This window comes from Miscanthus floridulus, chromosome 18 (assembly GCF_019320115.1).
Source record: "Miscanthus floridulus cultivar M001 chromosome 18, ASM1932011v1, whole genome shotgun sequence".
NCBI classification, from domain to species: domain Eukaryota; kingdom Viridiplantae; phylum Streptophyta; class Magnoliopsida; order Poales; family Poaceae; genus Miscanthus; species Miscanthus floridulus.
In genome coordinates, this window is record NC_089597.1 from 17,804,044 (window position 1) to 17,876,132 (window position 72,089).

Sequence of the window (72,089 nt, forward strand, 5' to 3'; positions counted from 1 at the left end):
CCGGGGAAGAAGGGGTTGGAGAGGCAGCGATGGTGGAAGTCGCGCGGTGTTCATTTTTTCTCCCTTTCTGCGTTCACTCGAGTGAATGATCGTGTGAAAGCATCTAGGCCCCTAGTTGGGTTTTGGTGATTAATGACAATACAAGATTACTATGACTAACGTGTGTTTTGCAGAGACAAGTAAGTTAGGTCATGGTAATGGAGATCAATTGGGCAATCAAGGTTGTCATGCCCCTACGATGGAAATCATTTCGGTTTTCAAAGGATGGACGACAAGGTTAAGGATGACTAGTTCTAAGTGTCGATTGGAGTTGGAGTGACACTTAGAGTAGTTTAGGACTTTGTTTTTCCTTTGGCCGTACTATAAAGGGGGGTATGGATGGGTAGCTTGACCTAAGTGAGTCTAGTGAGTTAGGTGTGGTGCACACTTGTTAAAACTAGCTCTAGGTAGCTCCTATGAATGCCTAAGATCCTTTGGAGCAAACTTCATTCACATATGATCAAGAGTTGGAAGTGAATGGAGGGTCAAATGCTGACCGGACGCTGGCCCTGGTGTGACTGGACGCTGGCCATAGGGTCCGGTCAGTTCATTTGATCAAAAGACTGCGTTCGGTGCGACCGGATGCTGAAGAGGTCAAGTGACTGGACGCTGAGAGGCAGCGTCCGGTCGACTCCAGTAAGGTTCCAGAGAAGGGAATCTGCGACCGGACGCGTCCGGTCAGTACTAACCGGACCCTGGGGGTTCAGTGTCCGGTCGAGTACAGTAAGGTTCCAGTAAGGGTTTAATGTGACCGGACGCGTCCGGTCAGTGGTGACCGAACCCTTCCAGCGTCCGGTCAACACATTTTCACTGGTTCGCGGGTTGAACTAACCAGAGCGTCCGGTCAACATGACCAGAGCGTCCGGTCACCCCGCAGAAACTCATAACGGTTCATTTTTTAGGCTGCCTTATAAATAGAAGCTCCACTCGTGTGTGGAGTCACTTTTGCTCATTCCAACAGCTGAGAAACACGTTTGTGAGTGCCAAGAAAAGCAAGGTCCTAGTAAGGTGATTGAGATTTAAGAATCCAAGAGAGTAGCCTCATTAGTGAATCAAGAGTAGTCAAGTGTGCATCCATCTTCTCATTAGGCTTCGCATGGTCAAGTGAGAGTTCGTGCTTGTTACTCTTGGTGATCGCCATCACCTAGATAGCTTGGTGGTGATTGGGAGCTTGGTGATCACCCGGCGGAGCTTGTGGGTGACCCAACTCAAGTTGTGAGCGGCTTTGAGTGATTCGTCGCGACGGAGTGTCGAAGAATCAACTCGTAGAGAGCACTTGATCCTTGCGCGGATCAAGAGGGAGCTACACCCTTGCACGGGTGCTCCAACGAGGACTAGTGGGGAGTGGCAACTTCTGATATCCTCGGCAAAATATCGCCGCGTCCCTCTCTCTCTATTTACTTTGAGCATTTACTTTGAGCAATTCAATACTTGTTCTTACATTCATAGAATTACCATGCTAGAGTAAGTTTGGAATATAGGTTGCAAGTCCGTTGTGCGTTAGATTAATAGAAACACTTTTCTAGGCACAAGGGGTTAATTGGGCTAACCTATAGGATTTGATTATTGCAAGAAAATTTAGAATTAGCCCAATTCACCTCCCCTCTTGGGCATCTTGATCCTTTCAATTGGTATCGGAGTCCTCGTGCTCATGTTTTTAAGCTTAACCGCTTAGAGCAAGATGTCTCACGGGGATAGGACCTCCTCCTATCTTTGAGGGAGATGACTTTCCATATTGGAAAATCCGCATGGAGGCATACTTAGAAGCTCTAGACGTTGGTATTCTTAGAGCCGCCTCACAAGGCTTCCCAAAACCTCGGGATGCTACTAACCTACAAGGCGATGAGGTTAATTATGAAAAATGGAATGCAAAGGCTCGCAACACCATCTTTAGAGGCCTTTGCAAAGATGTGTTCAACCATGTAAGGAACCACAAAGACGCCCATGCACTATGGTCGGACGTTTGTGCACTCCATGAGGGAACCAAGAGTGAGCGTGAGGAACGCTATCATCTTGTGATTAAAAAGCTAAATTCATTTGAAATGCTTCCCAAAGAAAGTGCTAATGAGATGTATTCTCGTTTAAATGTTCTTGTAGAGGAAGTCAATGGGCTTGGACTTACTCAAATGTCACCATCCGACGTTGTGAGAAAGATCTTGAGTGTCCTCCCCATTGACAAATATGGGCACATTGTGACCATGCTACATCAAGGTGATCTTTCTGCCGCTACACCTGACACAAATCTTGGGAAAGATCAATGCTCATGAGATGTACATGCACATCACGCCATAAGATGGCTCATCCTCTACAAAGAAGAAAGAGAAGGACTTAGCATTCAAAGCTAGCCAAGATAAGGGCAAAGCAAGACTTGAGTATGAGAGCTCAAGTGATGAAGATGATGAAGAAAGTCTTGCTCTCATGGTGAAGAAGACCGCCAAGATGCTAAAGAAGCTAAACAAGAGTGGCATCAAGTTTGACGGCAAGAAGAAGAAGTTCTTCACTAGCTCAAGAAGAAAGCCAATCTCCGAGATGGATTGCTACAATTGTGGTGAACTTGGCCATCTAGCTCATCAATGCACAAAGCCCAAGAAAGACAAGTTCAAGAACAAGAACAAGGGCAAGAAAGATGACTCAAGTAATGAAGATGAAGATGAGAAGAAGAAGAACAAGCCATACAAGAAGAGAGATGGCAAAAAGAGGGACTTCTATAAGAAGAAGAAGAGTGGAAAGGCTTACATTGTCGGTGATTGGCTCACGGACATTGATTCATCAAGTGGATCATCCGATGATGATAGTGACAATGAGAAGGTGGCCGCCATTGCTATTGATCTTGCATCTTCACCGCCACCATCGCCATCATCCTCTACACACCTATGCCTTATGGCCAAGGGTGAACGCAAGGTAACTAAGAATGATGATAGTAGTGATGATGAGCATGCTAGTGATGATGATAGCGATAGCGATGATGATGATTCACCTACATATGATGATCTTGTCAAAATACTAAGAAAATACACTAAGATCATTAGAAAGAGTAGAGCTACAAATGAAAAGCTTGATGCTAAAAATGATTCACTCTTAGCTAAGTGCGATACATTAGAAAAGGCTAATGATGAGCTTAGAGAAACTAATGATGCTATATCATCCAAACTCAAGGAGCTCAAATCTTCTAAGAAAGAGCTTAAAGATAAACATGATAAACTTGAGTGGGTGCACAATGAGCTCATCACTAGTCACAACAAACTAAAAGATGAGTATACAACTCTTAAGATCAATCATGATACTCTTGTCATTGCTCAAGAATTCCTACCAAATGAGCCACATGATGCTACTAACCATGTTGTTAAGATTGATATAGCTACATCATGTGATGATTTGATTGATGAAAGCATTGAGCAAGGATCTAGTGGCAAAGGCAAGCAAGTGGTTGAGTGCAATGACTATGATGAATATGTCAAGCTCAAGAACACAAATGAGAAGCTCATGAAAGATCTTGAAGAAATGAAAAGCCACAACACCATTGTGCTAGAAACTCTTGATCATGACAAAGAGTTGATTCTTGAGAATGAGAAGCTCAAAGAAGAAAACAAGAAGCTCAAGGAAGAGAAGAAAGATGATGCTCTTAAGGAAGAAAATAAGAAGCTCAAGTTGGAGAAAGAGCATCTCAAGATTGGATTGAGCAAGTTTGCTAGAGGCAAGCACCTCCAAAGTGAGCTACTCATGAACACCATCATGAAGATGGATAGAAGTGGCATTGGATATGTGGCAAGTATAGAGAAGAAGAAGGCTCAAGTTCAACAACAACAATCAAAGCCAAAGCCAAAGCCAAAGAGATGTTTTGAGTGTGGACAAGAAGGCCACTTTGCTCATGAGTGTCAAACTCCACCACCACAACCCTTGCCCAAGCATGCTAGACCCTTTGCCTTCAATGCTCACTACATGCTTAGAAAGGACTCTAGTGGAAAGATGAAAGTCATGTTCTTAGGTCCCCCTAACAAGAATAGGCCTAAGAAGATTTGGGTGGCTAAGTCACTTGTTGAGAAGGTGAAGGGCCCTCAACAAGTTTGGATTCCTAAAGCTTGAATCTCTTGTGTGTAGGTGAACTACAAGACCAGTGGAAGTCATTGGGTTATTGATAGTGGTTGCACTCAACATATGACCGGTGATCCTCGTATGTTCACCTCACTAGATGAAGAGGTAGATGGACAAGAGAAAATAACATTTGGAGATAACTCAAAGGGCAAGGTTAAAGGATTGGGCAAAGTGGCAATATCAAATGATCATTCCATCTCCAATGTGCTCTATGTTGCTTCATTGAGCTTCAACTTGCTATCCGTTGGACAATTGTGTGATCTTGGCTTCCAATGCTTGTTCACCGAGAAGGAGGTTGTTGTATCCAAGGTAGATGACAATCAAGTGATATTCAATGGATTTAGATACAACAACTTATATCTAGTGGACTTCACCTCGAAGATGCAAATTTGAAGACTTGCCTATTCACCAAAACAACACTTGGGTGGCTATGGCATAGAAGACTTGCTCATGTTAGGATGAGCTCACTCAAGAAGCTTATGAAGAATGATTTGGTGAGAGGGTTGAAGGATGTGAAGTTTGAGAAGGACAAGCTTTGTAGTGCATGTCAAGCCGGCAAGCAAGTTGCAAATACTCATCCAACCAAAGCTTTCATGTCAACCACAAGAGTGCTAGAACTCCTACACATGGATTTATTTGGACCAACAACATACAAGAGTTTGGGAGGGAATCTCTATTGTCTTGTGATTGTTGATGACTATTCAAGGTATACATGGGTATTCTTCCTTCATGACAAATCCGAAGTTGCATCTTGCTTTCAAGAAGTTTGCCAAGAGAGCTCAAAATGAATTTGAAGTGAAGCTCAAGAAGATAAGAAGTGACAATGGCAAAGAATTTGACAACACAAACATTGAAGCCTATTGTGATGAAGTTGGGATCAAGCATGAAGTCTCCGCAACTTATACTCCTCAACAAAATGGTGTAGTTGAGAGGAAAGAACCAGACCTTGATCACTCTTGCAAGGACAATGCTAGATGAGTACAACACCCCCGAAGCTCTATGGGCAGAAGCAATCAACACCGCATGCTTATGCATCCAACCGCCTATTCCTTCAAAAGTTTCTTGGCAAGACACCTTATGAGTTGCTCAATGGGAAGAAGCCGGACGTCTCCTTCTTTAGGGTGTTTGGTTGCAAATGCTACATCTACAAGAAGCGGCAACACCTAGGGAAGTTCCAAAGACGTTGTGATATTGGTTTTCTTGTTGGTTACTCATCTAAGTCCAAAGCATATAGAGTATTTAATCATGCCACCGGCTTGGTTGAAGAAACATATGCTATGGAATTTGATGAATCTAACGGCTCCCAAGGAGCACATGAGAATCTTGATGATGTAGGTGATGAACCATTGAGGGAGGCTATGAAGAATATTCCGGTGGGAGACATCAAGCCAAAAGATGATGAAGATGATGTACAAGTCATTGATCAACCTTCTTCATCAAGTGTGCCACAAGATGGTGAAGAAAGATGGGAGAGTAGAAAATGAAGATACTCATATCTCCCATGAGCAAATGGTGGTACAAGCACAAGATGTTGATGCTCCACAACCTCCTCCTCAAGTGGTCAATAGAAGAAATACACCTCTCCTACAAGATCATCCACAAGATCTCATCATAGGGAGTCCATCAAAGGGTGTAATGACTCGATCTCAAAAACTTGCTTCATTTATTGCTTATCACTCTTTTGTCTCTTGCTATGAGCCTACCAAGGTAGAAGAAGCTCTCAAAGATCCAGATTGGATCAATGCCATGCATGAAGAGTTGAACAACTTCACTCGCAATGAAGTTTGGACTCTAGAAGAGCGACCAAAAGGTGCAAGAGTCATTGGAACAAAGTGGGTGTTCCATAACAAGCAAGATGATCAAGGTGTTGTTGTGAGGAACAAGGCAAGACTAGTTGCAAAGGGGTTCTCTCAAGTTGAAGGTTTGGATTTTGGAGAGACCTTTGCACCGGTTGCAAGATTAGAAGCCATCCGTATCCTACTTGCATATGCATCACATCATGAAATGAAACTATATCAAATGGATGTGAAAAGTGCATTTTTAAATGGCTTTATTAATGAACTAGTCTATGTTGATCAACCTCCCGGGTTTGAAGACCCTAGATATCCTAATCATGTTTATAGGTTGTCCAAGGCACTATATGGGCTTAAGCAAGCCCCAAGAGCTTGGTATGAGCGCCTTCGGGACTTCCTCATTGAGAAGGGCTTCACCATTGGGAAGGTCGACACCACACTATTCACCAAGAAGCTTGATGGGCATATCTTCATTTGTCAAGTATATGTTGATGATATCATCTTTGGATCATCAAATGAAGACTCATGCAAAGAATTTGGTGAATTGATGTCGAAGGAGTTCGAGATGTCCATGATTGGTGAGCTTACATTCTTTCTTGGTTTTCAAGTCAAGCAAATGAAAGAAGGCATCTTCATCTCTCAAGAGAAATACACAAAAGATCTTCTCAAGAGATTCAAGATGGATGAATGTAAGCCAATCAAGACACCAATGCCTACCAATGGACATCTCGACCTAGATGAGGGAGGTAACCCGGTTGATCAAACTCTCTACCGTTCTATGATTGGTAGCTTGTTATATTTAACCGCATCTAGGCCCGACATCATGTTTAGTGTGTGTATGTGTGCTAGATTTCAAGCTAGTCCTAAGGAAACACATTTAATTGCCGTAAAAAGAATCCTTAGGTATCTTAAGCACACACCAAGCATTGGCCTTTGGTATCCCAAAGGAGCTATATTTGAATTAGTTGGCTATTCCGATTCGGATTATGCCGGATGCAAAGTGGATAGAAAAAGCACATCCGGAGGGTGCCATTTGCTTGGTAGATCACTTGTGTCTTGGTCCTCCAAGAAACAAAATAGTGTGGCTTTGTCCACCGCCGAAGCGGAATACATTGCCGCGGGTGCTTGTTGTGCACAAATTTTATACATGAAACAAACTTTGCTAGACTATGGTGTAGTTCTAGAAAAAGTACCTCTTTTGTGCGACAATGAAAGTGCGGTAAAACTTGCAAATAATCCGGTTCAACACTCTCGCACCAAGCACATAGATATCCGCCATCACTTTCTAAGAGATCATGTTGCTAAAAATGATATATCACTAGAAGGTGTAAGAACCGAAGATCAATTAGCGGATATCTTCACTAAACCGCTAGATGAGGCTACATTTTGTAGATTGCGGAATGAGCTCAATGTACTTGACTTTAGTAACTTCACTAAAAATTGAGCTTGTGTTGTCCCTTGCATTCATTGTAATATACAACATGTTTAATTTTTGGCAATGCATATAGGGCTTGTCTAACATGGTTAAGATAACCGCCGAAAAGCGTGTGAAGAAGCTTAACCTTGGATCAAACTTGACAAGCAACTAGATTTACTTACAAAGTATTGCATATGCATGGATGTTGTTTTGTCGTTTTGTTCCATTTGCCCTCTTATTGCCTATTTTTCTTAAAAAGAATTATAGCCTAAGGCAAAATATTTTGAAAAATATGAGGGTTTGAGAGAGGTCACTCACATCAGTCCTCAATTGGTGGTTATTTGGATCTTATTCAAGTTGGGACTTGATTGGGAACAGGCAGCGCGAAGGAACTTTGAAGATTTGCTGGAAAAGGACCACCGGACGCTGCACCGGACGCTGCTGTCCAGCGTCTCGGTCAGTTCACAGGAGGTGAACTGCTGCTGAAGGAGTGACCGGACGCTGCGTTTGTGCGTCTGGTCAGGAAGGGATCCAGCGTCCGGTCGTTTGAAGAAGGAACAGGCTGTACTGACCGGACCCTGCCTGCGTCTGGTCATGGACCACCGGACGCGTCCGGTCGCGATTCCAGAGGAATTGGACCTCTCTAGAATCGACCGGACGCTGGGTGGTAGCGTCCGGTCGCTACCACCGGAGCGTCCGGTCAGTGGATCTCGCTGCGGCATCAGGACTCTTCTTCCATTTCCTTCTCTGTCGCGTTGGGGATCCTCATTTAACTACAGCAGTCACGTTTATTCCTTGACCTAACCCGTACGCCGCCGCAACTTTCCCGAGCCCTAACCTACGCCACCGCAAGCTCGCCGCAGCAGCTTCCGTGCCTTAGCCACGCGCCACCACCGTCCGCCCCTGCTCCACGCCCTCGCTAGCCACACACGCCGTCGAGCCTCCTCGCGCGCTCCAGCACCACGCGCCACCGTAGCCACCACCTTCCGTGCCAGCGCCGCCGTCGGCTCCCCCAGGCACCGAGCACCATTCAAGCTTGCTGTTCCTATGCCCTATCCCTTGCCTCCTCGATGGTTGGTAAGGCATAACCTTGGCTTTCAATTTGATTTGCTTGTGACCTAGATTAAATTGCAAATCACTGATTTCAAATAATCCAGGCGCCGGTTCATCGTAGTTCTTCGCAACCCTAGCCCAGCCGGTTCCGAGGTTTCCCCCACGTGACACGTCTCTTCTTCTCTCGGATTACCGGTTCGTCAGGTAGAAAGCCCGTCGTCTCAATTTCGTACCTACATTGCTTGCTTCCTAGGGCTTTCGCATCTATTAGATATATTGTATTTATTTGTATATCCATCTATTCCATCGTGCAGCGAGTCGGTGCCATTGAGGTTCTTGTGGCAGTTGTCAGACAACTCAGAGCCAAGCTCACGAGTAAAGATCGAGGCCAAGCCTCGGGAGTGTCAGTTTGACAGTTGATCTTCGTCAGCGGTAGTTCATCCTCTTGTCAGGATCAGATGGCTCGCACGAAGAATGTTGGTGGTGGTCCAGGAGATGATGATCGGAGGCCCCTGCCTCGCCAGCCTACAGGATCGAAAGGCAAGGCAACGAAGCAGGTGACATCCAAGAAGCGCAAGTACCCCAACGCAGAGACAGCGAGAGCAGCAGCAGTCGCTGAGGCCGCAGAGCGTGCCGAGAGAGGAGGTGCCCGCAGTAGGAGTCGTCATAGTAGATCATCTGGCACCCGATGCTCAGGGCAGACTGAGGGAGATTGAGCTGACTTCATGGTAGTCCACCTGGGACTATCATGATGGCAGGACGTCGTCTGGCTATTGAAGGAGCCTCAGCGTTAGGGGAGTCCCAGCAGGAGCCACAGCAGCAGCCCCCACCAGTAGAGCCTCAGCCAGCTCAGGAGACTCTAGGAGGGCCAGCAGATCGAGGAGACCGAGCCGGCACCCTAGCTACGCCGCTCTAGTCGTACCAGTGCTACAGTTCCACCGAGGCCAGCTACACAGCGCAGGGGTTCACGCCCACCGCCCTAGACCACAGGGTCCGCCTCCAGTGGTACACCTTGACTTGAGGGCCGCCACAGCCAGACAGGTTCGCCAGCTGAGGTTTGTTGAGTTTGACGTGTGGTTCCCTCTGAGGAGGGATGAGAGAGCAGCAGAGGGCTTCTATACACCGCTCCAGGAGGATTTCTATAATGCTTATCTCAACTAGTGGGGCAGTGTTCAGATCTCAGAGAGTCTACAGTATAGAGTCTATTGTGGCAGCAGCCGGAGAGCATATCCGCCCTACTTGTCATATTTGCCAGGGCTCATAGATCTGATTGGCCGGACAGGAGTATATGTACCATCTTGGGTTCGGTAGTTTTATGCTTCACTCTACGTTGATCCGCATCACAACTTCATTCACTTTGCATTCAACGGCAGAGATTACAGGGTGATGAGTTTCAGGGCCCGAGAGATACTGAGGTTATAGGATCAGCCTGTCAAATTGCATGAGGTATGTTATGGACAGCAGGAGCCTCCCAGGCGTCCTCATGGAGGGTTGGTGCCCCCTACTGATCTTGTGCGCCATTGCTTCAAGGAGCCCTTTGGTGAGGGGTCGAGGAGGAACCCCAGTGACCTGACTCCTACAGCTCATGTGCTAGAGGCCATTATCAGGAGGACACTACTTCCTAGGTTGGGATACAGAGAGGGTCTGACTCGCCTATAGCTCTGGCTCCTTAATGCCCTGATGCAGCAGACCGTGTTCGACATTTGGGACCTCCTTCTATCAGAGATGGAGGATACTATAGCTGAGGGCTTCAAGGGTCGTAGACAGCTTCCATATGCACATTGGATTACATTCCTGATGCTTCAGTCTGTGCAGGTTAGGACCCCAGAGATGGTTGCCGAGTATAGAGGTGCCACCACAGAGTTTCCGGCTTATAACATGGCACAGAGGATCCGGCACAGCACACCACAGGCACCCGCTTGGCCCAGTCATCGTCCAGATGTTCTAGAGTCAGCAGCTTAGCAGGACGAGATCATCAGAGGCATAGCCGCTACTGAGGAGGAGCAGCTTAAGGCACAACAGGAGATGACCGAGTCCAGTGACAGTTCGGATGATGACTATCAGCTGATTGCTCAGATACCTCCACGCAGATATGATGTAGAGGCTAGTAGTTCCAGCTTAGCTCCTCCTACACCGCAGACAGACCCTGCCTTGATTGCTATTCTTGAGCAGATGCAGCAGGATCAGGCACGACAGGCACAGGAGACCGCTGCCAACTTTGCATAGTTTCAGGCTCGTCGGGACGAGTTCCAGCGGCAGCTCCTCCAGCAGCAGCAGCAGCAGATGCATCAGCAGTAGTTACTCATGCAGCAGCAGCTCATGGGATTTATGCAGCATGATAGTACATAGCACTTGGGGCCCCACTGCCATAGCCTTCGCCCCTAGCTTGCTCAGCCTGCCACCACTTCGAATGACTCCAGCTGTACAGCCCAGTGGGCTTCAGAGTCAGGGACAGCCTCCAGCTCAGTTTGCTTCACCTACAGTTCAGGTGTCCCAGTGGTTGTCCTCACCAGTGGTAGCCCCGCAGTTCACTCCATATCACACGGGCTTCTCACCGGAGCAGTCACCCTCGCTATTCGTGCCTGACACGTCAGTCTCTAGGAGTCTTGGAGCATCCTTTCAGCGAGTTGACCGGCATGCCTACACCGCCTCATATGCATACTGCCGGTCCTTCTACAGCAGCCCTAGTCACTGTGACTACTCAGAGGCTCCCCTCGTCTGTCGCCTCGTCAGATCCTACTGACAGATGTCCCTAGCAGCATCATAGGCAGCACCTGCCCTAGCTCAGACCCAGACCGCTTCAGAGACATTGCCAGCCACAGAGGGTCAGTCAGTTCAGAGCTCAGGGTCAGATGATGATGGCGCCCAGTTTCAGCTTGCTCCATCGTACCTTCAGCGCCCGGCTCATCCGCTGCAGCCCCGCCGACCGACCCTTAGGTTTTGGTGTTTGACGCCAAAGGGGGAGAGGGTTCGAGTATGTAGACTCAGGGGGAGCGACATTTAGGGGGAGCTAGTTATCTAGTATTAGCTTATTATATACATTTGGAGTTTTATCTGTGTGATACACTATTACTTTATGCATTCGTGTGTTACTTTCATGCATATTATTATATCTATGTGATAGTGATATCTACGTGATTGTGATATATGACATGTGTGCTCTCTACTTTGCATTATTTATATGTCATATCACTTGTGTTATGCTCATTTGCCTTTGCTTCCGCTTTTATACTCCGATGCAAATGAGCTTTGTTACTTGTACTCTTGCTTAATTCATATCCTTTGAGTACATTGTGTTGGCTTGGGTCATATAAGCTTGACTAACACTTTTGTTCTTATCGACAAAAGCTTATATGAACCAAGCCCGTCAAAAACCTCACTCTTTCACATACTCGAGGTGGTATTGTCATCAATCACCAAAAAGGGGGAGATTGAAAGCATCTAGGCCCCTAGTTGGGTTTCGGTGATTAATGACAATACAAGATTACTATGACTAACGTGTGTTTTGCAGAGACAAGTAAGTTAGGTCATGGTAATGGAGATCAATTGGGCAATCAAGGTTGTCATGCCCCTACGATGGAAATCGTTTCGGTTTTCAAAGGATGGACGACAAGGTTAAGGATGACTAGTTCTAAGTGTCGATTGGAGTTGGAGTGACACTTAGAGTAGTTTAGGACTTTGTTTTTCCTTTGGCCGTACTATTAAGGGGGGTATGGACGGGTAGCTTGACCTAGGTGAGTCTAGTGAGTTAGGTGTGGTGCACACTTGTTAAAACTAGCTCTAGGTAGCTCCTATGAATGCCTAAGATCCTTTGGAGCAAACTTCATTCACATATGATCGAGAGTTGGAAGTGAATGGAGGGTCAAATGCTGACCGGACGCTGGCCCCGGTGCGACCGGACGCTGGCCGCAGGGTCCGGTCAGTTCATTTGATCAACAGACTGCGTTCGGTGCGACCGGACGCTGGAGAGGTCAAGTGACCGGACGCTGAGAGGCAGCGTCCGGTCGACTCCAGTAAGGTTCCAGAGAAGGGAATCTGCGACCGGACGCGTCCGGTCAGTACTGACCGGACCCTAGGGGTTCAGCGTCCGGTCGAGTCCAGTAAGGTTCCAGTAAGGGTTTAATGCGACCGGACGCGTCCGGTCAGTGGTGACCGGACCCTGCCAGCGTCCGGTCAACACATTTTCACTGGTTCGCGGGTTGAACTGACCGGAGCATCCGGTCAGTACGACCGGAGCGTCCGGTCACCCCGCAGAAGCTCATAACGGTTCGTTTTTCAGGCTGCCTTATAAATAGAAGCTCCACTCGTGTGTGGAGTCACTTTTGCTCATTCCAACAGCTGAGAAACACGTTTGTGAGTGCCAAGAAGAGCAAGGTCCTAGTGAGGTGATTGAGATTTGAGAATCCAAGAGAGTAGCCTCATTAGTGAATCAAGAGTAGCCAAGTGTGCATCCATCTTCTCATTAGGCTTCGCGTGGTCAAGTGAGAGTTCGTGCTTGTTACTCTTGGTGATCGCCATCACCTAGACGGCTTGGTGGTGATTGGGAGCTTGGTGATCACCCGGCGGAGCTTGTGGGTGACCCAACTCAAGTTGTGAGCGGCTTTGGGTGATTCGCCGCGACGGAGTGTCGAAGAATCAACCCGTAGAGAGCACTTGATCCTTGCGCGGATCAAGGGGGAGCTACACCCTTGCGCGGGTGCTCCAACGAGGACTAGTGGGGAGTGGCGACTCTCCGATACCTCGGCAAAACATCGCCGCGTTCCTCTCTCTCTATTTACTTTGAGCATTTACTTTGAGCAATTCAATACTTGTTCTTACATTCATAGAATTGCCATGCTAGAGTAAGTTTGGAACATAGGTTGCAAGTCCGTTGTGCGTTAGATTAATAGAAACACTTTTCTAGGCACAAGGGGTTAATTGGGCTAATCGTAGGATTTGATTATTGCAAGAAAATTTAGAATTAGCCCAATTCACCCCCCTCTTGGGCATCTTGATCCTTTCATCGTGGACGGCCGAAATCAACGCGAGCACCTGCAGGCGCATGCGAGAAAGGTTTCTAACGTAGTTTTTTTTTGTTTCGGTGATGATGATTGGTTTCGATGGAGCGTTGAATGGGGGACACCGCGTTGAAGTGCGAGCAGGGTGCGGGGGTGAGAATGCGGGGTGAGAAGCCTAACATCCCACATCGAATTGTGGCCATCGGATGTGGTTAAGGTGTTTGATTAACCCTTGATTTTAATGGTGCTGAATTCGTGTGTGTATTTTTCTGGGTGCGCAATAGTTAGAGGCTTCCAGCGGAGGATGTTTTCGTGGGAGGACCTAGTATAATTTCGACTGGTCCATTATAGTAGAGATTATAGTGACATATCGTTTCGAAGTTCAGAATGACTTTTTTTAATCTAGCTAACGGGGTTTATTTGTCCATTAATCTAATTAAATTAAATAAATCCTAAGACTAATGTTATTAGGTATGTGATTTAATTAATCTCGCATGGGAATTCGAGAGTGACACGTATGTCGTCATGCACTTGACGATTGCATAAATTGTTCTCTTCACGCACCTATCATAGTACAGTAGATACACACATCACTACCTCAAGTCTGCAAGTACAAATTAAATAAAATCGTAAAGATGGTCAGCTGTTGATCTAATAATGTCGCGTGTCACAAAGTCGATCGATCTCGTATGCCATGCCATTGTGGTACATGAAAGTCCAAAGGTCGAATTGAGTTTAAAAAAATGAAAAAAGTAGGACACAGTACGTTTCTTTTCTGCGAACAAAAGAAAAAAAAGGATCTTTGACCTTTTATAAACGTATAAGCATCGTGTATTTTTTTTCCTCATGTTAGGTTAGCTTTTACAAAGTAGGATAAAAGATTGGCATATAATCCGTATGTTAGATTGTGGTTTTCGTTAAAAAAAAGCTACTAGAATTTTAGATTTTGTGTGTGGATCAATCATGAAACGGCTTGGGTGCCCCTGATTATACATCTTATACTTCGGTAACATTTTAACACCCACAACAAAGTTTTGTACCATCGATGGGCTTGTGCTCTAGAAGCATAACATGATTACTTGAAGGAAATTATATGTAAAGGTAAGCGGTTCCTTATGTAGCCAAATGAGATATAGTACTATGTTTCTACATTAAAATCTGTACAAAATTATAGGCATGTAATAGGGACACACGGATGTGTAAGTGTGTGGTGTATTTTTAGATTTTGTGAGTGAACCAGTCATGAAACGACTTGGATGTCCCTGATTGTACATCTTATACTTTGGTAACATTTTGACATCCACAACAAAGTTTTGTACCATCGATGACCCATAGAGGGCTTGTGCTCGAGAAGCAGAACAAGATCACTTGGAGCAAATTATGTATAAGGGTAAGCGATTTCTATAGTCAAATGAGATACAATACTAATTCTTCTACAGTAAAATATGAAGAAAATGATAGGCATGTAATAGGGACACATGGATGTACGTGTACATATGTGGTGTATTTTTAGATTTTGTGAGTGGCCCTGAAACGACTTAGGTGTCCCTGATTGTACATCTTATACTTGATGGTAACATTTCGACATCTACAACAAGATTTTGTACTATGGATGACCCAAAGAGCTTGCTCCAGAAGCATAACAAGATTACTTGAAGCAAACCATATATAAGAGTAAGCGGTTTCTTTAGCCAAATGAGATATAGTACTAATTCTTCTACATTAAAATATGTAAAAAATTATAGGCATGTAACAGGGACACACGGATGCGTATAGTGACGTGCCTGCTTTTGTACACCAACTTATTATAGTCACAAAATAAATGAATAAAATCCATTTTTTTAATAAAACATATGAGAAAATAGACTAAATTAAACTAAACTAGCCATCAACCTATGCTCCCGCATGAGCTTGAACCGCAGAAGTTCGTGTTTAATACCTATAGCTTATCAAAATTACATATTTTTTGTGCACTCTCTTTAGCTTCATTCCTTTTTTTTTGGAAATCTCTTTATCTTCATATAAATACGTACTTTGCAACCTCTATATAAATAAGTACTTTGCAACCTCTATATCTAATTATAATAAAATTATAATTGGAAGTACGTGCATGGGTGTATAGATGGCTTTGAAGTATAGAAAGGCCCCAAAATGTCACGTAAAAGGGTTCCAACTCTTCTTGCAACCAAGAACACGCAGAGTGCTTAGGCTCACACAGGACAAATAAATCTTATCCAAGCAAGCCTGAACCTAGTTAAATTTCTCGCGAGCTTTGATCTGAGCACCACATAAGTTCTCGCCCTTCGACTCCTCTCACCAAACCTGCACTAGTAGAGAATTGAGCCTTCGGTTCAGCACATTAGTCTCGGCTAGAATTGGGCCCTCCCGGGTCAAAGTTTTTTTTGGGCGTCGGAGGACTTTAGTCTCAGTTGACAACACCAACCTGGACTAAAGGGTCTACATTAATCTTGGTTGGTGTTACGAACCTGGACTAAAGAGCCTTGACCCTTTAGTCTCGGTTGGTGTTACGAACCCAGACTAAAGGACCTTTTAGTCCCGGTTGGTGCTACCAACACAGACTAAAGGTCGTCCGACGGGTTCGTTTAAAAGGAAAACATCTCATCTAAAGTCACATGTGTTGTGTAGGTGGGGTGGAAAGATATGTGCAAGGCAATGCATGAGGTCTTAGACTTAAGTCCCATGAGGCACAGGAGTGGGAGCTATTATTTTTTTAGTCAAGGTGGACCCTACAGTTCAGGTTTAACGCAATTGGGACTAAAGAGTCATGCCCTTTAGTCCTGAATTCCTTGTCCCGGTTGGACAACCAGGACTAAAGGCCCAGAATTAAAGCCATGTATTCTACTAGTGCTGAAACCACAAGATTCACGGGACTAAAGGCCCTTGCCAACCGGGATTGAAGCCACGTTTTCTACTAGTGCTGAAACCCCAGCATTAGCTAGTCCGTGGGCATTAGACTGTCGACGTATCCCAACAATATATCTTACATATCACAACAACATGTCTTTGTTGGTTAGCAGAAAAATATACAAAAACCGTGTTGACAGGTGCAAAATAGCATTGCATTGCTTCCTTTTTCTAGCGAAATTTCCGAAACCAAGTTCTATATCTTTGAGAGTTGATGCAGCAGGATTAAAGTTTGTGTACAGCCACAGAAGAGGTGAATAAAGGGCTGGGGCCATATTCCTTCTCGCCTTATTAGTTCCTTAGACTTAGATTGAGACCTACCAGACTTACAAGTCTCAACTGATAAACTTTAAAGATGAAACATAAATTTGATAGGGACTTTTAACACCAAATTTAGCTCAAGTTTAAATTTTTTAATTATTGTACAAGTAGTTTTGCACCATCAACTCAAATTGGGAACGGAGTGAACATAGGTATATGTTAAGTTTAGATCTTCTTTGCATTGTCACAAAACAGAGTCACATAGGTGCCCTGATCTCAAAAAAAAAAAAAAAAAAACAGAGTCACATAACTGGAGGCATCACAAAGATACATGTGAGATGCATTTCAGCACATAGTTTGCAAGTATTGGTTAGTTGGGAAGTATTGGGCGGACACATGCATGGCCATAGACCACATTGTAGGTAACTCGACGGCTACCTTTTCCTACACCGAGGAGGGAAACATTTATACTAAAAATTGGACAACACAAGCTGGCTAGAGCGAGGATAACACACGTGACAGGTCCACATTCCAAAATTCAGAAAAGAAACACATGGACATTGCCTAGTATGGAGCACTACTCTATTAGCATTTGCTAGTTTTGGTGCTCCACCACGCTTCTATCTATTTGAGGCGAATTTGCTGGCCGACGGTTTCATGTTGCCTCTAATATCGCATCCTCACCACAATTAGGGTTGGCAATAGATGCTATAAATACGTGCACATTTAGTTACATGGTGACTGCTGGCTCTTGCTAGATTCCATTCTTCGCTGCAAATATTCAAAATGTTCCTCAAGATTTGTTAGAAAATTTAGGGATAGATAGGGCACCTTTGGAAGGAAGCTATAGTCTTTTGACTCCATGCGTGGATATAGATGTAAGTACCACTCCATCTATGCTAGTTGTAAGTGATAAACATGCTTTATCATCATTGAAATGTATAGCTGCTGGTCGGTATCATGGCTTCGTTCTGGGTGCTCTTGCCACAACTGATGGTCCAGAAGCTGCTACCTCAACATGAGTCAAGATAAAGTGCACTAGTTACCCACTTGTGTTTGCATTATTCTCCTAGTCTTGAGATATTAAGGTTAATAAGTTCGTTATGATTTTTTTTATGCTAGGATGTCTAAACAAAAGAAATTCCTTCCGATTAAAAGTGGCACATGATTTGATTAGGTAATGTGTTTAGCATCCATTTCACATTTAAATTATTCAAAGTTGGAGAATAAATGCCACCTAGTTCGTTCTTAACAAAGCCCTTCCTCAAAGGAAAGCGACTATAGCTAGGGTACTGGGTACGCTCCATACAAACAGCATGTTACTTGCCTAAGGGCCTGTTTAGTTCCCCTCCAAAACGCCAAATTTTTCAAGATTCCCCGTCACATCGAATCTTTGGACGCATGCATGAAGCATTAAATATAAATAAAAAATAAAAACTAATTACACAGTTTAGACGAAATCCACGAGACGAATCTTTTAAACCTAATTAGATTATGATTGGACACTAATTGTCAAATAACAACGAAAACACTACAGTAGCGTTTTGCCAAAAATTTTGGCATCCAAACTGGCCCTAATTGGCACACGTGTGGGACCCCAGTGCACAGTACACGTGGCACATGCACCCAACGCTTATTATACTATAGTACTAAAATGATAAAAGTTTGTTTCATGATAAATAGTGTCCAGGATATATACACACACAAAATGAACCTATACTAATAATTCCCCAGCATGTTAATCTCATGATTAAATTTGGCCACCACCCCACTTGAACACAAAGTGATCCAGGCCCAGGGAACTAAACCCCACCAATTGCGTGACCATGAACCATGCATTCCAGAATCCAACACCCAAGGCGGGGAAAAGATATTCACCTTCCACCAGGTGTTCTTTTACGTGAGTGGTGAATCTTCCTCTTGTGTTTCTTTTGGAAACTTGGGGTGGAGTGGATTCTCTAAAGCAGTTTCTAATAAACCAGACTTGTTACAGGTTTGAATTAAGAAAAGAGGAAGACAAGAAACAGGAAATTCATAAAGGTTGAACTGAGAATCGTGTCTCCTTTTTTTTTTGTTTCAAGTATATATGGAAGCACTTGTGTTACTGGTAATAACTAACTTGGTTTTAATTAAAATCCCATTTATACCAAAAGTTCTTTTGATCCTTGTATGCCGTAGTTGTTGCTCATCTATCCAGCCAAATTATGTTGATGATGGGTAATATATGGAATGACACTTCAATTGATATGGTCCAGTTTGGCACATGCAGACTTGCTATCCTGTTTCTTTTTTTCACAAATTAAACAGAAATTATACCAAATAGCATGATCCTATAGCAATTTATTACTAAATAGAATCCAAGACTTTTCACTGGCGCTTCCAAAAAGCAAAATCTCACAATCACAAATTCACACCCAAATTTCAATCACTACACCTTTGTCTCCCATCCAAACCCTTGCGGGGCGCGCAATTCCTCTTTCCGCTCTTTCCCTGAAAAAATAGACTTGGCCTCACAAATCTTTTTTGTGCAAGACTTGAATGATCATGAAGACTAGATTTTATATATGTCATGATGGATGCACATGTTCTGGGTCTATTATTATTGTAGACATAGATAAAAATGTTGCATTGCATTTATTAGATAAACCACATGTCAGATCAGGGTTGAGAAAAATTGTGGAGACATGAACCAAAGGTTTGCGGAAAAATTCAAAATTGCATCTTCTCTCATTGAATGGAGCCTAGGTGTAGGAGGTGCCGAACTACCTCACAACAAGGTTAGATGTTTTTTAGTTTCGTGCACCCCTATAATCCATACCTCCAATAGTTGTTTGAAAACGCATGCACAATTTTTTTGAGAGGACATTTATCTCTAACAAACGATTAATATATAGGCTTATTTTTCAAAAAATTTATTTGTGTTTTCCTTAAAAAAACAAAATCCTAAATTTCTTAGACATCGCATTCTAAGAGATAAGAACATATCCCCTTTTGAAAACTTGGGTGGAGTGGATTCTCCTACAGATTCTAGAGCAAAGTTGTTAATATGTTAGTCCAGGTGTAGTTTCTTGTGTTCCAATGGAGATTCCAATTCAAGAAACGGCCGACATGACACTAGAAATTCACAAAGGTGAAACTGAGAACCAAGCTTTTTTTCTTTCATATCTCATTGTATGGAACACCTATTTTATCTTAGTGAAAGTAAAAACACTTATTTACTGCTATGTAACTCCATGTTTTATGGGTTTAACATAAGAACCTTGCATTTTTGTAGTTGTTGTCATGTATCAAGCCAACAACGCACCACTACAGATCATGTTATGGTTGGTCACTTGTCATATTGGAGTATAATAGAGTTGTGGGAATCAAACTCTAGTGGACTGACGTCCACCCTTATCGGACATAGTCAAGTTTGGCACATGTTATTTCCCAGACTTTTTATATATCAAACAACAGTATTCTGCAGCAAATTATCAATAAACTGAATCCTAGGCTTTTCATTGGTGTTCCAAAAAGCAGATTCTGCCAATCACACAGAAATTAACCACGACTCCTTTATCTCCCAACCAAACACCTATAGCAGCACACACTTTATCTCTTCTCCGCCCCTCCCAGTAAAAATAGACCCTGACTTATTCTAGTGCAAAAAAGGTCTATTTTTTATGCTAGGATGTATAATAGAATATAGTTATTATTAGCTAATAGAAGTTTGAGTAATTAAAATCCCATTATATTAGTTAACTGATTTATTCTAACACTCTATTTGTGTTTTCCTTTAAAATCAAGAGCCTAACTTTCTTAGAAATCACATTCTAAGAGGTACGAACATATCCTTTTTTAAAAACTTGGGTGGAGTGGATTCTCTTACATATTCTAGAGCGGAGTTGTTAATAATTTACTCCATTGTAGTTTCTTGTGTTTCCATGGAGATTCCAATTCAACAAATGGCCGACACGAAACCAGAAATTCACAAAGGTGAGACTGAGAATCAAGTTTTTTATTTCATATCTCTATGTATGGAAACACTTATTTTATCTTAGTGAAAAAAGAAACACTTATTTACTGAAATGTAAAGATTTTATGGGATTAAATTTGAGTCTTGCATTTTGTTGTTGCTGCCATGTATCAAGCCAATGACGTAGCAATACATATTATGATGTTGGTTGGTCTCTTGTCATATTGGAGTATATAGAGTTGTAGGAATCAAACTCTAGTGGTCGAGTGATGTCCACCCTTACCATACACGGTCCAATTTGACATGTGCTTTTCCTCGGTTTTTTCACAGATCATACGGCTGGATTCTACAGCAGTAATCCAGTAGATTGTCCATAAACAGAATCCAAGACTTTTCATTGGCTCTTCCAAAAAGCAGATTCTAACAATCACATAGAAATTAACCACCATCGCTTGTCTCCCAACCAAACACCCGTGCCGGTGCCGTGCACACTCCCTCTTTTCATTTGTGCCCCTCCCTATAAAAATAGACCTGGTCCTAGAGAATTCTTTTCTAGTGCAAAAAAGGCTTGAATTGCCACAGAGCAATTCTCGTTTGATTACTTTGAGAACAACTACAACAACTGGTCACATCCTTAAAAAACTCTTCCCCTCCCCTGCATCTGCATCGGGTCGGAGGAAGAGAGGAGGCGGCCATCACCATGTTATTCGTCCTGCCCTACCACTACCATTAGTACCAGTAGTCTCCATCTCCCCTAATAGAACACAATATCCTCCTCCGAGAAGCGCTCGCTTCTTCTACCGCTGTGCTCCCATCCTATGCAAAAAGGTCTATTTTGTATGCTAGGATGTATAATAGAATATAGTTATTATTAGTTAATAGAATTTTGAGTAATTAAAATCCCATTATATTAGTTAACTGATTTTTCTAATGTTCTATTTGCGTTTTCCTTTAAAATCAAAAGCCTAACTTTCTTAGACATCACACATTCTAAGAGGTATGAACATATCCCTTTTGAAAACTTGGGTTGAGTGGATTCTCTTACATATTCTAGAGCGGAGTTGTTAATAATTTAATCCATTGTAGTTTCTTGTGTTTCCATGGAGATTCCAATTCAACAAATGGCCGACACGAAACCAGAAATTCACAAAGGTGAGACTGAGAATCAAGTTTTTTCTTTCATATCTCTATGTATGGAAACACTTATTTTATCTTAATGAAAAAAGAAACACTTATTTACTGAAATGTAAAGGTTTTATGGGTTCAAAATCCGAGTCTTGCATTTTGTAGTTGCTGCCATGTATCAAGCTAACAACATAGCAATACATATTATGATGTTGGTTGGTCTCTTGTCATATTGGAGTATATAGAATTGTAGGAATCAAACTCTAGTGGTCTAACGGTCCAATTTGACACGAGCTATTCCTTGGTTTTTCACCGACGGTTGAATTCTGCTGCAGTAGATTTTGATAAACAGAATCCAAGACTTTTTTATGGAAAGAATCCAAGACTTTTCGTTGGCTCTTCCAAAAAGCAGATTCCGACAAGGCGACAATCACACAAAAATCAACCACCACCGCTTTATCTCCCAACCAAACACTCATGCCAGTGCCGTGCACACTCCCTCTTTTCTGCCCCTCCCTATAAAAATAGACCTGGTCCTAGAGAATTCTTTTCTAGTGCAAAAAAGGCTTGAATTGCCACAGAGCAATTTTCGTTTGATTACTTTGAGAACAACTACAACAACTGGTCACATCCTTAAAAAACTCTTCCCCTCCCCTGCATCTGCATCGGGTCGGAGGAAGAGAGGAGGCGGCCATCACCATGTTATTCGTCCTGCCCTACCACTACCATTAGTACCAGTAGTCTCCATCTCCCCTAATAGAACACAATATCCTCCTCCGAGAAGCGCTCGCTTCTTCTACCGCTGTGCTCCCATCCTATGCAAAAAGGTCTATTTTGTATGCTAGGATGTATAATAGAATATAGTTATTATTAGTTAATAGAATTTTGAGTAATTAAAATCCCATTATATTAGTTAACTGATTTTTCTAATGTTCTATTTGTGTTATCCTTTAAAATCAAAAGCCTAACTTTCTTAGACATCACACATTCTAAGAGGTATGAACATATCCCTTTTGAAAACTTGGGTTGAGTGGATTCTCTTACATATTCTAGAGCGGAGTTGTTAATAATTTAATCCATTGTAGTTTCTTGTGTTTCCATGGAGATTCCAATTCAACAAATGGCCGACACGAAACCAGAAATTCACAAAGGTGAGACTGAGAATCAAGTTTTTTCTTTCATATCTCTATGTATGGAAACACTTATTTTATCTTAATGAAAAAAGAAACACTTATTTACTGAAATGTAAAGGTTTTATGGGTTCAAAATCCGAGTCTTGCATTTTGTAGTTGCTGCCATGTATCAAGCTAACAACGTAGCAATACATATTATGATGTTGGTTGGTCTCTTGTCATATTCGAGTATATAGAATTGTAGGAATCAAACTCTAGTGGTCTAACGGTCCAATTTGACACGAGTTATTCCTTGGTTTTTCACCGACGGTTGAATTCTGCTGCAGTAGATTTTGATAAACAGAATCCAAGACTTTTTTTATGGAAAGAATCCAAGACTTTTCGTTGGCTCTTCCAAAAAGCAGATTCCGACAAGGCGACAATCACACAAAAATCAACCACCACCGCTTTATCTCCCAACCAAACACCAATGCCGGTGCCGTGCACACTCCCTCTTTTCTGCCCCTCCCTGTAAAAATAGACCTAGTCCCAGAGAATTCTTTTCTAGTGCAAAAAAAGGCCTGAATTGCCACGGAGCAATTCTCGCTTCATTACTTGAGAAGAACTACAACAACTGGTCACATCCTTCAAAAACTCTTCCCCTCCCCTGCATCTGCATCGGGTCGGAGGAAGAGAGGAGGCGGCCAACACCATGTTATTCGTCCTGCCCTACCACTACCTTCAGCACCAGTAGTCTCCCTCTCCCCTAATGGAGCACGATATCCTCCTCCGAGGAGCACTTGCTTCTTCTGCTGGTCAGAGGACCCCCGTGTCCCACGCTCCCATCCTATGCATGCTGCCGGCACCTCAGGGTCAGCCGGTCAGGGCTGCGCCGCTTTGCACGCCCCCGCCACGACGGCCTCCCCTACGCTGAAGAAGAGGCGGTCCGACCCGAAGGTATCCCCCACCGCCGAGTTGAAAATCCTCTCCGCCACCGACCCCAACGGGTTGGCAAGCACCAGCTGCACGCATGCGGCAAAATCCAGTCATTTGGCAATCCAAATCGATGAACAGCAGCTATGTAGCAACATCAGCCAGCAGCTGTATGCATGTGTACCTCGATGTTTCTTTTGTCCAGGACTTTCTTCAGCTCCGACAGCGCGTCCAGACCGCTCGTGTCGATCGCCGTGACGGCTGCAAGAATCGAACAAGATCCACATGATGACATGAAGCGAGTAATAACTTAATATAACTACAGTTCCATGGCGCTAGCTAGCTCACCGCTCATGTCGAGGACGACGGATCGGATGGAGGGGAGGTTGGACTTGAGCGCGCGCTCCTCCTCGTCGCGGAGGTACCGCAAGACCCGCTCCACCAGGTACATGGAGTTAGCGAAGTAGATGGCCGACTCGACGCCGACGACGAGGAACGCCGGCACGCGCACGGCCTCCGGGTACTGCGCCACGCTGCGGTAGCTCTGCGTGCCGGGGACCAGGCCTTCCACCACCAGGTTCGGCCGCGTCACCTGAAGCAGGATCTTGAACAGCGAGATGCCGACGGCGATGGCGAGGCCCATCTGCACGGACACCAGGAGCACGCCCAGGAACGCGGACACGCACGCCAGGAAGTCCAGCTTGTCCACCTTCCACAGCTTGGCGGCGCCGCGCACGTCGATCAGCCCTATCACCGCCGTGATGATGATCGCCGACAGGATCACGTTCGGGGTGTAGTGGAACAGCGGCATCAGGAACAGCAGCGTCACCAGCACCATCGCCGCCATCACGATGTTGGACACCGCCGTCTTGCACCCCGCGCTGTAGCTCACCGCCGACCGGGAGAAGGAACCCGTCGTCACGTAGCAGGAGGCGCAGGAGCCGGCCATGTTCATGATCCCGATCGCCATCATCTCCTTGTTCCCGTCCACCTGGTAGTTGTTGATGGATGCGAATGTCCTGCCCACTGCAATCCCTTCCTGCATTTTTTTTAATTTTTTTCGAAATAACAAATCTCCTTCAGCTAGCTGGGTCAAAATGTAAACTTTCATGCATTTTGAAATCAAAATCACAAATTCACATCGCTGCAGTGCAGTTTCATGGAAATTTGACTTACAGTTAAGGACAAGATGCCTGTCATGATCCCTGTTTTGATCGCCAGCGCCACGTAGGAGCCGCTGAAGGTGAGCATGTTCGCTGAAGGTGGGTTCACTCCCCTGGGGAGGATGCCAATCTGTGTTTTGCAGAAAGTGAAACGATATTTTGAGAAAAAGATATTTACAGATGAAGCAACGAATAATGATTTTTTTTTCTTTGATTTGAGGTCTGAAAGGAACTGATTCAGATGGGCTATACTGAAGATACTTACAACACTGATGGTGGGGGATTTCCAGATGTAGGAGAGGATGGTGGAGATGATCACTGACGCCAGGGGAGCACCTGCTGCTACCAAGAAAAGCTTTGGATTCCTTTTGCTCTGAAAAAAATATATACAGCGAACAAAATTAGAGGTTGATAAGTTTGTCTGTCATTCATTGCTTTTATAATCTCAACAAGACAAAATAGATAGATTTGTGTACTGTAAATTACTAGTAGAATTTTTAGGAGTATAAATAAATAAATTATGTAAAAAGCTGTTGATTTTGGAGGCACTGATTTTTTGAAGATTTCTCAGGCATCGCCCCAGCAGAGTGGAATTCTCAGACTGACACTTTTAATCATATCATACCAAGTGACAAGGAGCAGCGTCCTTCTTAAGCAATTTTATCGGCAGCTAGCTAAAAGAGTGATGAAACTATAGCCACTTGTCATGAGTGATGGCGAATCATTTACAGTCTCAACTCTCTTTTTTTTTCCTCGAATACGCACAAGTGTGCATATCATTGTATTAGAAGAAAGAGTTTATAATACACTCTCAACTCTCATGGAGGTGCTTGTTGGATATATCATGCACAGATGGCCATGGCCAACTTGTTGGATATTAACAGGTGACACATCAGAAGCCAAATCAGACGCATTCTCCCCAAAAAGGGCATTGGGCAAGGTTCCACTGGTGCTTTGTCAGAATAGATTCTAAAGCCACAAGCACACGTCTTACTCTATCTGATCTGATCCATGTGGTTTAGCCATGTGAATGCTTGCTAACATTCTATCAACACACACAATTGGTACTTGCAAGTTCACACCAGACTATTACTATTCAAACAAAGTGCTGCTTCAAAATACATGTGTGCTTCAGCAATATATGCTTGGTTCTTGTTTACTTGAAATAAAACAGTGGTGCTTTTGTTTTTAAAATAAAAGGGAAACAAAATGATGCTTTAAACTATTCCCAATTTATAAATACACAACCTTAAAGAGGAAACACTTTTTGGCACCATGTTTCAGTCCATTGATAGCTAGCTTGGAAGATTAGGCCTGGTGCCTGGTGAGGACAACTTTTCTTGGCATACCAACTGTTTAGTCGAGTCAAGTAACTCTGAACCATTTTTCTTTAAGTATACTGCATAGAGCACAACTAGCTTGGATAACTAACTGAAACCGTTCAAAAGGTCCTAAATTAGGGAACTATGCCATGCTGATTTTTGTTATAGAAAATATTTCTTTTACTGTGACAATGTGTTGAACTTAGGGAATATATTTGTAATAAGGTAAATGGATTGAAAGGAGTTCCTTTTCTTTTTGGGTGGGGTGGGGTGGGGGGTGGGAGGGGATATGTCAACATTACTAGGTCCCAAGAAGCAGGAGGTGGCTCTTAATCACCCCATGAATTATTAGACATTTCTTAAACTATGCAGTGGAGTCAAAAATTCCTTGTTAGTGGCAGGCACCCTTTGGGCCCCTCCATGAACTCAGGGTTTGAATCACCACCTTCCTTTTTTGCAGCCCCATCTTTCCTAGAAGCTAAGCTAAGCTACCTGTCCATCCAAACACCATGGTCAGAAAAATCGTAGAGAATTTTGCCGACTGATGATTAACCAATCAATCTAACTGCATCTGCCCTTTAGCAATTCTTTTTAATTTAATAGAAGAAAAGTGACAGAGATCAGATTCTACCCGGTTTCGTTTACACCTGTCGGTGTCGCGGGAGAAATGCGAAACCACTTGTACAAACGGTCCGTGTGACATTTTGTATGTGCGGCTACTGTTACTCCTGCTAGCTTTATTTCTCTCTTACTACTAATAGTAATTAGTTCTTTAATCTTAGCAATTTCATTCTTGCCTTTTTTTTTAGGGAACAGGAGAGGCCTCTACTGAAAATTTATTGAAAAAATACGTAACCAAGGTGATTACAGAAGGACAAAGGCAGGCAAACTAGAAACAGAGTTCTGGACACAAAGAAGGATTGTGATAACTAATCAGATGGAAATGGAATCCGGTACATGCATGGTTCAAAAGAAATATACATAGTAAAGGTGAATGATGAATAACCAAATGATTAAAGAGCAGAATTAGAGAGCTTACGATTTGGCGCGTGAGGAGGAGGATGGCGAGGAAGGCGCTGCCCATGACGATCGTCTGCCACTTCCACTGCATCCATTGTCGTCGTCACTAGCAATTGTGAGAACGAGGATGATTTGTTGCGTAGCTGGTGAATTTTATACCAGACGCAGACAGTCTTGCTGCTCTGTCATTGCCGGCCGGCCGGATCACGATCGGCGGGCGACGACAGAGCAGTCGCACAGAGCACGAGGACGTACCTCGTCGTGGCGGTTGACGACGGAGCGCATGACGTCGACGAAGCCCATGTGGGAGGTGAAGTGGACGATGCCGAGCAGGCTCTTGAGCTGCTGCAGCGACACGATGACGGCGGCGCCGCCCATGAAGCCCGTCAGCGTCGGCTTCGACAGGAAGTCGACGATGAAGCCCAGCCTGCGATATATGCCGATGCATGGAATGGACGCGCATGCGTGATGAGATGCTCTGCTCTGCTCTGCCGCGCTGGCCAATCGAGATCGCCGGCGACTAGCGCCAGCCAATGGAACAGTGTTGGTTGGTTCAGAATGGCACCTGAGGAATCCCAGGGACGCCTGTAAGGCGCCGGCGAAGAAGGTGGCGGTGAAGGCGAGCTGCAGGTACAGGATGGGCTGCTCGTCCGGCGACACGGCCTCCCGGAGCATGGACCCCATCACCAGCGACGCGATGGAGACCGGCCCCACCGCCAGGTCCCGCGAGCTCCCCAGCAGCGAGTAGATGAGCGGCGGCACAAAGCTGGAATCTGCTTGCATGCATGCACCAAACAAGGCTCAGAGATTGAGATTGCTCCTACCAATTTGGAATTTGCAGGAGCATCTCGAAGAAACTCACATAGGCCAATGATCGGCGGCAGGTTGGCGAGCTTGGCGTAGCTGATTCCCTGCACGGCGACGGCAAGCAACGGCAACCGTGTTAGAGGTAGTTATTACGCGCCGCACGTCGGCCGGCCTATATTCTGGTCTGTGCCATAAAAGGCCGTGCCAAAAGTAGCTAGGAAATGAATGAAGGCGAGGGAGGGGGAGGAGAAGCAGGGGAAAGCAGAGCACGTGCCTGCGGGATGGCGAGGCTGGCAATGGTGAGGCCGGCGATGAGGTCGGAGCGGAGGAGGCTGCGGCTGTAGGCGGACCCCCACTGGAAGATGGGGAAGAAGTACTGCAGCGCCAGCACCAGGCGCCGCGCCGACGACTGGTTCTTGAACTGGTGCAGCGGGTCGTCGGGGAAGAACACCTCGGCCAGGCGCTGCCGCAGCGCCTTCGCCGTCGTCCGCCGCTCCGGCACCGACACCTTGTGCAGCTCCAGCACCGACGCCGACGCGGACTCGGTGCCCTGCCGCGTCACCGGCGCCGGCGACGACGACGCCGGAGGTGGCGCTGCCGCCGCCGCGGGCGGCGGCGCCTCGACGTCGTACGACAGGCTGTCCACCTTGTTGTTCACAACCATGCCGGCTGGCTGCTGGTCAATCGCTGCTAGCTGGTCGATGGCGTGCGTGGTCCCCGTCGGTTATCGCCGGCAAGGGCGGCGACCGACGCGCGCGTGGCCGTGGCGGCCTTGTCGATTTGGGCTTTTAATTCGTGCCCTCGCTTCCGTCCTGCAACGGCAGGGGAGTGAAGAGAGAGGGAGGAAGGTGTTTGTTGTTGGCTTGCTGGATGGATTCTTGCGGAGGAGGAGGAGGCCGCGGCACTTTTTATAGGGAGGGAGCCGGGAGCGAGAGGCCGGAGGCGGGACAAGCCAGAAGCCACCCCGGTTTGAACCACGGTCGACGAGTGAACCAACGCAAGAGAAGAGAAGAGAGACAGAGACTACTTACTGGTGGTTAATTTGGGTGCGCCTATTACTGGCGAAATCGTCTTGTAGGTTTTGAGGCACAAGGATGCATGGAGTTTAACGGAGCACTGTGGATTATCTTGGAGGATTTGTTAGTTCTTTTTAAGAGTGTCCAGTTATCTGTCAACAGATTTTTTTTTTTAACAGTTGTAGCATAAATCCTAAAGCACAATCAAATGTATAGAAATCTGACAGATTTAGTACCAAAAAAATCTATCATAAGATAAATAGCAAAAGTCTTCTTATTAATTGGTAAGTCTTCTTATTAATTGGTATAGATGTATACGGTATAAACCAAGTAGGTTGTGATGGGGTTTCGAGACTTGAGAGGTCGGATTTCTGCCGCAAGAGAATATTCCTCACAGATGTAGGTTTAAACGGTTACTTAAAATCGAGCGGACGAACCAACCCACTTCGGCGAGGGGGTGGCGGCACGGGCGTAGGTGATTCACAATGCTCGGGTTGAGGAGGGCGTATGTAAGCAAGCGAGTTGGAGCGTAGGGCATCAGCAAACGTAGGTGAGCTAGAGCGTGGGTGGCAGTGGCATATAGAGTATGGTGCGGGAAAGGAGAAGAAAGCATACATGACATGTAAGCCTCATTTATCAGGTACCTCATTCCGTCGTCTGTTTAGCCGCAACTAAGGGGCCAGTTTGGATGCCAAAATTTCTGGCAAAATGTTACTGTAGCGTTTTCGTTGTTATTTGGTAATTAGTGTCCAATCATAATGTAATTAGGCTTAAAAGATTCGTCTGGTGGATTTTGTCTAAACTGTGTAATTAGTTTTATTTTTTATTTATATTTAATGCTTCATGCATGCGTCCAAAGATTCGATGTGACGGAGAATCTTGAAAAATTTGGCATTTTAGGGTGCAACTAAACAGGGCCTAAACAAAAAGTAAAGAACAACAACAATCCCTCAATCAAAAAGATGAGAAAAAGAGACTAAGTTTGGACCAACACATTCCATATAGTCCCGAAACCAAGAGCATGCTAAGATTTTTTAGTTACTTTCTTGGTTTTCACTATTTGTCCATAGATCAACTATCCGCATTCATAAGGGAGGCATTAATTAAGAAATAAAAAAACCATCGAGGGTATATCCTTATGAAATAAAACATTAATTAGGGAAACAGAGTGGATACACTGCAACAAGTCAACAATATACTCTTCGACTTCTTTGGTGGTCAAATATTTTAAGAGCCTCTTTCGCAGGGCTCCTGCAGGGGCTTCAGCTCCGGCTCCTGCAGGAGCTGTGCCAAACACCTGTTTTGGAAAGGGCTCTGCATGGGGAGCCGGAGCCATTTTTTGTCTGCGCAGGAGAAGCTAAAAAACGAGCTTAGCGCGGCTCCTTGCTGTGGGTTCACGTCGTCTAGTGTGAAGGAGCCGTTTTGCCAAATGTTTTCCAGAACAGCTTCAGCTCTTCTAGAGGAGCGGCTCCTTCAAAGGAGCCAGAGCCGAGGCCATTTTTAGAGGAGCCAGAGCCCTGCCAAACAAGCCCTAAAATAGATTCTCATGAGGCCTTGGACAAGCATGGTTAAACAAGAAAGCAAGGGAACAAAACGTGTCATCTACAATATAACCTTAAGATGACTATTATTTTACCTTTCTCTTTTGCTATCTAAATGCTAATTTTATTTTTCTCCCTTCGTTTAAATCCCACTTTTTTTTTCAAAACAAATGAGTCGCCTAACATGCATGACAATAGCACCCTTCGTAGCCTGACCATTGTGGAATTCCTGACGACTGTTGGTCGGCTTTTTTTATATATTCCCAATTCGAATCTACATAGCAGCATTATTAAAAAAAAAGACAGTAGTAATATATATATATATATATATATATATATATAGTAGCCGGCTACAAAATAAGTTATTCTGTAGCCACCTCCATTTACTATAATTTTATATACTAATTTACCATAATGTCAATACATATTTACGATAGTTGGGTTACTATAACACATGAGGATATTTACCATAACGTTATATTAAACCACTTAGTAAGGAGTTACTATAATCTCATAAATTAACATAGTAATTATCATAACTCAAAGTGGCTACAGAATAAGTTATTCTGTAGCCAGCTATAGGATAGTAGTTCTATATATATATATATATATATATATATATATATATATATATATATATATATATATATATATATATATATAGGGAGAGGCTATTCAGCAGCCGGCTACAAAATAAGTTATTCTGTAGCCACCTCTATTTACCATAATTTTATATACTAATTTACCATAATGTCAATACATATTTACGATAGTTGTGTTACTATAACACATGGGAATATTTACCATAACGTTATAGTAAACCACTTAGTAAGGAGTTACTGTAAATCTCGTAAATTAACATAGTAATTATCGTAACTCAAAGTGGCTACAGAATAAGTTATTCTGCAGCCAGCTATAGGATAGTAGTTCTATATATCTGTCTCGAATAAGTTATTCTAGCAGTGAATCTGTCTCGAATCTAGTGCCGCCCCCTAGTTAGTAAAGAAAAGAAGCTGCAGATTCACCACACTTGTAAAAAGAAAGGAAGAAACTCCTGGTGGAAGGTGAATGCCTTTTGGTATTTGGCTCTTGGATGGATGCTGGATGATGGAATGGTTGCCCGCAATTGGTGGTAAGTTCTCTGCATCACTTTGTGCTCGTATGCTCAGTGGGGTGCCCAATTTTAACGGTCGTGTATATCCATCCGTTGATCATGATTAACTTTTTTTTTCTGTGACTGTGACCATGAGTAGCTATGAGCGCAGCTTTTTGTTTAGTGAAAGCAGTAGGGGAATGATAGATTCCAGGGCAGCGTGTCCGTGCCACGTGTGCATTGGTGGGCCCACATTTGTGGTGACCGGTGAGGCAAGTAACATGTGTAGGCTTTGGAGTTAGGAATAATGATGTTTGGAGCACACCCATGCTTGATCCATACATGATTACTTTGGGAAAGGGGTGTGTTATTTTAACTAAAAAGAAGCAAACGAAGGCATTCATTCCTTCTCCAAATGTAATGCTAAAATATTGGCAGATGGATTATATTCACTCAAGATAGCTTGATATCTACTCGTTATGCTCATTAATCAGGAGTTCATTTGTTTAGTAATCTATTATCAATCCATTTAACTTAAAAAATACCCCCATTCAATAAATTCTTATTTGGCAGTGGGAAAAAATCCCTCAATCCTCGATATGATATTAATTGATGTGTCCATGACATCAGGGAAATTGCAGTGATGACATGTTAAGGATTATACCTATTGGTTGTTAGCATTATTATTGGAGTCGAAGGTATATATGGCACAAATGTTTTTATATGCCGTAATGAGTAAGATTATCTTAAGTAGAATCTATGGTAGGGGAATGCAAAGCTAGCATTAAAAACTTAAGCTGAACATGCCACACACCACTCCGGTGGAGAGTCGTAATGGTTTTTTCAGTGCAATGCTACTTACTACACTTTCACATTTTTTGAGACACGTTGAGCTAACATTTCAATGACAAGGCGCATCTATCATGTTGGAAAACTGGGGTTTCCAGCAAGTAATACCCGGAAGACCTTCGCCCAGCCGGGTGCCCCGGGCGAAGGTATGAGAAGAGGAAAGTGGGCCCAAGCTTAGTTAGGGTTCCATAAATGTACTCACCAACCCCCCCCCCCCCCCCTTACACAGGACACCTTCCCCTTTTTATAGAGTACCACTTGCCAATTTCGTACATTACAATCTTGCCCTCTAACCACTCAGGCATATTCCCGAGATATTCCTACACTAGTTCTAACACTCAGGGTGCTCTCTGGCTTTGTCCTCCTACACCGCCTGTGTTCCTCGGGCCCCGATTTCAAGCCCACCAAGGGCCCATTTTTAGTTTTTGGGCCGTACTGTCTCTGTCGTCTTCCGCACGACCCGGTTCTTTCCTCAGGGTGCAGATGTCTTCGCCCTTCGCATGGGAGCCTCCGCTTTTGACTTCCCGCCGCTCCTATGCGGGCTCATGGGCAGGCCTTCGCCCGTCCCGTCGGTTGCAGGCGGAGGCCTCGCCGTGCCCGGCAAAGGCTCTGCAGGATCGCCTTCTGGGTCCCCCACGTGGACCTCCGCCTTCGCCTCCCAAGTCTCCGCGTCGTCTTGGCCTTCGAGCGAAGGCTCTCCACCAGGTGCTCCTACAAAACATCCAAAGACACCCCGAGGTTGTTGAGCGATGTTAGCCTTAGCCTCCATGAATCTGTGTTCTAGTGTCCCATCATATCACTTACCGCATAGAGTGAAACTTCCAATTATCCATCTGAAAGGTCCTAATGGCTAGAGGGGGGTGAATAGCCTATTAAAATTTCAACAACAACACTTAACAAACCGGTTAGATAATTATGAGGCGAATCAAGTGTTGCGCTAGCCTACTAAAATAGCAAGCCACCTACCACAATTCTAGCTTATGTAGTTTCTATCCACACAAAAACTATGTCACTACACTAAGTTAGTGTGCTCTCAAAAGCTAGCTAAAGAGCCACACTAACCAAACTAACAAGCTCTCACAACTAGCTATACTAAAGAGCTTGATAACTAGTTTGCGCTAAAGTAAAGAGAGTGAGCAATTTGTTTATACCGCCGTGTCGAGGAAGGTGCCAATCAATCACAAGAATGAATACCAATGAAGACCAATCACCTCAGAATCAAATGATGAACACAATGTTTTTTTTACCGAGGTTCACTTGCTAGCCGGCAAGCTACTCCTCGTTGTGGCGATTCACTCACTTGGAGGTTCACGCGCTAATTGGCTTCACATGCCAAACCCTCAATAGGGTGCCGCACAACCAACACAAGATGAGGATCACACAAGCCACGAGCAATCCACTAGAGTACCTTTTGGCTCTCCGTCGGCGAAAGGTCAAGAACCCCTCACAATCACCACGATCGGAGCCGGAGACAATCACCAACCTCCGCTCGACGATCCTCGCTGCTCCAAGCCATCTAGGTGGCGGCAATCACCAAGAGTAACAAGCGAATCCCGCAGTGAAACATAAACACCAAGTGCCTCTAGATGCAATCACTCAAGCAATACACTTGGATTCTCTCCCAATCTCACAAAGATGATGAATCAATGATGGAGATGAGTGGGAGGGCTTTGGCTAAGCTCATAAGGTTGCTATGTCAATGCAAATGGCCAAGGGAGTGAGCTTGAGCCAGCCATGGGGCTTAAATAGAAGCCCCCACGAAATAGAGTCGTTGTACCCCTTCACTGTGCACAACACGGGGTGACCGGACGCTGGACCTCAGCGTCCGATCACGCGATGCGTGCCACGTGTCCCCTCTCTTCAAATGTTGATCGCTCGATCTCAACGGTCAAGTGACGACTGGACGCAGCAGCTCAAAGTGACCGAATGCTGAACCCCAGCGTCCGGTCATTTCCAATAAGCATCCAGAGATGACTTTTCACGACCGGACACGTCCGGTCATGCTCGACCAGACTCACCCAGCGTCCGGTCACTTGGCGTTTCCCCTATGCATGACCATGTTAGTGTGACCGGACACAGCCAGCCAGCGTCCGGTCAATGACCGATGTTGTGCTTCTTCTGCTGCTACTGACCGGACGTGCCGGTCCTTCAGAGACCAGCGTCCGGTCACTTACAGTGACCTTAGTCTTTTCTGTCTAGGGCACCGGTGGCACTGTCGGACTGTCCGCACTCTACAGGCGGACACTCCGTCAGTGAAGTTCCTAACCCTTACTCAAATGTGCCAACCACCAAGTGTATCACCTTGTGCACATGTGTTAGCATATTTTCACAAACATTTTCAAGGGTGTTAGCACTCTACTAGATCCTAAATGCATATGCAATGAGTTAGAGCATCTAGTGGCACTTTGATAACCGCATTTCGATACAAGTTTCATCCCTTTTAATAGTACGGCTATCGATCCTAAATGTGATCACACTCACTAAGTGTCTCGATCACCAAAATAAAATAACTCCTACCATTTATACCTTTGCCTTGAGCCTTTTGTTTTTCTCTTTCTTCTTTTCAAGTCCAAGCACTTGATCATCACCATAGCATCACCATCATCATGTCATGATCTTCATTTGCTTCACAACTTGGAATGTGCTACATATCTCATGGTCACTTGATAAACTAGGTTAGCACTTAGGGTTTCATCAATTCACCAAAACCAAACTAGAGCTTTCACCATCCTTGGAGTCAATAGCCTATACCTTCCTTCCAAAGGTGACCTATGTACCTACTGTCCTACATTTTCTTGCAAACGTTTGAGGAACATTTTGAATGAAGGTAAGCAAAGATGCATGGTCACCTAGTGGATGACCATGTGAAATGCATACACATATATAGCGCCTATCGTTGGGTTGGCAACCCTAATCGTGGTGATCGAGGATGTGATATTAGAGGCCAATTTGGCAACATGAAATTTTCGGCCAGCAAATGCACCTCAAAATAGATACAAGCTAAGAGTGGAGCACCAAAACTAGCAAATTAATGCTAATAGATTGGTAGGCATTCTCCATGCAAGATGTGTTCATTGCTTGCTCAAATTCATGTTGTGCAATATATCACCGGTCATGTTCTGGACAGCTTGCATGCCTTCTCAATTTGGGGTCCTAGCTAGATAGGTGTATGAGAAATAAGGTGTAGGAAAAAGGAGCTGTCGAGTCACCCACAATGAGGTCAATAGCGACATATATGTTCCGGCCAATAACCAAAACAAACTAGATAGGTACATACAAGGTGAAACGCATACATGTATCTTTGCTATGTACGGTTGATGTCCGTGGATGTGTGTGATTGCGGCTTGACTTAATTGATAGCATGTGCTGATGTAGCTAAACATCTCTCGCCAAACTAAATAGCACTAACCTGCTCGGCTTTGCCATGACTCACGTGCATCCTTGAGGCGTCATTCCTCGAAATCGGTGTGTCATTGTCACCATCATCATCTCTCATATCCCTTGCTGATGAAGAAGCACCAAACATATATCATCTTCTCACTTTTGTAAATGCTTGTAGATAGGAAGATTTTTTTAAACAAAAGTTTGTTTTGTGAGCTCCAACGAAACATCTTTGATTCTTTTTTGTGAAACATAGTACAAATGCAAATACTTAGAGAGACACACACTCAACCGGCCAATGAGCACGTACCTTATGAATACCTTTGAGAGAATGAGCTGGCACCCATGTCAGTCTAGGACTTGAACTCGGGTAGGTAGGTTCTACTAAAAGCAATATGACCAACTTAGCTAAATTCAGTATATATGTACATTGAATAATTCTATAATATGCTTCTTATGAAAACTAAAGTATTATGCATATTTTTTGTTAGCAAAATTAGTGGGTTCTAGATGGCAAATGCAAATGAAGCAATTACATTCACATTTTGCTGTTGTGATTATGGACAACAAAGATCTCAAGTCCTCTCGATATCTTACTATTGACAATTTGGTCATTTTGGAGCTCATATTAATCCCAACAAAACGAGATAGGACAAAATGGTGATGTGGCATTGAAATTAAAAGAGAGAGAGAGAGAGAGAGAGAGAGAGAGAGAGAGAGAGAGAGAGAGAGAGAGAGAGAGAGAGAGAGAGAGAAGAAAATGGTTTCTTAGATAAGAAACTATATGTTTACACAGAACTAAAGTAAGAAGACACGTAAAAGGTAGATGATGGAGAAAGAAAATATATGATTAGATAAAAAGTTATTTTAAAGAAACTATCTATTGGAAATAAGGTTTCTATGTGTAGTGTCTACATGTTTAGGTCTCATAGTTTCTAGGTTCGAAGTGTCCTCATTTGATCTATTCTCTCCACCCAAACTATAAGACCTTCTAGAATTAAAGACAAAGTAAGCACCTAGGAAAAACCCATCACGCCCCTAGTTAATGATTGGATTCACCTCTTGATTGGATCAATTTCGAGTAGCTCTTGGGCTAATCCATGCCATAGGCCTTGTTTGGAACACTGGGATTTTTTGTACTTGTAATTTTCATGCAAAATTTTGACAAGATGGCGTAGTCCATAACAAGCCTCGCAGCCCTCTTTGTGACTCGCCCTCGCCTCTCATAGTGCCGCCGCCGCCGCCACTCCCCGCTTCCACGACCGCTGGTCCCCCCTCACTTCCCCCTCCGGCATATCGCCGGAGGCCGAAGGGAGTGGGGATCCATCATTTTTAATAAGATTTTCTAGTAGATCGAGTCCTTAAGATTCGGGTCTCTCCATGCCAAGTTTCTTTGTATTGGGGACTTATCTCCTCCTCCTCTCCAGCGACGGCGAGGGGGCAGGTGGATTCATTTTCTCCATGACAGCTTTGTTGAAGATGAGGATGACAACAACGGCGTCAACATCTTCCTCGGCATGATGATATGGAGACTTTTCTTTCCAGATGGCGACATCAAGGAGGAGATGATGTCGCTACCATGGAATACTTTTCTCCGGACTCTTCTCCATTTTGTTGTGGTTAGATTTGGCCACGATAAAGGACTAGGGAGAATAAGTTTCAGATCAGTCTTCCTCATTCTTCAGTGGCAGAAAGAAGAAGATGGAAGACACAAGAAAGAAGTTTCTCAACTCTGCCTGCAAGGATGTTGGCCACCGTTCGTTGGGCATCTGTTCTCAGGCTTGTTGCCGAGTGTTTGCCTGTGCGGTCATCCATACAAAGCGTGAAATAGGTTTGGTTTTGAGATCTAGAGCTTTTCACAGTGTGGGTATAATTTAGATGAAAATTAGTTTATGGATATATGTAGTGTATTCCAAAGTGCTTGTAATGTGTTGATGTACCCAGCTATTATCTAATATAATTCTTCTTTCGTCGCAAAAAAAAGTAGATGATGGAGAAAGAAAATATATGATTAGACAAAAAGTTATTTTTAAAGAAACTATCCATTGGAAACAAGGTTTCTATGTATAATGTCTACATGTGTAGGTCTCATAGTTTCTAGGTTGGAACTGTCCTCATTTGATCTATTCTCTCCACCCAAACTATAAGACTTATACTATAATTAAAGACAAGGTAAGCACCTAGGAAAAGCCCATAACGCCCTGGTTAATGATCAGATTCATCTCTTGATTGAATCAATTTCTACTAGCTCTTGGGCTAATCCACGCCATAGGCCTTGCTTGGAACGTTGGGATTTTTTTGTACTTGTACTTTTCAGGCAAAATTAGACTAATTCCTATAAAATTTCTATGTTCCAAATGACTGGTTTTAATGTGATTGCACAGTTTATAACCATGTACTCCTATATATATATTGGCGCCAAAGGATCCTTATAAAGGTTTAGCTTTAATGTAACTACATAGTTTACAACAAGTACTTCTAAATTAGTGGCAATGAGAGGATAAGTAGGGGTTGGTGTGCACAGCAGAAATGCGAGACTGAATTAACGCGCGTGCCAAGACAAGCTCTGTTCGCTTCTCTTATAATCCGTACTTTTCAGCTTGTTTTTTCAACCAGAACAATGTTTTTCTCTCACAACAAATCAGCCGGAACAGTATTTTGGCTTTGTTTTTTCAGCGAAGCGAACGGGGCATGACCTGCAGCCTCAAAGGGTTTGGATTAGGTGCGATAAAGTGCACGGATTTGCGGCACGAAATGCATGCAAATAGGGGGTCAAAAGCCCAGATTGAAAATAATACAAATATAAAGGCAGAGAATAGCCTCTGAAGTTTTCCACTCAATTTAGGCTGTGTTTGAATTGAACCCCTAAGAGAAAAGTGTCTCACCTGTAGATTTCCTGGGAGCTAACTGCACCTTTGGTTGCAACCCTGGTGGGCGTTGCCTGCCTCAGGCATCTCCGGCCGAACTCCATGCCCAGGGAAACGGTCGCCTGGCTGCTACTTCTTTGCTTGAACTAATACTACTGCAATCACCGGTTTGATTGCCTTAGCTATTTAACTGCACGTGCATTAGCTACTTAATTAAGGCAAACGCGCATTGGCTATTTAATTAAGGCAAACGTGTACCATTATTGATTTAATTTAATATGAGTTAATATTTAATTTCTATTTTTATTAATTATCATCTAAAATAAATCTAATTATTTATTAAATATAGTTATGCTGCTTCCTCTCTGCTTAGCTTGTAGTCATGTGACCATACTCATCATTGCCTTCTTTATTGCCACCCTTATTGATGCCTGGTCTTTGTTAACTTTGCCTTCTTCACCGTTAGGTGTTACTCCGTCCGTCCCTAAATAACTGTCGCTTTTGTTTCCGTACCGTAATTTAGACTAAATTTATAGAAAATATGTGTAACATTTGTATCTCCAAATAAATTTATTATAAAAATAGATTTAATGATCTATCTAATGATATTAATTTTGTACCATAAATATTAATATTGTTTTATATATATTTAGTCAAAGTTGTTTCTCGGGAAGTGAAAACGGTAGTTATTTAGGAACAGAGGAAGTAGATGACATGATGAGGACATCCGGACATGAAACCTTTAGATATGGAATCGCAAATTAAAATGATTTAGTGAAATAAGTGAGGGCATGTCGCTACCTAACATTGGTGAGACGATTAACACTAGAGAGACACCTTCCATGGCCTGTACAACCTATGGGATGTGGATGCACGCCATGCGCAAGACCCATCTTGGGGTGCAAGTAAGCCTGGGCGTTCGGGTTACCCGATTTTTTCGGGTTGGGTAATTCGGGTAATTCAAAATTCGGGTAATAAAAATTGCTACCCGATATTACCCCCGAAAAAACACTACCCGCAAATTCGGGTACCCGATAATTCGGGTTCGGGTTCGGGTATTACCCGATATACCCAAATTTACATAAAACAACAAACTACACTAAATTTCAGTAGCGATCTATACATAATTTCAGCAGCAATTTGTATAGAATTTCAATAGCAATTTGTAGAGAATAATATATTACAGTCACTCATTCAAATAAAGAGAATTATATTCTAATAAAGTGATAAGTTAAATGGTTCAACTAACAACACATGATGAATACAAAGACAAAACAAATCTTTGGGTAGTTTGGGTACCGGGGGATATTACCCGAATTACCCAAACTAATTTCGGGTAATCAAAATCGCTATCCGAATTTGGGATCGGGTACCTCGGGTTCGGGTAATTCGGGTCCGGGTTCGGGTAATTCGGGTACGGGTAATGGGTATCGGGTATTTTGCCCAGGCTTAGGTGCAAGCCCATCGAAGACACACATTCAATTCTTCAGCAACCCAATACTACTGTATTATGGAGATGACAACTCTTTCATTCGGAGTCCGATGGAGAGCCACGAGTACTTGATGAAAACCTTACTTGATAAGCTTTCAAAAGGATCTAGTCACACCTAAATATCATGTCAGCGTGATCTCAAAATCATCACACAACATATTACTGATGTTCTTGTCGTGTGTAGTGTTACTTTTTATCGGGCCTTAGGAGAAACTCTAGCAGGGCCCTCAAACAACCCCCTTACCAAAATTTGAGGTGTGACTTTATGAAGTAAAAAAAATATAGGTCCAACAATGGCTCTACTTAGGCCCCCAAAAGTAAGAGACCTTCACATTCCCCCCTTAGGCCCTTCTTTCTAGGGACCCTCGAGGTGGCCCCTACTTTTAAGTTCCACCCACCCATCTATCTCCTCGCACTTGTCCAGAACTATGCTTGCTCGAGCACTAGCGACGCCACCTGACGCTCTGCCCGCCCGACACTCAGCATGGCTCCCATCTCGGCACACCACCATCGGGCAACCTCCCTTGGCAGCTACCTCTCTCTATCGAGACCCAAGGCAGATCCACCTCTCTTGATGTCCTCCTCCCTCGGTGGATCCACTAACAGCGTGCCACCATCCGGCCTCCTCCCCTGACGTCCTCCTCTTTCGGTGCGGCTTCTGTACCTCGTGCCCGATGGATCCACCTCCCCTACCCCCATAGAGACATCTGGCGGATCCACCTCCCCCGGCGTGGCTCATCATCTACCTCGGCGTCCTGACCCAATGTTCTCCTCCCCCAGGGCGGTTCCTCCGCCTCGGTACCCGGCGTGCTTAGCTTAGTCGAGCGAGGAAGAAGGAAGAATAGCGAATGATGAGTGGGTTCCATATGCAAGTAGATTTGAGAGTCCTCGTCCCGGTTAGAGTGTGCCCCAGCAGGTGGAGAATGCCCCAAGGGTTCCCTAAGGTCGTCCTTCCGCTTGGACACCTCCTCCTCCTCCTTGGCCACCATCGCCCGATGTTGCAGCAGCTGTCCTAACCGGTTTGTTTTAGGTGAATCATTTAATATAGCTAGTCTAAAACACCAGTGTTTTTACTCATCATCACTTAAATTTTGCTTAGCAATAGCATCTCGTCGAAGGCATTTCTGGATCAGCCCGCTGATTACATTTCACCAAAAATATGCAAATTAACTGAAGTAATAACCTGGAACTGTCCATCGTGTACCCATTCGTACCTACCGGCCAGATGCAACAGTTTGACTTATCACACTCTCCAGGCTCCAGCTGTGTAAATCACACACAGAGACCGAATGCAGGACCATGCTACCGGACTCAGTGGCTTTGCCGAGTGCCAGGGGCATTCGGCAAAGCTCAATTTACACTCGGTAAAAGCTTTGTCGAGTGCTGTACTCGGCGAAAGCCACTCGTTAAAAAATGGGCCGGCAAAGGTGTCTTTGTCGAGTGTCTTTTGTCGGGCACTCGGCGAAACCTTTGCCGAGTTGGGACCGAAAAAAACCCAAAAAAATGGGAATTTTTTTAATCGGTGGAGGCCCCCACCGGCCAGCGCCCGTCCATCTCCGGCACTTTTTCGCGTAAAATTCGCGGCTATGAGGCCGGCGGGATTCCAACCAGCGACCTCTCCTTCGCGCGTCCCCTCCTCTAACCACTACACCGTATTGCCACCTATGTCTAGATTCCATTTTGGTTCCCCACATATTATACTAAACCAAGTGTAAATTGCTTCTTTGAGGCCATAAACGAATTCAAATAAAAAAGTTGTAAACTACAAAGTTTCATAACTTTTCGAGATCTACACTTTTAGTTTATGAAGTTTTTCCATCTGAGATTGTTTATAAAATTTGAATTTCAAAATTTTAAAATTCAAACGTAGTTTTGCATGACAAGATGATTTCAAATCAAAAAGTTGCCAACTACAATGTTTCATAACTTTTCGAGATCTACATAGTTTATTTTGGTTGTTTTTCCATCCGAGGTCGTTTGAAAAGTTCGAATTTTAAATTTTTGAAATTCAAACACAATTTTGCATGACAAGATGATTTCAAATCAAAAAGTTGCCAATTACAAAGTTTCATAACTTTTTGAGATCTACAAAGTTTATTTTGGTTGTTTGATCATCTGTTCATCCAACATGGTCGTTCTAACATTGTTCACAAATCTTATATATCTCTCCTATAGTTTCGTAAACTACAAGAGAGATATGTTAGATTTGTGAACAAATTTACTTTCACTTTGTCATAAGAAGAAAAGATCAAAACAAACATTGTACATCTTGATGAGTTATACAACTTTATAGTTGAAAACTTTTTCATTTAAATTAATTTACTGCTTCAAAATGTGCTTTGAAATTTTCTTTGCCTAGTGTAAAAAAAGAACACTCGGCAAAGAGCTTCTTTACCGATTGTTTTTTTTTTTTTTTGCTGAATTTTTTTTTCCATACTCGACAAAGAAGCTCTTTACCGAGCGCCCGAAAAAAAACACAAGGCAATCCACTTGGCACTCGGCAAAGAGCCGGTCTCCGGTAGTCATGCATGCATGATGCGCCACTCGTGGTGAATGCAGCAGGCCTTCCGGCCTTTTCACCGTCAGCCTTCGGACCTCTAGCTAGCTCTGCACCACCCCTTTTACCCTGCTCCTGGAGCACCGTACCGTTCCGCATCTATCTATCTTGGTCCATTCCTGAACGCACGGCGGAGCGGCATGCAGGTCAACCACGAGACGAGAGAGAGATGCCCACACCTCCAAGATGAAGTGGCTGAAACGACTCGAGTTTTCTGCTGGCCTGGTACAGGTGCGCTAGCTAATCTTCCCGGCCACTACGGACGGATCGGATGAGGTCAACGACGGCGCTCTCTTGTTGTGTGAATGTGTGATGGATGGACGCAGCACGGCAGCAGCCAATAATAAAGCCTGAACCGTCCTGTGCTTTTTGCTAGTAGGTTAGGATTTGGTCACTGTACACTCTATACGGTATAGGTTACTGTAGCTCGCATGCATGATTGGAGCCACTCAGATCAGACGCATGCACATCACCATCAATATAAGAGTGATCGATGCGTTTCGTTCTCAGCTATGATCACATATCATCATCATTCAGGCTCACTATAGCTAGCTGTATTCATCGACCATGCGAAGCACGCGTTGGAGACCGAATATATGGATGCACCGTGGTACCATGGACAGACTGCTCGTGCTGCATTGCATTGCATTGCATTGCATGCATGTGCTGCTCGTCCGGATCGGATCCATCTCTATCGTCTCTCAACAGCAACAAATACGCTGCATTGCCAAAAAGAATGTGATCGATGTGTGTGCTGAAGCATGAAGTGTCACGGGTGTCGTATCGTTTTCCGTCGTTCAGAGATCGAATACGGTTCTCCTGAAATAAAGCCAAGGACGACGTATAGTACGCAACACAACTCCCCCCACAGAACAAATGCAAGCAAGCACAAGACGCAAGCTTTCGCCCGCCGTCGTCGTCGCTGGTCATGATCAGTGCGAGATTGCACGCATTTCTGGCGCGTTGTTTTCCCTGGATCAGCACGCCCACACACCTCCACTCAATCAACATATGTAAGTATACTATTCCTTTAGTGGAGAACATGTTTGTATGTACTTGTACTTCTATCAATCATCACCGGAACAAGAAAAAAAAGTCTTCATTGCTTTGGGCTTGTTTAGATTGAGGTTATGAATCAGTATTGGACACTGTAGCACTTTCGTTTGTATTTGACAATTATTATCCAATCATGACCTAACTAGGCTCAAAAGATTCGTCTCGTAATTTACAATCAAACTACGTATTTAGTTATTTTTTTATCTACATTTAATACTCCATACATGTGTCCAAAGATTTGATGTGATGGAGAGAGAGTGAAAAAACTTAGAGCCTTTCTACCAAAAAAGAATCCATCAACTGAGCTGTGTTAGGCACCTACTAGGCATGAGCATTAACTCTGACCTGGAAGCTAAGATCTATCGATCACCATCCATCGCCTGCCTTGACTTGTCGCATTTATTTACTCCCTCCGTTCCAGAGAGAATGTAAGCAAACGATCTCAAATTCTACTATATTTATATAAAACAAAAGGTATCGGCGTTTGTATTTGGAAATTTATTTTTTTGTAAAATTATATTATACGCTTAATCTGATGATTGATAGTTAAATAATATTTATTATACATCATAAATATTAGTATCTTTCTTGTATAGTTATATTTGAGATTGTTTGACTTCGGGGAAGCCAGATTTCTGTCCTTTTTGGAAGGTAGAGAGTATGCATGCATGTATGGCAGAGAAAAAGATGGATGGTGGAGCTAGTAGCTACCGGTAGGAAAAGGTCTACTGCCCGAGGCCAAACGCGTTGACACATGGGTGACCAAAGGAGACCGGCCACTGAGAAGAGAGATGGAGAGCTCCATACTCCATTGGATGTGGCAGTGCATGCGTCCACCAATGGCCGCCGAATGGAGAATCTCCTTTACTGTTCGTTCCAGTGCAAAATCATATCGATCGGCTTCTTTTTCGGGGGAAGCGGCGAGTGGTAGGCGTAGGAGACGCGAGCGGCCGGCCTTTGACGTGCCTTTGCAAATTTTATTCCCTCGGTCTCGGCTGGCTTTGTGGCTCCTCCCTTCCCTTTCTTTCTCAGATCATGTTGTTCCTTGGTCCCCGCGACACCCCATTGGAGGCATCTATAACCTAGCTAGCTACTCCGTAAGCATATCGTAAAGCTAGCTCCCGACCTCCCTCGTTTTGAAAGAAGGGGACAACTCTTCTTATTGCCGATCGGTGTGCTGAATTTGTTCCCTCTGCTGCAGTGCGTACGTACGTGCGCGATTCCTTTGCGAATTTCTCGTTGCCGATCGTTTTGAAAAATCTGTCTATTTATCCTTGCTATTGGAGAGGAGAGTACGTACGTCTCAATTTGGTTCTGTGCTACAGGAAAGGAGTAGCTAACTACTACACCACCTTGTCTATCTAGATTGAAAATTCCTTATTCGCAACGGCTAGCGCCCGACGTCCAGACGCTCGCGCCTGCCCCGCCTTATGCACAAGCTGCTGCGTCTGCCCACCTGCCCCGCGTCTGCTGCTGCGCCTACCGGACGTTCGCGACTCCGTGCACTCGTTGGTGAGCCTGCCCCCACGCCTGCTGCTCCGCCTACCCGACGTCCGTGACTCCACGCGCTCGTTGGCCGAGCTCGAACTTGCGATCAGAGATAGAGGGAAGGGACAGGAGGGGAGGGAGAGGAGAGGAGGGGGTGAGGTTCGCCGTGCGAGGAAGGCGCGAGGTAGGAGGCAAAGCCCTGCGATAGGCCGTTGTCGGCGTTTCGAGTTGCCACCGACTAGTAAAATTTTAATATTGCGCGTCTGACTTGGATGGTATGCTAAGAGGACACGAGGTTTATACTAGTTCGGGCAGAATGTCCCTACGTCCAGTTCGTTGCTGCTGCTCGTGTTACTAGCACTGAAAGTTCGTAGTATGGGTTACAAACGGTCGAGAGAGGGACATGTCCCAAGTCTCTGGTGAGAGGAGCGAACGGGTGCCGAGAGCTCGATCGCTTCCCGGGTGTGTGCTTGGGTGCTCTGGTTGGTTCGGGGTTCGACGGATTCGAGTCTCAATTGATGCGATGTGTTGCGATGCCAGTCCCCCTCTATGGAACGCCCTGCTTTCCCTTTTATAGGCCAAGGGAGAGCACGGGTTACAGTGGAAGGAAAAGAGAAGAATAAGAAGGAGAAGAAGTCCTCCAGGATCGTTGGGTCCTTCTTTTCCTTCACGCGGGTCTCGCCGACACTGTAGAAACCAACAGGAACAGATCCACGTCACGGCCCTGTCCGTCACTGGCGCCATGCGCAGGCGTCGTCTCCCCATCGTGGCGCTCCACTCCGTCCTAGCGGACGTCGTGGTGAACTACGCGTCTGTCAGTGCTTGTGCGAGGGTTAGGCAGAACAGCACCGGTACACCCGACGCTGTTCTTGATGTGAATCCCCACGCATGGCCCGTCACGGCCATGGGTTATATCGGGGTGTGCTGGTCACCTCCCTGGTGTCAAAGCTTTGACCTAGACCCATTTGCTTGGACCTAGAGTGGTTGGCGGCGGCATGGGTCTCCGTCGGGCGAAACGGACCCCCCGGCCTCGGGGTCGGACGAGGCGAAGTCCTCCCTCAGAGTATGGGCGAGGCGAAGTGCAGACCCAAGGGTCGGGCGAGGGGGAGCCTGTGGCCACAGGGTTAGGCGAGACCGAGCCCCCGAGGCTAATCGAACGGCCCTGGGACCCACTAGAGAAGCCCTCTGGTACTTTTGGAGCGCGTCTCTGGACCGCTAGCTGACCCCTATCGAATGGGGCACGGGCCTCCACTCGGACTTACCATATAACAGCTCACCGGAGGTGTCACTGCTCGCGCCCACCAAGGGTAGCCTGGTATATTCCACCCCTCCTTCCGAACGAAAAGAATGTGCGAGGGCCGCACAAAAGAGACAGGGAAACTCCTGACCGCCCTCTTGCTCCGAGCAGAGGCTCAAGGGCTCTTCCTACAACCAAGCCGAGGCCCAGCGACCCGAACTCGCACTCGTGGGCTCGACAAACGTGATAAAACCCCTCGCTCAACATGAGAAAAGCCCCTGGAGGAATAAATCCACTCCTCCAGGGCCTCGGGGGCTACACCCGGTGGGTGCGCTCGCGCGCACCCACCGAGGCCCCGAGTACGAAATACTATCCCGCCAGGAGCTGCCGTGAGCCAAGTCTCGTCAAAACCTCAGGAAGAGTGCTCACACTCTCCCCGAGGCTCGGGGGCTACTGTCAGGTACCATAAAAAGGGATTCCCTAAGCAAGAACCAAAAAAATCGCTTAGACCTTGTAAAAATCAAAGCCAAGAGACAACCACCGGCAAACCCCCACCTTATCCGAGGCTTGGCTGGACCGCCCGGCCCACCTCGAACAATATCCGAGCTCACCCAAAGCGGGCTCGGCCCAAAACGAAACCAAGAGGCCTCGGACGAGGTACTGATTCTCCGCCTCGCCCGAGGCCTGTCGATCTTTCACCACCGATAGCCTGCCACGGGGGTACCCGGGGCAGTATGTTCGGGCTTCGGCGTATGCTGAACTCGATGGTTAACGCAAGAGATAGTCGATTTATCCTAGTTCAGGCCCTCGATCGTAGATCGAGTAATAACCTTACGTCCAGTCGGCGTTTGCCTTTGCGTTGGATTGATCGTGATGTGTTGTGTTGTACAATTGTTGTCTCTCTCTCTCTCTCTCAGGAGCCCTGCCCTCCTTTATATAGTCAGGAAGCCAGAGTCCTAGTCGGTTTGCAATGAGATTTCCTAGTGGGATTACTTAATAGTTCTACTACTAAGATTACATGGGAAGAATCCTAGTTGGATTAGATCTTCTCTCTTCCTTGCGGGGTATCCTATGGGTCCCGCATCGATAAGCCCCCGAGCACTTCATGGTTGAGCTCTGAAAGTCTCGCTTTGCTCCTTCAAGTCTTGTTGAGTAGGAACAAAATATCATCCGAGTGCTTTTTGGAGTGAAACCTTGTAGCGCTTCTTGGGATCTTCGAGTGGTGAGTGCTTTTTGAAGAAAAAGTACATCCATCTGGTTGTAGCCCCCGAGCCTCTTGCTATTTGGAACAAGGAGCTGGAGGATCTTGTCTTGAAGTTGCTCTTATTGTTCGTTGAAGTTTTATCAAAAAGAACTCGAATATGGCTTGTTCCGGGTTCTTTTTGTCGTAATGTCTTGAAGTGGTCTGCGTTGAGGGAGTCTTTTGGTGACGTGCGCTTTTTCGAAGAAAAAGCGCACTCACTGAGTGTAGCCCCCGAGCCTCTTGCTATTTGGAACAAAAAGTTGGAGGGTCTTGATCCTTTATGTTGTTTGAAAATTTGTGTTCTTAAGTAGTCCCCGAGACTTGGATTATGTCATCATCCGAGTAGTTTTGCGGCATCTTTCCGTAGCGGCCCTTTAGTCTTGGATTAAACCATCATTCGAGTAGTTTCGCGGCATGCAGCCTTTGAGCTTATGTCCGGGTTCTTTTTGGGTGGGTGCAATTTTTTGTAAAAATTGCACTTACTGAGTGTAGCCCCCGAGCCTCTTGCTTTTACTTGCAAAAGTTGGAGGGTCCAGGTTCTTGTCTTCAAAAAATTCTAGGGCTATGTGTCCCGCAGCCCCGTGCTTTGTCCGAGTTCTTCCCTTTAGAAAAGAAGTCGGATAAAGAGTCTTGATGTGTCGTCGTCGTTGTAGTCTTGAGTTTCTTGTATTCTTGGTCCTTTGTCTTTTGGTTCCGAGCCTTCAGGAGTAGTTGAAATGAAGGTCGAGCTCCCTAGCTTAGTGTTGATTAGGCTATGATGCTGGCCGAGCCCCCGAGCGTATATCCGTGTTGTTTCATTCAGGAAGAACTCGGATGTGAGGTCTTGGCGCATTCTTTGATAGTCTGCTGTTGTCAGATGTAGTTGTATGGTGGTGGTTGAGTGTAAATGCTTTTTGTTCACGGGTTGTACTGTGCTGGTATATTCTTCCGAATATGCCTGTCTTCGAGTACTGCTTCCTCTCGCCTGAGTCATCCATTATTGAGTCCTGTCTTTTCACTGTGTCCTTTGTTAGGCTTATTTTGTTGATACTCCTAGTCCATGTGCGCCGCTCCTTTGGTCTATAAATACTGTCCCGGAGTGCTTGTTTTCATCCATTGGACATTCTGTTGAAACCTTCGTGGTTATGAACATGGTAGTTTGTGAAGTAGAGCAGCCCCCGGGCATATTTTGTAGTTCTTGTGTGTCTTGTCGTAGGTGGAGGAAGTCTTGTGATAGGGATTAGAGGTAGGCTAATCCCACGACAGCATTGTGCTAGGATGTACGTGGTGGTAGTTGGAGGAAGTCTTGTGATGTGGGCTTCGTTCCTTCATCCGGTAGTTCTGGGTTGATCCTCGTCGCCTGTCTTGGGACTGTTCGGTGCAGATCAACACCATATCTAGCATCACATCGGTCTTGGGTAGACAGATGCCCGCCGGCCTTCTCTGCTCCATGTTGCCCTGCCGTGCTGCCGATTTCCGCCTTTGATGCACTGCGTCCGTCCTTTGAAGAAAATAGTGTAGCTGATGGCGGTTTGTCCTTCCGAGTAGCAATTTGGGACACGTAGTCGTTCCAGAGCCTAGCCATGTCCGTGTTCCTCTTTGCTACTTTGCTTTTCGTGGCGCCAAGTTCGTTGGGTCTTGTAAGATTTGTAATCTTTCATTTTTGAAGTTGCTTATAATGTAACGAATCTTGTCTTCTGAGTTGTCTTTTACTTTTCAGCTGTGATCTCTGTCGTTCATGAGGTTACCGAGTTCTTTCTTAAATAACTGGGTTACTTTGTTCCTTGCGAGGTAGCCCTTTCTTTCTTCTTGGCTTGACGAGTTGTTCTTGTAGTCATCTGATAACTCTGCCGTGGTGCTGTGCGGATAAGTCTGAAATCTGCCTGTTGGTTTGTACCGTTGTGTGGATTTGTGCCCTCCGCCGTTTTAGCTGCGTCGGTAAATGGACCGTTGCGTTCTCACACTATGTTTTAATGGGCCTTGTGGGCCGTTTTTGTTACCAAAAAATCTATTTAAAGACCTTTTATCTTCCTTTCCCTTGCTGCCTAGCTCTTGCCTTTAAACCCTAGCTTTCAGAAATCTGCCGCCGTCTTCATCGCCGTCACTTGATCACCTTCTTTCTAGCTTTGTCTTTCCTAGTGCCTTCTTTGCTTCCGCCAGTTCATGGGAAAGAAGAAAACCGCAAGCAAGTCTCAGGCGACCTTCGTGGATGAGGAGTCGTCCCTTTCTTTGATCGAAAACCAGGAGTTCGTGGCCATGAGGGCTGCTCAGAAGGTTTGGCCGGCTCCAACAACAAGCGAAGACCAGCTGCGCAAGCTCGTTAGCGACGGCTTGATCCAAAGCAAAGTCATCGCTGAATGGAGAGTTCCAGGCGAGCATCGGGTTCCGGCTCCGGGTCCTGGTGAGATTGTCCTCTTTGTTTCCTTTGTCTACGCCGGACTTTATCTTCCTGCTTCCGCCTTCCTTCATCAGTTTCTTGGTTATTTCGGGGTTAGTCTGAACCATCTAACCCCCAATGTCGTTCTCCATCTTTCTGTTTTTGTTCACCTTTGTGAAGCCTTCCTTGGGATCCCTCCTTCTCTATCTCTTTTTTGCTTTTTCTTTCGTCTGAAACCTCAACCTCGCCGTGAAGAAACCAGTGTTCTTGGTGGTTGCGGGATTCAGTTTCGCCAGGGTCTCAAGATTAAGTTTTTTGACTATGACCTGGTTGACTCCGTAAAAGATTGGCGTGCCGAGTGGTTTTACACTGCCAATTTGATCCCTTCCCTCGTCGTCCACTCTGGATCTGGTCCTATGGTGAACGACCGATGGGACAAGAAGCTTGAGTCACCTGCTGAGATTCAAGTGATCCAGCCGCTCCTTGATAGGATTAGCATGCTGAAACAGCAGGGTTTGACCAGCTTCGGTATCGTTTCGAGCTTTCTTCGTCGTCGGGTTCAGCCTTTGAAGGAGCGGGGACATCTTGGCTTTGAGTATTCTGGGCCCGAGGATCCCTCACGCATGGTCCCAGCTCTTGAGCTGACCGGTGAGGAGGTACTTCGAGCGCCTCTAGAAAATGCTGAAGGGAGTGAGCGTCATTCCTCCTGCCGTCTCCGAGTTCTCAGCCAATAACCCGCCCCCAGCTGTGAGTCATCTATCTTCTTGTTTGAGTGCTTTATGTACCCTTGCTGCATCCGTTCTTGCTTAGCCTTTCTTTGTCCCGGTGTTTTATTCTTTTTCACAGGAGCTTGGGTGGAACTTTGTCGATCCGATCCCCCTTGATGCTCTCCCTGTCGTGGCGGAGACGGGGGATTGTCTGGCTGGAACTTCTGCAATTAGTAAGTCCCAAACCTCTACAGCCCTTCCTGGGGTTTCTTCTGGATTTGTTGATGTATATGAAGAATATGTTCCTCGTCTAGTCCCTCGCGGTCCTCGCAGTGTCCCAAAGAGGGGGCGAACGGATGGGTCTTCATCTGGCCTGCCTGTCTCCAAGAAGCCTCACAAACCAAGTACTCCCTCAGGTACTCCAGTCGTTGCTAGCATGCTCTTAGGTGAGCACATTTAATACTCTTCGTTCCTTTATTTTCCTGTTTCTCTCTTGAACCAAGTAGTTTTTATCCTCTTTTCAGCAGGTACTCTAGTTTCCTTGGCTGAGGAAGAAGAGGATGATGAAGTACCCCTCGTCATGCGGCGGTGAGTTGTTTTTCATATTCCTGTTGTATTGAATTTCTCTTCTTTGTCTTGACTTTCATTCTTGAACTTTTTGAAGTAATCGGAGGTCGGGTGTGAGTTCTTCCGAGGCTCCCGCGCCGACTTCTTCTGGAGCTTCGGTGTCGAGTTCTTTGGTTGCCTCTGTCCCGAGCTCTACCGCTCCTCCAGTGCGGAGTTTTTTCACGGTTCCAGCCCCGGCTTCTTCCGTGGCTCCATTGTCGGCTATCCCGCTCCTGTCGCCGGGTGGCGAGGACGTTTTCGCCGTCGTGGTTCCCCCTGCGAGGCCTTCTTTTGGCTTCGCGAAGAAGAAAGTAGTCGGGTGAGTAAATTCTGGCTTTTATCTTTTTGGCTTCTTTCTTCCTTCTTCTGGTTCTTATCGGTGCTTCCTTTTATCACTTTTCAGTGTTTCGTCTTCTCTCGTTTCTTCATCGACTTCTTCTCTGCCTCCCGCCGTGCCGACGAGTTCTGAGCCTCAGGACTCACAACATTCTGTTGATGAAGTTGCTGCGGGGGCTTCGGAGCTTCCTGGCGAAGTTGCGGATTTGGCCGCTCCGAAGGTGACTGTGGCCGTCGTGCCGGGTCCTTCTGAGGGTTTGGCTCCGGCTTCCCTGGAGGTTGCTTTGGTCGCTCCTTCTTCGCCCCAGCCGGCTTCTCCTTCCCCTTCTCTTGCTTCCGGTGGTCCCTCTTTTTCTAGTGATGTGGTGCAACAGTTCGATGCCACCCATCGGTTATCGGAGCTGACCACAGCCTGGGGGAGCTTGTTGACCCTCGCGACTTCTTTTGGTGAAAAGCTCCAGGTAGGTTTTACTGCCACTCCTTTTTTGCGTGCTTGTTTTTCTTCTGTTCTTACGCCTTGTTTCTCTTTGCCCCTTTTTGCTCAGTCTTTCTCTCGTGATCATTCTGGCTTCTTTTTCTCATCTGAGAATGAGAGAAAGTTGTCTTCTGAGGTGGACGCTCTGAAAGCCGATCTCGGCCTTCTCTGGGCTGAGTTGGAGACAGAGCGTCAATTGTACCAAAAGGAAAAGAAGACCCTTTGTGCCCGGGTCGTGGAGACGGAGAAGCAGAGGGACGCCGCGGTGGAGTCTGCGAAGAACGAATGCAAAGGTGATGCGGGTTCTGCCTGTTTCTTTTTGTATTTTTGACTTCTTTTTTCGCTGACTTGTTCTTGGGTGTCTTGTCTAGCTCTCTGAGTTGAGAAGCAGAAGCTCTCGGAGAGTATCGATGAAATGAAGGCTCTTGTCCGCTCCAGTCATAATAAAGCTGAGGAAGTAATTACTCATGCTGAGGAAGAACTCGCCCTTGCTAAGCTAATTACGCGTGGAGCTGACAGAGATCTTGTGCAGGCCCAAAAAACTATTGAAAGCTTGTCTGGGAAGCTGGCGATGGCTACTGAAAATTGGAACGTTTTGTGGAAATCTTTTCGCTTAGTAGCCGATGTTCTCCGGACTCCAGCGGATGATGGGCAATCTTGGGCGCAGTTCATTCCTCGGATTCCGACTCGTTTCCAAGAGTTCGCGAAGAAGTGTGCTCAAGTATGTACCAAGAATGTGTTGGCCCAGGTCCGGGTCCTTGCTCTAGAGGCGCCTCTGTCCAAGATAGCAGAAGAAGCTGAAAGCCAAGAATACATTGACGCCATTGAGAGGATGGAGCCTGAAGTCGAAGGTTTAGCCAGTAGGGTTATAGACAGTCTAAATATTGACATTTCTCTTTCTGATGACAATGCCTGATTCGACTGAGCATCCCCTTGTAATATTACACTCCTCTTTAAGTGAAGATTCTTTATTTTTGTTGATGTATTCTTTGCCTGAGTGCGGTTGAAGTTACTTGACTTGCTGAGTACTTTGTCCTATTTTCGTCTCTGCTCCGCAAAACAACTCTGTGCGTTATTCTGACGAGACCCCTCGATTTGTCGAGTACTTTTCTTTTCTTCCCCTTTTGTGATCCGTCGAGTGCTTTGTCCACGCTATGATTTGTTAGATGTAAATCTTTATGTTGATAACCTTTCGTCCGCGCTATGTAAAAACGACTCGGCATAGAATGTTGCCTTGACGAACTTGGCGCTTGTGCTTTTCTGAGGAAAAAGTGTTCCTATCTGGATGTAGCCCCCGAGCCTCTTGCTTTTCGGAACGAAGAGCTGGAGGGTCTTTTGAAGTTCAATTTCGGTTGACTAGTTTTTAGCGTGAAAACAACTCGTTGGAAGTCATGACAAGACATGTTGTGGATGAATATCATCTTTATTGATCATTAATACATATGTTGTTGAAGAGTATTGTCTTTCATCGATTGTGAACGTTGGTCCCTTGTGGCTTGCATATCTATTTTTTGTTGAGTTGTTTTTACGCGTAGAATCTTCTTAGCTGGCTGATGTGCCATGTATTGCTGACTTCTTTTCCATCTTCGGATATTAACTTGTATGTGCCTGGTCCAGTGACTTTTGTGACGATGAACGGACCTTCCCATGGACTGAGTAGCTTATGTCGTCCGTCAGTCTTTTGTATCCTTCTTAGCACTAAGTCTTCGACTTGTAGCGATCGAGGTTGGGTACTCTTGTTGTAGTGCCATCTTAGACCTTGTAGGTATCTGGCTAATTGGAGGGTAGCGTTTACTCTGACTTCTTCTGAGCTGTCGAGTTCTAATCTTCTTGTGTGTTCTGCTTCTCCTTCATCGTATTGTTCTATCTTTGGTGATGTCCAGATCAAGTCGGCGAGCAGTACGGCCTCTGACCCATAAACTAGGAAGAAGGGTGAGTAGCCTGTTGCTCTGCTTATTTGAGTTCGTAGCCCCCATACTACTTTTGGTAATTCTTCAATCCATTTGGACCCATAGTCCACTAGTTCTTCGTATAACCTTGGTTTTAATCCGGCTAGTATGAGTCCATTAGCTCTTTCTACTTGTCCGTTGGCTTCTGGATGTGCTACAGACGCATAGTCTATACTAAAACCATAGTCTTGTGTCCAGCTCTTAAATTCTGTAGCTGTGAAGGGGGAGCCTAGATCTGTCGATGATTCATTGGGCATCCGAAACGGGCGTGAAAACAACTCGTTGGAAGTCATGACAAGACATGTTGTGGATGAATATCATCTTTATTGATCATTAATACATATGTTGTTGAAGAGTATTGTCTTTCATCGATTGTGAACGTTGGTCCCTTGTGGCTTGCATATCTATTTTTTGTTGAGTTGTTTTTACGCGTAGAATCTTCTTAGCTGGCTGATGTGCCATGTATTGCTGACTTCTTTTCCATCTTCGGATATTAACTTGTATGTGCCTGGTCCAGTGACTTTTGTGACGATGAACGGACCTTCCCATGGACTGAGTAGCTTATGTCGTCCGTCAGTCTTTTGTATCCTTCTTAGCACTAAGTCTTCGACTTGTAGCGATCGAGGTTGGGTACTCTTGTTGTAGTGCCATCTTAGACCTTGTAGGTATCTGGCTAATTGGAGGGTAGCGTTTACTCTGACTTCTTCTGAGCTGTCGAGTTCTAATCTTCTTGTGTGTTCTGCTTCTCCTTCATCGTATTGTTCTATCTTTGGTGATGTCCAGATCAAGTCGGCGAGCAGTACGGCCTCTGACCCATAAACTAGGAAGAAGGGTGAGTAGCCTGTTGCTCTGCTTATTTGAGTTCGTAGCCCCCATACTACTTTTGGTAATTCTTCAATCCATTTGGACCCATAGTCCACTAGTTCTTCGTATAACCTTGGTTTTAATCCGGCTAGTATGAGTCCATTAGCTCTTTCTACTTGTCCGTTGGCTTCTGGATGTGCTACAGACGCATAGTCTATACTAAAACCATAGTCTTGTGTCCAGCTCTTAAATTCTGTAGCTGTGAAGGGGGAGCCTAGATCTGTGATGATTCGATTGGGCATGCCGAAACGGTGCATAATGTCTTGGATGAACTCGACTGCTTTGGTTGCGCTGTATTTCGCGAGTGGTTTGTATTCAATCCACTTGGTGAACTTGTCGATTGCTACAAAGATGTACTTGAAGCCGCCTTTTGCTTTCTTCAGGGGTCCTACTTGATCCAGCCCCCAGCAGGAAAAAGGCCAAGCGGGTGGGATGCAGATAAGATTGTGAGCTGGCACATGGGCTTGTCTTGCAAACATTTGGCAACCTTTGCATTTTCTGACAAGTTCTTCTGCGTCTTTCAAAGCGGTTGGCCAGTAGAATCCGGTGCGAAATGCTTTGTCAACTAGTGTTCTTGAAGCGGCATGATTTCCACAGCAACCTGAGTGTATTTCGTCTAGGATCTCTTTACCTTCTTCAAATGAGACACATTTTAGGAGTACTCCTGATGATGTTGCTCTTCTGTAAAGTTTATCTCCTACTAGAACATAGTTTTTGCTTCTACGAACAACTTGGGTGGCTTCTGCCTTATCTGCTGGCAATTTGTTTTCTTTGATATAGTCGATGAAAACTTGGCTCCATGAAGTGTTGATTACCAAGATCTGAACGCTTTTAGCCTGAATTTCATGTGTTATTTCATCGGGTTGTTTGATAGAGGGTACTGATAGCTCTTCTATGAATACGCCAGGGTGGAACCTTCGCTCTGTCTGATCCGAGCTTGGCAAGGACATCTGCTGCAATGTTGAAATCACGTAGGACGTGTAAAATTTCTAATCCTTAGAAATGTTTTTTAAGTTTCCATATTTCAGCATAGTAAGAACTCATGTTTTCTTTGGTGCAATCCCAATCTTTGTTGACTTGGTTGATGACTCTTGCTGAATCGCCGTATACGAGTAATCTTTTTATTCCGAGGGTAATTGCCACTCGTAGCCCGTGGATGAGGGCTTCATATTCTGCTTCGTTATTGGTAGCTTGCCATAATATCTAAAGGACGTACTTGAGTTGTTTTCCTTCTGGAGAAATGAGGAGAACGCCTGCACCGGCCCCGCCTAGTTTGAGTGATCCATCAAAGTACATCTTCCAGTGGTCAAGGATTGTATCTGATAAAGGCTGTTGAATCTCTGTCCATTCAGCCACAAAATCGGCGAGGGCTTGAGATTTGATTGCTTTTTGTGGGGTGAAATCGATGTCAAGAGCTCCGATTTCAACTGCCCACTTGGATATGCGCCCCGTGGCATCTTTATTGTGTAGGATTTCTCCGAGTGGAAAATCTGTCACCACGGTAATCTTGTGGCTTTTGAAATAGTGGCGAAGCTTGCGTGAGGTGATGAGTAGAGCGTAGAGTAGTTTTTGTACATGCGGGTACCGGATTTTGGATTCTGATAGTACTTCGCTGATGTAGTATACGGGACGTTGCACTTTATACACGTGCCCTTGTTCTTCTCTTTCTATGACTATTGCCGTGCTGATTACGGTAGGAGTCACCGCAATATATAGCATCATATCTTCATCTTTCTTTGGAGGTGTCAGGACAGGCGACGAGGTGAGGTATTCTTTAAGTTTTTTGAAAGCTTCGTCGGCCTCTATTGTCCACTCGAACTTGTCTGTCTTCTTTAGTAGTTTAAAGAAAGGTAACCCCTTTTCGCCGAGTCTTGATATGAAGCGATTGAGGGCCGCCATGCATCCTGTTAGTTTCTGCACATCTTTGACACTTCTAGGTGGGCCCATTTCTGTTATAGCTCGAATTTGCTTGGTACTGGCTTCGATCCCGCGCTGACTGACCAAAAATCCGAGTAGTTGTCCTGAGGGAACTCCAAATACACATTTGTTTGGGTTCAATTTCCTATCTCCATCTCTTCAAGTTTTCGAAGGTTTGCTTTAAATCTTCAATCAGGGTGTCTGGGTTCTTTGTTTTCACCACTACATCGTCCACGTATGCCTCCACATTTTCACCAATTTGATTCCCAAGGCAAGTTTGGATAGCTCTTTGGTACGTGGCGCCAGCGTTCTTTAGTCCAAACGACATGGTCTTGTAGCAGTAGGCACCAAATGGGGTGATGAAAGATGTCTTGCTCTGGTCTTGTTCTTTTAGTGCGATCTGGTGATACCCTGAATAGCAATCGAGAAAAGATAATAATGCAGATCTTGCTGTTGAGTTAACTATCTGGTCAATGCGTGGTAGCCCGAACGGATCTTTTGGGCAATGTTTGTTGAGATCTGTGTAGTCGACGCACATGCGCCACTCGTCCGTGTTTTTCTTCTGCACAAGGACCGGGTTTGCTAGCCAGTCTGGATGAAGGATTTCCCCTGATGAATCCGGCTGCCATCAGTTTTGTTATTTCCTTTTTAATTGCTGCCTTTTTGTCGGGTGAGAATCGTCGTAGCCGTTGCTTTACAGGCTTGGAGCTTTCATTAACATCAATTCTGTGCTTAGCCAACTCCCTTGGGACTCCTGGCATGTCGACCGGCTTCCAAGCGAAAATATCTTTGTTGTCCCAAAGAAAGTTGGTGAGCGCGAGTTCCTATTTTGCCGAGAGGTGAGCACTGATGGTTGCTGTCTTGGAGGTATCACCTGTGCCTAAGTCGATTTGCTTGACATCGGCTTCTTTTGGTGGTGCGATGATGCTGGGCTTTTAGCCGGTATTTCTAATTCTTCTTGGCTTGTCTCTGCAGCGATTGCGGCTATTTCTTTTCTTCCATTGTCGGCTTGTGCCTTAGCTGCAATTTGGATCGTCTGAACGTCGCAGTCAAAAGCACGTTTCAAATCGCTTCGAAGAGAAAGGATACCGTTGGGTCCTGGCATCTTAAGCAGTAAGTACGGATAATGTGGTATTGCCATGAATTTGGCCAGTGCTGGACGTCCGAGGATTGCATGATATGACGAATCGAAGTCAGCGACCTCAAATTTGATAAACTCTGTTCGGTAGTTTGAAGGAGTTCCAAAAGTAACGGGTAAGGTAATTTGTCCGAGTGGCATGGCTGCTTTGCCGGGTACTATTCCGTAAAAAGGTGTGCTTGTTGGCGTGATCATCCCGGCGAGTTGTAGTCCCATTTTCCTTAGAGTTTCTGAAAAGATGATGTTGAGTCCAGCTCCCCCATCGATTAGTACTTTGGTGACGGTCATACCAGCGATAGTTGGATCTAGAACCAGTGGATAATGGCCTGCGTTTCCCACGCTAGTCCATTGGTCTTCTCTGGTAAACTGGATAGGGTACTGTGACCAATTGAGATATCTTGGTGTAGCCGGTTCTGCTGTCATAATGGTCCGTAGCGCTAGTTTTTCTTGATGTTTGCTTCTGCAATCCGGAGCCCCTGAGAAGATCACTGCTACCGTTCCCCTGGGTTTTTAGAATCCCTTGTCCTCGTGGTTGTCTTCATCTCTTTTCTGATTGTCCTCTTTAGTGTTTTCTTTACTATCTTTTCTTGTGTACCGATCATTGAAAGTGTAGCAATTTCCGATGGTGTGTCTCCCATTAGGGTGCAATGGGCAATGTATGTTTTCAATGTCATCATATCTTCTGGGTTTGGAAAACTTCTTTGATTTGTCGGTCGTTGCCACAGTATTGTCTGGTCTACGTTTTCTTTCTTGATGTCTGCTATTTCGGTGATTTTGCCTGTCCGAGTTGTCCTGGTTGTTTCTGTCTGGGAACCTCTCTCGTGTTTTTTCTTCTGCAGTAATCATCTTCTCTACTATTCATCTGAATTCTTCGTTGTTTCTCGGATTTTCTTTGTAGAAGTCTTGAAATTGCCATCTAGCCATGATTCCGTGAGAGAAAGCTTCAATTACTTCTCGTTCGGTTATGTCATGCACTTGAGCTCGTAGTTTGCCGAATCGTCGATAGTAATTTCTGAGACTTTCACCTCCCGTTTGCTTGAGTCCTTTTAATTCTGCATGAGTGATTGGGTGTGTAATGAATTCCTGCGAAATTCTCACAAAAAGCTTTTTGCAAATCCTCCCAATTTCTGATAGATCCTGGATTCAGTTTGTCGAACCATTGGAGGGGCATGGCTTTCTAGTGCCATGGGAAAGAACAGGGTTTTGATATCGTCGTCTCCTCCGGCTAGTTCAATTGATTGTGAATATATTCTGAGCCATTGCCTTGGTTCAGTTTTGCCATCATACTTGGAGTGGTTAGACGGTTTGAATTTGTGAGGTAATCGTACCAATGCAAGCCTATTCACGAAAAAGGGGAATCTGTCGTGTGTCCTGGTTTCTTTGAATTCGGATTCGGCACCTTCTTCTGGCCAACTGTCGTTTTGATGGGAGTAGTCTTGTGAGGTTGTCTGGGTAGGCACCCTACTCCTGGTCTTTCTTGGTTGTTCAAATCGGTGGCCTTGATTATGTTCCTTCCTACTTCCTCCGTCATGGCTTCCACCCGGCCCAAGTCTTTCGAAAGTAGATTTTCTTTGATTTTGATCTTCTTGCCGGTGGGTTGTTGATCTGGCGGGTAGTCTTGATTGAGCTCTCCCTTCATGCGTTCTCGGGATCGTCGATCGGAGTAAGTCCTGGAGTTGTTCATACTTCTCACCGGGATGTGAAGTTGTTCCGAGTTCTTCTAATGCTTCTCGAATCTTATCGTAAGGCGTATTTGCCATGCGTCTTCCTTCGACTTCTCGTTGCGACTTTCTTTTGTTGTACTCAGCCAACTCTGACTCATATCTGATCCAAGCTTCCTTGCGCTGCCTAGCACGGTGTTGGCGCCCTTGCTTCAACTTGTTTTCTTTCTCTAGCTTGTTTCTGACTCTCGGTTTCTCCATCGTAGCCCTGGGCAAAGGGTGATATGTTGGATTCTGATTCATCTGATAATCTGACATCGGGTGCTTCTGGGGGATTTAATGGTGACCGCGGATGTCGAACCATGAGCACTTCTCGTGCGTGAGTCGTTCTGTTATTGGCGTTAGTTTTCATGCTGTCGGAGTCGTTGATAATTTTAGTAGATGCCTCGGCGTCGTAGATCGAGTCTCCTTCTTGGTAAGGTAGAATAGCTGTTGTTGTTGTGCCGACTAGTTAGGTTCCACTACCATCAGGAACGGAACCTGGCCAGTGGATGATACAGTCTTGCGATGTTATCGTTAGCACGAGACCCTCCTGAGCTCCTATCAGTGGTATCCCGAATCTTGGATTGAAAGATCTTTCGAACTGTCCCTGATAGGATTTTGCCATGTTGTCAAGCCCAAATGGAAAAGAACTCGACCTCTTGAAAGAACTCTGAGGGTAATCCAAGTTGTTTTGGGTTGAGCTCTAGAATCTTGCCAAAAAAGAACTCGGTTTTTTGAAAGCACTCGGATAAAACTTCGCCTTGGAGCTTGAATTCGAATCGGATACGAGTGGCCGTGAAATCTGATTTGAATCGAACACTATGAGCTACACGAATCTTCTGGTGAGCTGATCCATTGTAGTTGTTGAAATAGGAAATTCTTTATGATGATCTGGATCTTTGAGGAGATGGCCCTAAAGCTTGCCGTTGTTGTCTGCCTCGCAGATCCATGAGCCGAAGATGAAAGTTGATCCCGTCGGGAAGATTATGTTGTCGAGGTCTATCGAGCTCTCGGATGCAAAGTCGCCGAAAGCCCCTACCTGGCGCGCCAGCTGTCGATGTTTCACCACCGATAGCCTGCCACGGGGGTACCCGGGGCAGTATGTTCGGGCTTCGGCGTATGCTGAACTCGATGGTTAACGCAAGAGACAGTCGATTATCCTGGTTCAGGCCCTCGATCGTAGATCGAGTAATAACCTTACGTCCAGTCGGCGTTAGCCTTTGCGTTGGATTGATCGTGATGTGTTGTGTTGTACAATTGTTGTCTCTCTCTCTCAGGAGCCCTGCCCTCCTTTATATAGTCAGGAAGCCAGAGTCCTAGTCAGTTTGCAATGAGATTTCCTAGTAGGGATTACTTAATAGTTCTACTACTAAGATTACATGGGAAGAATCCTAGTTGGATTAGATCTTCTCTCTTCCTTGCGGGGTATCCTATGGGTCCCGCATCGATAAGGCCCCGCCTGTAAGGCCTCGGACGAGGTACCAATTCTCCGCCTCGCCCGAGGCCCCGCTCGTAAGGCCTCGGATGAGGTACCGATTCTCCGACTCGCCCGAGGCCCTGCCCACAAGGCCTCGGACAAGGTACCGGTTCTCTGACTCACCCGAGGCCCCACCCGCAAGGCCCCGGACGAGGTACCGATTCTCTGACTCGCCCGAGGCCCCACCCGTAAGGCCTCGGACGAGGTACCGATTCTCCGCCTCGCCTAAGGCCCCGCCCGTAAGGCCTCGGACGAGGTACCGATTCTCCGCCTCGCCCGAGGCCCCGCCCGTAAGGCCTCGGACGAGGTAACCGATTCTCCGCCTCGCCCGAGGCCCCGCCCGTAAGGCCTCGGACGAGGTATCGGTTCTCCGACTCGCCCGAGGCCCCGCCCGCAAGGCCCCGGACGAGGTACCGATTCTTCGACACGCCCGAGGCCCCGCCCACAAGGCCTCGGACGAGGTACCGATTCCCCGACTCGCTCGAGGCCGGCTCGGCATCAACCCCGTCACCTCCGCCTTGACCGACTTTTCTGACAGGACGTCACATCCAACCAACACGTTCAACCACTCCCACGACGTCAGCCGAACGACGGCTCGATACAGCGGAGTGGCCGACGAGATGGGAGTCATATCGACGCCATGTCGTCCGGGACAGGACGAGGCAGGGGTTACCGGCCGCTGTGCTCAGCACTATGCCCATGACTGACACCCATGCTGCATTGTGCTGCCTAGCCCCTGCTCCCAAGGACAGCGCGGCGTGGAGAGTCATGCCTGGGTCCCTGTAGCCTCGGAATCAACGTACAAGACCAACTGCTCCCTCCGAGCCTCGGCTATCCGCTTCTGGGCTCCTGTAGCCTCGGGACTCGCACCCGCCGAGCCCCCCACAATGGTTCAGCCTCTGCACCGACTGGGCCTCGGCTCTCTACATTGTCAACATACAGCGACCGGCACGTCGTCTGCAGTACGCACCATACTCTGCGCCAAGCCGCAGGAGCTCCCACGTCGCACAGGATCAGGCGTGACCGACGCGTCGCTCCAGTGCACTGAGGACAATGCCGCTCCACCGACCATGCCGCCACAGTGACGAGCTACAGGGCTCGGACATGCCGCATCTGCTCACAAAACACCATGTAGAAAATCCATGTACCGCCCCCGTGCCTCCATTCGACTATAAAAGGGAGTGATCGGGGCCGCTTCTAGAAAAGGGACTCACACTCACACAGACACGGGCAAGCAACGCACAACGCTCTGTAACAAACACACTCCCTCACTGTAAGAGATCAACATCTCAAGCAACCCACGCTACTCCATGCAGAGACCTGGGACTAGCTCCCTCTCTCGCTCAGCTTGTAAGCCCCTACTACAAGCACCTCGGTGCAAGGAATACAAGATCACTCTCTCAGACTAGACGTAGGGCACCTATTGCCTGAACCAGTATAAACCTTGTGTCTCTTTGCATCATCATCCAGGATTAGAGGCACGCAGTACACTTTCACTAGTCGATCGAGCGCGCATCCACCAGACCCAAAACACCGACAAGTTCATACCTCTTATTTGTACGTTTTGCGCGACCAAAGGAACAAGTGATAGACGTTACACACTCCATGGAATTTTCTTCTAACAATTTTTCTAACTCCCCTGATCTCTGTGTTACTGAAAAGCCCATAGCATTCCCACTGGTTCTGAGCAGTTCAATCAGCAGGTCGCGAGGCAAACGAATTGAATACGAATATCTGCGCACGAAAAAAGAGCCACTCCAACAACAATCATTCGCGTGGAACTGCAAAGTTTGTCCTCAATGTATGCGTAAATACAAGCAGAAAAGTACTGTTTATTAATTTATTGTGAGAGAAAAACACTATATCATGGCTAATAAGACAAGCCGATAAGTTCGAACAGAGATTTCATCTTGCATTGATCTTTATGCTTTGTGCAGTGGTTTATACTGGGCTGTATGTACTCACTGCTCACCTTGCCTTCAACTTTTTATTGGGTTGCTATGCATACTAGATTGGTAGGCACTACGTACCTTTTTTTCTTGTCTGCTCGGGATATTCTTGGTAGGTTCTCTTCAGCGGCTTATATGGTTTAAATCGCTCCTCAAGGGAAAAAAATCAGAGCACTCAGACATATGTGTATAATAATCATTAGACCACCGATTGAACGGCTCTTGTGTTGGGAGAACATATGCCCGGCCCCGTGAACAAAAATAAAGGCAGCGGTCTGTCATGATTTCGTGTTTTCACCGGGCACTAAAACTTTGCAACTATATATATGGTCGTCATAGTGCAGTGATGTGGCCAATGCAAGCAAAGATATATGTCTACACGAGTTGAATGGCAGTGCTTTGTTCTTTGCAAAAGCTAGTACAAACGTTGGATCGATAAATTTCGAGATTAATATGCATGTCGTCTACCATTGAAAGAATGACGATAAATTCTAAAATAAATTAAAAGAATGCAAGCACTCATATCAAATCGAGGACTTAAAAATCATGTGGGCAAATTCCACAAGGATATCAACTAACTGAGCTATACTCAATCCGCATATCTGTTTCCGAACTGAATATCGGTACATTTCCATGGGCGACACTAGCGCCCGCGGACGTTCGCACAGCGGCGGTCGGGAGTTAAGACAGAGATGGAGTACTAACAGGCTGGTCTCGGCACATTTTCACGGGCGACACTAGCGCCCGAACGTTAGGACGACGGCGTTCCTCTAGACGTGGCTCCAGCGCCTGCACCCAACACAGCGCCCGTGCCCGACGTAGCACCCACGCCCAACAAAGCTCCCTCGCCCGCGCCGGTCTCAGCCCAGCCCGAAGTAGTCCACAAACCCGGCGATGGCGTAGGCGAGCAGGCCGTTGATTCAGGAGTACCGCGATGAGGACCCACTCCAGAGCCGCGTACGACAGCACGGAAGTGACCCTGCGCGTCCTCCGGTGGAGCGCTGCTGCCAGCTTAACCGTCGACACTGCCACGGCTCCTGTGCTGCTCTCTCTTCTTGGCTCGACCACCCTACATCTAGATCTACTGTTGCAACACTCAAATAAAACAATTACAACATACGTCTGAAAACAAATGAAACATTTGGAACATACACTTGCAACATATGCAACATCCAGTTATAGCACTTGCAACATATGTCTGAAACAGATGAAACATTTCGAACAAACTTTTGCAACGTATTTGTCTAGCCATTACAACTTGTGCAGCATCCGAATCTATCTTTGCAACATCCATATGAAACATTTGAAATATACGTCTGAAACACCTAGAAAATACATTTGCAACACGCGTTTACGGCGAAACATGACATGGGCGACACGGCAAACAAATCCCCGCGGATGGGCAGGGCGCTGGGCACGCGAGACGTTCGGAGCGAGCGGCGCGGGAGCGTTTTTCCCGATCATATCGATGATGGTGCGGTGCAGACTGCAGGGTGCGGCAGCAGTGCAGAAGCGAGCAGCGGTGTGGCCCGCGCGCGATGCTCACCTCCAGGGCCCAGGCAGGCAGAGCACGTACGTCCATCCGTCCACCATGCACAGCGCCAGCACGGCGTACTAGTCTGTAGTCTGTACGTAGCGAGGGCCGAGGGCGCCGGCCGGCAGCGCGGCCTAATTCCACATGATCGAGGAGGATCTCGGCATGTCATCTCGCATCGATCGGAGCCTGGCGGCCTGCCTGCCTACATCGGCCATGAGAGCGCGCTTGCACAGCAGCCCTGATAGCGCGTCGTCAGTGTCTGTGCTCGCCTTCCACTACCTAGGCCTTTTCGGCGGCCGGATAGAAGAGTCAAAGGCAGGCAGGTTCCCGGGCGCTAGGTACCCTACCCCGCGTCGTATGACACCAGCAAGGAAGGAAGGCAGGAACCCGTGGGTTAATTACATGCGGAAATACATACATAATGCTACGATTAGTGGGAGGACGAACCGGCGGCCTTCCTTTCCTTCCCCGGCCGGCCAGGGCCAGCGTGCTGATCCGTCAAGTCCAAGTACGCGTGAGCGTGTGCAACGCAAGCCGGCCGCCGATCGAGGGGAGCGGATATTCGCGGCATAATCCGGCGCACTTGCTCCGACATTGCATCATGCACACCATCGTCGTCCCTCCGACGATTGACCCCTCCTCGTTCTTTCCCGTCCGTTTCGTCCTCACCGGCCCCTTTTAATCTCCGATCCCGCTGCGCCTTTGCCTTTTCTTTTGCCGCTCAGTCACTCCGATCCACCACGAGCCATCCACCCACTCGATCGATGACGATGACCTGCTAGGCTGCTACGTACTACATACAAAACTAGATTATATATTGCAATGCTAAACTAGCTTCTCCATCGCCTCCATGTTTTGACTGCCATTATAATGATCCATTTTGCCTTTTGACCTCTGTTAAGCAGTAATATATATATATATATATATGATGAAGTGGTGGTAAAAAGATGGTAATTAACTCTGCTAATGGCCGTTGGCTTCTCTTTCGAGTAGGAGTATTATATTAACACATGCGTGACAAGTGACAACATAACTCTCGATGGATGGCCGGGACCGACTGTTAGTGCTCGATCACGATTAGCACCTGATTGACTGATCATCCTAGTTGTTACGCGTGTGTTAAGTTCCAGCTGATAACAATGTGGTGTACTGTGGCTAGCTGGGCCCAGCAGGGGCTACACACTTTTGTGACGTGTCGCTGCCTCCTCATCCTCAGGCTCAGTGGGTAAAGCACTTGTCTAGCACATAGCTGCACAACTCTCTCGAGCTTCTTCTCACTGCGAAAGAGATCGGTCGATATGATCCGCCCTGCCCTGATAATGCAGGTCGTTTTTGGATGTGCTATTGCTAACGGCTGCCTCTGCAGTCGATCTGCATGCCTGGATGGCTGGACGACCCCATACAGCTAGCCGTTCTAGCTATTTGGAGGCACTGTCCACGTACATATATACCCTTTGTTGCAGGGTGCAGGCTGGCCAATGCATGGCCATGGTGCGTGCATATACGTCCCTACATCGACAGTAACAGTGCATGCCATGCACGGCCAGCTCAGAGATCAGCTGTTGCTCTACTTCATCATCTAGAACTGCAGATTTTTTTCCCCCTCTCTGCAGGGTCGATATCGTCGTTGCAAACGTACTTTTATTTATCTTTGCTGCTTTTTCCCTTGTTATCGATGATCAGGGCGAACAAATTGATGCTGTGGGGCTGACTTGTAGTTGTAGTGGTAGTAGTAGTGTCGTGACCATTGAAGGCCCGGTCTAGTTCTTCTATTGCCGGGGAGAACTGGCCGGGCTCGTTCGTGTCCGGCTGGAGCTACCTGGGGAATATGAGAATGAAAAAGAGGCTGCGATAAGGACATGGCGTTGCTTCGCGTGGTACCACCCAATCAAATTAGATTCCAAGCAAAATATCTCTTCAAGCCATGAAGATTTCAGATTTGAGGTATTGGCATATTGTAGACAAATTTCTCTTTGTATATTCCAAGCAAAATATCTCTTCAAGCCATGAAGATTTTAGACTTGAGGTATTGGCACACTGTAGATAGATTTCTCTTTGTATATTGCCAGTCGGGTATTTATGTAACTGATAAATATCTACCTCTTCAGGCCATGAAAATGAAAATTTCATGTCTCCTGTTTCAATGATAGATAGATTTATCTTTGTGTATTGTAATTTGTTAGAGGCTGCATTTTCTTGGATTAAAGAATGAATGTGGCTCCATCCATGGTATGCTACAAGCTTTGCAGATCCTACTAAGGACCGAACGCGATGTTATGCAGATCCTCGAGGACCAAATCGGAGACCAGCGTGGTTTTTTTCATGTTAGCAGCCCAATAAAGTCAGTAGTATGTGGTACAATAATGTAAAGGCAGAGACTGCTTACACCAACCCAATCTTGCTTCTGTAGTTGCCATCATGTTACGCATAAGCATGTTTGACTTAGTAACTCCTATAGGTGCTTTGCAAAGTGGGAACTGACGTGTATTTCTTGTTGCTCATGATACCGCATTTTGTTGTCAACAGAAAGGTAAGAGTGCTAGCTGTATTTTCGCTGAATATCAACAATGGCCAATGAAATAGAAGCTTCCTAGAAGGTAAAGCATCGTCACATAACAACGCCCCCTCCCCACCCCCACCCCCACCTCCAAAAGAAAAACTATACAACATCCTCCCTCATCTGCACCACACAATATACCTTGAGATTGTGATAGTTTCCATCGATGCAAAACTTCCATTTCCATGGTACATTGCTCATCCTTCAACTTATACAACAACTGGGCCGTTTTAGTAAGAGCCTATGCGAGTTACAAAACTGTCCAGGGAACAAAATTCCTCTTATACAGCAACAGGCCGTCTGAGTGATGAGTATCTATATGTCAGCAACCTTGATGCCAACCTTGACGCCGTTTTTCTCTTGAAGACCAAATAGAGGGTCAGGAGAACGGATACGATAAGAAGATACAACCAGAGGTGAGCTTCTTCAACATGGAACAGCTTGGCATTGTCACAGTGGCAGCCCCCGACATTACGGGGCAGCTTCATCTGCCCATCAGTTCCGTCCGGGTCCAAAATGAAATCCAGGTTGACAGCTTCCTGCTCCAGCATGATGCGTGTAGATTTTTGCTGGAAGCCTTCCATTGATGCCACGACTGCCACGAATGACGGGCAGAAATGTCACTGATTTTATAGAGGGACAGTACAGTAGCAATGGTATGCATTTCAGGCTATTGATTTCATCTGTCTATCTAATGGGTGGTCAACTTTGTCTTACTACCAAAAAAAAGGATTTACCTTCACTCTGTTGCATATGGGATGATACACTAATGAAAAGAATGTACATAAATGCTGTGTTGCATATGGGATGATAAACTAATGAAAAGAATTTACCTTCATATGTCTCACCAGGCACAACAATTCGATGGTAATCTCCGAAAGTACTGCTCGCGCTTACCTATAGCCAAAAAAAGTTATGTAAGTCTGAAAACCCATATCAACAATCTATATTCATTTCTCAGTTCATCCATTCTAACATGACATAATTAACTAACCTTGGAATCAATGCCCTTTATCATCACTGAGCCAGGTATAGGCCTGCCAGTATCTGCTGCAAATATCCTTCCATGAACTCCTGACTAAAACTAGAGTCAATATGATGGAACAGCCAGATACACTCTGGTAACTCTTGCAGATAGAACAAAAAAGGGTAAACTCCCAGAAGCAGATAGAGGAACCACAAGGTTTCTCCAATTAATACAAGGCATAAAGTAAATCTGTGGGACTAAGAATGGATGGTGGCACCAGGGGGCACACTCAACAGAATTCCTCCAGTCCAAATAGAATTCCCTTTTTTTCCGTTTAAAGACAATGATAAGGATATCTTGTAATGCAATTGGAATAACTGCAATATTACTTGATAAACTCTGTTCTTACCAAATAAGAAGAAACACATCCCACAAAATCCTGGCTAAACAGACATGGTGAGAAGCTCTTTGGGGTATAGAACCCAAAAAAAACATACTGGTCAGAACTAGAGACAGTAGTGGCAAAAACATCATCCCAATGACCCAATTAGAAGAACAGCTATCCATCACAAACAGTGAAAGATTTGTTGAAAAAGGAAAGCAGGATAAGCTTCCTAGTGCTCATGCCATTGCAGTGACAGTGAATGCAATGAGAAACTCTAAGAAAAATTGGTTGGGCTTGTTCAGAACTCAGAGCAGCTTAGCCAAAATGGGGTACCCTGAACCAGCTGCTTTCCAAAAATTTGGTTGCCCTGCATTTTTAGTTATAGAAAATAAATGGATAGCTACAAACATTACTATGAACCAGTTACCAGTACATGATCCAGACCATGGTCTAAACATGAGCAACCATGTGCCTCAATTCACTAACCAACACCATTTCATTTCAATTAGTGCAAAAATCACCCTTTGCAGTGCATAAAGAGACTACTGTGGAAACATATTACCTTTATTAGGGTTGCAAGAAGATTGAGCATACTCATCCTGTTGTGTTCCCAGATGACAGGAAGCTGTAGCAAAATGATAGGATAAACAACAGAACAGAAAAATAATTATCAAATGCTCTGCGTCTGCAACAGTAGAAGTGGAACCTAACTAGATGCAAAGGTACCTCATCTGCTTTTGGCCACTTTGTGTCACTAATCTCCAGAGTTAACTCAAAGCAGCCTCCATGTATATAGTTCCAGTCCTGCATACCACCATATATTGGATACCTGAACCACAAGCAATGATGTTGTTTGATTCAAAGCCCATACATACACAACCTAGATAAAGAAAATCTCATATGCAGTATGAACTTGCTATTGTTTGTTTACCACAATGCTCCATTTGTTATCCCTCCTTCAAATTCTTTGCTCAAAGACATGTTGTAGTGGGACCGACTATACACAGATGCCATGTGCCGGAACGTCTTATCATCAGGACATCCGTAGTAGTGTTTGCTGTAAGAAGTCAAATCTTTGTTGAGAATGTTACAATGTGAAACCAAGCCACATTGGGCCCTAAAAACCAGTGGTGACAATCAGCAAATCAAAGAAAGCAACCACAGATAGAATTCAGAAAATAGGCTTATTATCACATCGTTGGATATTTTGAGAGAGGGAGACTTGATGGAGGATTAGGCGAGATACCCTGTGTGTGTGTGTAAATCCGGTTGTTTGTGGCAACACAGAATCACTCATAAACTCTACATTAATGGTTCACTTCACAGTACTTTATTAATCCAGCTGCTCCAGACGGTCAGGCATGAAGTTGATGGTAATATGTCCCGACACTTGACAGTCCTTGCCTTGAACACCTCCCCACCCTCCCACCCCACAACCCCCGCCCCGCGCACCCCCCCCCCCCCCCCCCCCCTGCCGCAAAATTTCGACTGCTCACCCAAACTCTTTAAATAAGTCAAACAGCCCCCACCTAATGAAACTTGAACGTTGTAATTTCGTTGCTGTCGTAATGAAATTCAGTGTTACCATGGTGGCAAAAAAATCACCACCTAATGATTTTTCTTCGCCATGTACACATTGTGTTGCTGGTGTAAATTTGCAAATTGATAGATGCCAACATACCTTATGATACAAAAGTAAATCAGTATTTGAACCAAAGTTTTAAATAGCGGGCTAAGCCCCTTAGCGATTGCCTCTCCCAAAGGCTAAGAAAGGCTATAGCGGGCTAAGCCATTTAGCGGCTGAGCAAAAAATATGTCAAACATCAGGTAATTTTACACATAACAAACATAGAAGATGAAGACATTACAAATACCAATTACCAAGTAACTAGGGACAGATAGTTCAAAGTCTTACTAACACATTAGATCACAGCTTCATATTTCATACATGATACATCATATATCACATAGACACATACACACATGAGTTCAAAGTTCATACAAAGTTGACAGACATTACACTGCATATCAACTAAACAGTGATAGATAGACAAACAAACATAAGGCATGGAGCCATAGGCCAGAGACCATAGTCTGATATATATCGGTACATCACACATGCATTTCAGCATCTGAATAGTTTGTTGTGCTCACCTAATCATCTTCAGTATCAGTAAATATCATAGCATCTTGATTTTCCTCTGATTCAGAAGTAGAGGCTTCATCAGAGATGCCACGGTCCTGAATTTATTCCTAGGGCGCACAGGCCTTTTCCTAAGCCAATCAGTTATTCAATTCACCATGAGAATGAGATGCAGCACTACGTCACTCACTACTCACTACCATTCACATCCAGCAGCCCAATACTTAAAGAACAGAGGAAAAATGAAAAGAGTTCGAAGAATCTTGCCCTTCTGGATGGGACTGGGACATGGTCGTCGCAGCAACAGCAGCAGGCGCTGCCACTTGCACTCCCGCGAGCTCGCCGCTTGCCGCTGCCCTTTGCAGTCGCTGCCACAGCAGCAGCCGGTGCCGTAGCTCGCCGCCGCCGCACTTACGACTCCCCTCGGCCGGTGCCGTAGCTCGCCGCCGCCGCACTTCCTACTCCCCTCGCCGGTATTACACCCTCGCCGCTCGCCGGTCACAGCAGCAACAGCATCCGGCGGCGCCGCCGCCAGCACTCACGCGAGCTCGGGAGGAACGGTGTCGAATGGCTAGGGTTATGCGTGTGACAGCTTCCCATCGGTAGATGTCCCAGGGATTTGGGCCTGCGCGTGATTTGGGCCGACAAAAATGAAAGCCCGCGCAGAATAGTGGCGCTAAATGAACCTTGATTTAGCGGAGATAGCGCGCTATTAGCCGCTAATAGCAGAAAAATTAATCTAGCGCTAAAACTGCCGTAGCTTAGCCTCGGACCTCCTGAACCGCTAAATAGCGCTATAGCGCCGGGGGGATTTTTCCCCACGGTTTTTACAACAACAACAACAACAACAAAGCCTTTAAGTCCCAAACAAGTTGGGATAGGCTAGAGTTGAAACCCAGCAGAAGCAATCAAGGTTCAGGCACGTGAATAGCTGTCTTCCAAGCACTCCTATCTAAGGCTAAGTCTTTGGGTATATTCCATCCTTTCAAGTCTCCTTTTATTGCCTCTACCCAAGTCAACTTCGGTCTTTCTCTGCCTCTCTTCACGTTACTATCCTGGCTTAGGATTCCACTACGCACCGGTACCTCTGGAGGTCTCTGTTGGACATGTCCAAACCATCTCACCCGGTGTTGGACAAGCTTTTCTTCAATTGGTGCTACGTATATCATTGTTCCGAACTCGATCTCTT

General features: G+C 45.6%; 2 protein-coding genes across 2 annotated transcripts in view; both read right to left on the reverse strand.

The window, feature by feature from the left end:
- Window positions 1-23,097: 23,097 nt before the first annotated feature.
- Window positions 23,098-28,878, reverse strand: LOC136520509 (probable sulfate transporter 3.4). Its single transcript, XM_066514050.1, has 10 exons — window positions 28,289-28,878; window positions 28,070-28,118; window positions 27,773-27,980; window positions 27,463-27,634; window positions 27,227-27,292; window positions 25,131-25,238; window positions 24,879-24,995; window positions 24,051-24,741; window positions 23,887-23,963; window positions 23,098-23,791 (listed from the first exon to the last, which is right to left on the reverse strand). Exons 1-10 carry the CDS (start codon window positions 28,676-28,678, stop codon window positions 23,651-23,653), a joined length of 2,019 nt encoding a protein of 672 aa, XP_066370147.1. The 5' UTR covers window positions 28,679-28,878; the 3' UTR covers window positions 23,098-23,650.
- A 38,636-nt stretch (window positions 28,879-67,514) lies between these two features.
- LOC136522134 (carboxypeptidase SOL1-like) overlaps window positions 67,515-72,089 on the reverse strand; it is an 8,773-nt gene continuing 4,198 nt past the window's right edge. The window contains exons 10-15 of the mRNA XM_066515921.1: window positions 69,689-69,814; window positions 69,484-69,586; window positions 69,320-69,382; window positions 68,400-68,483; window positions 68,239-68,302; window positions 67,515-68,000 (exon numbers count right to left, since the gene is read on the reverse strand). Coding sequence (XP_066372018.1) covers window positions 67,687-68,000; window positions 68,239-68,302; window positions 68,400-68,483; window positions 69,320-69,382; window positions 69,484-69,586; window positions 69,689-69,814 — 754 coding nt within the window. The 3' untranslated portion in view covers window positions 67,515-67,686. The remainder of the gene's footprint in view (window positions 68,001-68,238; window positions 68,303-68,399; window positions 68,484-69,319; window positions 69,383-69,483; window positions 69,587-69,688; window positions 69,815-72,089) is intronic.

Excerpts from the sequence above, each read along its gene's own strand:
- LOC136520509 (XM_066514050.1), bottom strand. The coding sequence starts at position 28,678 with ATGGTTGTGAACAACAAGGTGGACAGCCTGTCGTACGACGTCGAGGCG. Across the intron at positions 27,981-28,069 it reads GCCGCCGATCATTGGCCTAT|ATTCCAGCTTTGTGCCGCCG; the intron begins GTGAGTTTCTTC and ends GCATGCAAGCAG. Across the intron at positions 25,239-27,226 it reads TCCTCCTCACGCGCCAAATC|AGCAAAAGGAATCCAAAGCT; the intron begins GTAAGCTCTCTA and ends TATTTTTTTCAG.